The sequence below is a fragment of the Bubalus kerabau genome, chromosome 19 (assembly GCF_029407905.1).
Source record: "Bubalus kerabau isolate K-KA32 ecotype Philippines breed swamp buffalo chromosome 19, PCC_UOA_SB_1v2, whole genome shotgun sequence".
NCBI lineage: Eukaryota > Metazoa > Chordata > Mammalia > Artiodactyla > Bovidae > Bubalus > Bubalus kerabau.
In genome coordinates, this window is record NC_073642.1 from 21,062,477 (window position 1) to 21,123,424 (window position 60,948).

A 60,948-nucleotide genomic window follows, 5' to 3' on the forward strand; every position below is an offset into this window, starting at 1 on the left:
AATTCCATGGACTGTATAGTCCATGGGGTCACTAAGAGTCAGACACAACTGAGCAACTTTCACATATCCTCTCTCCTACCTGAGACAGGGACCATTCTTTCATCATACAGTTGTCCTTGACCCGGGATTAAAGGACATTTAATGTTCTTGAATGTAAAAGTACATTCTGCTCTAGAGGCAGAAGAAGCTAGCCCAGGGTTCGCCAAAGTGGAACATTCCTTCCCGAGATGTCAACAGGCATTGCATGTAAAAAAAAAAAAAAGCTCATCCCCAAGGGTTAAACAGAATAAAAAGTACCCCTTTCTTGTAGGACTTCTCAACATGCTAATGAGCATTGGAAATCACCATCAAGTTCCTCACATTGAATGTGACCAGAGCACTCTTCTTCCCTAGAGCAGAGTGAGGTTCTCGGTCTGGAGATTCTGATCTAGGCAGTCAGCCAGATCTGATGCTGCGGCAGGAATGAAGCTGCAGGACCAGGGCCCCGGGGGCCAACGCAGGACAAGAGGGACCCCACCAAGGAGAGCTTAAAGCCCTAAACCTCAAACACAGTCACTGCTGTGTTTAATCAGTCAGTCATGTCCAACTATTTGCGACCCCGTGGACTGTAGCCCGCCAGTCTCCTCTGTCCATGGGAATTCTCCAGGCAAGGAACACTGGAGAGGGTTGCCATGCCCTCCTCCAGGGGATCTTCCCGACCCAGGGATCGAACCCAGGTCTCCCGCATGGCAGGAGGATTCTTTACCGTCTGAGCAAAGCTGGACCCAACCTCTCCTTTTCCACCTCCTACCTGCCACCTTCTGTTTAAACACTGGTCTTGCTGGGAGTTTGTTTTAGTTCTTTTTTTCCCTGGATTAAAAAAAAAAAGGAGAGAGAGAGGTAGAGTATTCAGTGTGGTTTACTGGAGGGTGGAGCCCTGGCTCCTCCTCTGGCTTGTGCCTCTGAACAGGGTTCTGTCTCCAGACCAGGCTGGTCTCCCTCCAGCACACACACCCACACCCTATCTCCTCCCCTTGGGCTGGAGGCCTGACCCAGTGTGCTCTACCTGCCGTCTGACTCCAGGGGGCGCCAGTCTCCCGGAAGTCTCTGTGAATAGCACATCCCCGCCTGCCGGGGGGTAATGGCAGCCCCAGAGCTCTCTGCTCTCCCTGCCTGTCTCTGTCCCCCTTCCTCACCACTCCATCTGTGGATGTCACCCGACCCCGCAGGCCCACACAGGGGGCTTCTTCACTCCTTTACCTCAGCCTTTAATTCCCCTGGCGCAGCCTCGTTCTGGATTTCAGTTGCTGCCTGAGCCTCACCTGCCATGGCTTCTGCTATAGCTTGTTGACATTTTGAGAGAAGGTCCCCGTGGTGTGAGAGAACCTGAGTCCTTCCTGCCCGTTCCACAGGGAGAGGGCTGCTGTGTCACCCCGTCGGGGGACTGGGGTGACTTTGTTGGTCAAGGAGGCTCCTCACCCTCCATTGCTCTCAGGAGCTCCCTCTGCTCTCTCAGTGCCTCAGGGGTCCCCACCCCGGGCTTCACCCACAGGGGCCAGCAAGACTCTGATAAACACCAGGTAGGGCTCAGGCAACCGCAGTGGCTGGCCACTGGCCACTAGTCTGGACTACTCCTTAGTCACAGTAAGAAGCCTGTGTCAGTGGAGGAACCTACGCTTAGATTCAGGCGCCAGGCAGTCAGGCCCTCCTCTGCCCTCTGGGGATTGCCGAGGCTCTTAGAAGACCTTAGCGGTGTGGTCCTTTCACACTTAGAATAAAGCCCAAGGCCCTCAGGAGCTGGTCTCCGTGATACACTCTCCCCTCACCCACCACTGGCCTCCCGCTGGCCTCTTCAGCCACTGGCCTCCCACTTCATTCCCACCTCAGGGCCTTTGCCCTCCTGGGCTCCTCTGCCTGGATGTCCTTCCCACAGGGCTCTGTGTGGCTGGCTCTTTCTGGTCATTCGGGTCCAAATGTCCCCTCCTCCATGAAGCCTTCTTGGCCACCCGGTATACAGAACGTGACACCCTCTACCCCACGCTCCAGCAGCCCTTTGTCATATTTTCCTTGCAGCTTATCACTGTCTGAAAGTTTCTGCTTGGCTGTTTTCCTCGCTGCTTGTCTGCCCCCTTCCCAGCCCCTCCAAGACCAAAAGCCCTGTCTATCTTGATTGTCTTGTATCTCCAACACATGGAAAACACTTGCCACACAGTAGGTGCTCAGTAAAAGTCTGCTGAGTGGGACCTCCCTGGTGGTCCAGTGGTTAGGACTCTGCACTTTTACCGCCATGTGCCCAGGTTCCATCCGTGGTCGGGGAACTAAGATTCCGCGTGCCACATGGCATGGCCAAAAAAAAGTAATTAAAAGTCTGCCAAGTGACTTCTATCCAGTGCCTTTCAAACTATCCTCCAGGGGGTCGGCATAGGAGTTGTGTGTCTCTGACACCCCACGGAGGCCACAGAAGTGAATTGAGAGGGGCAATGATTGTGGGAGTCGGCATCAGATTCCATGAGAACAACTCTGATCTTATGTCTTCTGAAAGCCATTGTATGCTGCGTCTTTCTCTTGTCATAGATGTGAAAGCCGGAACCTAGAAAAATATATGTCCTGCCTGGAGGTGTGATTGTCAGTGCTGGAACGAGGGCCCAATTTCCTTGCTCCCAGCACTCTGTCTGCTGAACATGGCAGCTGCCTAAGGGCAGTTCCCACCGGCCCCGTCCACTTCAGCAGCCCCACCCGCCCCAGCCTGGACCCAGGGACTCTGTGTAGTCACCCCGGCGAGCTGATGTTCTGCCATCAGAGGGGCCCAGCTGAGGAGATGAATGGCTGCTCTCTTTCCAAGCTTTCCTTAATGATTCATGCTGACTCAAACATCGTGAAGAGCAGCTACTTTTAGAAATAAACATTCAGTTTTAGGTCCTGCCACCTTTGGAGCCTCAGGTTCTATCACTGGCCACCCATCATGGGTCATGGGCTCTTTTATTGCATTTCCGGTACCTCTTTCAAGCTGCAGGGTCCCAGCACTCCCCATGACATTTTAGACGGCCAGCCAGGCACCAGGGGAGAGGATGGAGAACAAGACAAGTTTTCCCCTGGCATTGCAGCTCAGCATCTTCATGATTCTGAAGACCTCAGTGGGCAGCGCTTCTCAGCCTTCACCATCCACACTTAAGAGTATTCCCCTCCAGCTCTGTGCTCTCAGGCCTCACCCACTGTGGGCCTTCCTTGAACTCCAAGTCCATCTTTTCTCTCTTTTGTGATGGAGGGTCCAGTGCATTGTCACTTACATTTTATTTTCAGCGTCCTTCCTAATGACATCTAACACCTGGACTCACCAAGGAATCCCTCAGGCCACTGTTTTCCAGGGGTGGAGTCAGGTTGAAGGGCTCTGGGCCCAGTTTGGTCTGTTCAACCAGAGGTGTGACTTCACCAGGGTTGACTAGTCTTGTGTGCATCAGTTTCCTTATCTGTAAATTGGGTACATTGACTCTCCCTTCATAAGGTTGCTGGAAGGATAAAGCAAGATAACATAGCTAAACCAAGGTGTGTGGCACAGAGCAAGTGCACTCAAGCAGTAATTGCTGTTCATTGTGAATGTTCCCCGGGCCCATTCCTGGTGTTTCAGAACCTGAATTTTGAGTCAGTGGGTTGGATGATCGTGAGACTGCCTCTTCTTGCCCAAGATGAAGTTGATCAGCTGCTTTCCTGCCCACTTATGCTCTTAAGTAGTCATACAAGCTCAGAGCAGGAAAGGACCAGAGAGATGCAGCAAGTACCTTATATTTCCAGCCACCCTGAAGCTAGCACAGGCCTCCTGACATACCTGGAAACTGCAGCAAGCCCTATTGAACCATTGTAATGACCTTATCTTAACTAAATTATATCTGCAAAGCTTCTATTTCCAGATAAGCTCATATTCACAGGTACTGGGGGTTAGAGCTTCAACATACCTTTTGGGGCAAGGGGAGAGACAGAATTCAGCCCATAGCATTCTTTATTGACTCTTGTTATATTTTAGATCTATGCTTCATTTGTAGGTCTTTCCTGGTGGCTCAGACAGCAAACAATACACCAATGCAGGAGACCTGGGTCAATCCCTGGCTCTGGACAATTCCCTGGAGAAGGGAACGGTTACCCACTCCAATACCTACTCCAATATTCTTGCCTGGAGAATTCCATGGACAGAGGAGCCTAGCAGGCTACTGTCCATGGGGTTGCAAAGAGTCAGACATGACTGAGCGACTAACACTTTCACTTTTTGCATTTGTAAGATGTAAAGGAAGTTCTATCAGGAAACTGCTGCTGCTAAGTCACTTCAGTCGTGTCCGATTCTGTGCGACCCCATAGACAGCAGCCCACCAGGCTCTCCCATCTCTGGGATTCTCCAGGCAAGAACACTGGAGTGGGTGCCATTTCCTTCTCCAATGCATGAAAGTGAAAAGTGAAAGTGAAGTCACTCAGTCGTGTCCGACTGTTAGCAACCCCATGGTCTGCAGCCCACCAGACTCCTCCATCCATGAGGTTTTCCAGGCAAGAGTACTGGAGTGGGGTGCCATTGCCTTCTCCGCTATCAGGAAAGGCAGATTAAATAAGTGATCCAATAGGTCAGTGCTTGTATGCTAACCAGAGGCTGGACAAGTGGAATCCATAGGGTATGAATGCCCTCTCATTACCCGAATCGAGCTATACACACACACACACACACACACACACACACACACACACACACACACGTAGGTTTAATTATCTCTGTTATAGAGGGGCTTCCCAGGTGGCGCTAGTGGTAAAGAATCTGCCCACTAATGCAGGAGATGTAAGAGATGCTGGTTCAATCCCTGGGTAGGGAAGATCCCTGGAAGAGGTCATGGCAACCCACTCCAGTATTCTTGCCTGGAGAATCCCATGGATAGCAGATAGTGAAACTAAGGCACAGTGTTAAGTGGTAGGGCCAGAACTTGAACTCCAGAACTTGAACTCATGACTATCTGATTGTAAAGTTCATGGTTTCCTGCATTCTGCCTAGAGAGAAGATGAATTTCTCAGACCAGGCCCTGACATCTAGCTTAAGAAAGAGAAGCCGCAGAGCTTGTCCCTCAGTCGGGGGCTCGTCCTTCAGGGTGTATGTGTAAAGCCCTGTTTATCCTGCACATCATGCCCTTGATTCATGGGGATTACTTGGCAGATTCAGGGCCACCTCCAGGAGAGGGAGCCATGAGCTAGAAAGACCGTGGGTCCAGAGTCTATTGAACACTGGGACAGAAGAATATTCTGTTTCCCAGCAGATTTCCAAGACTTCTAACATGGAGAGAACTTTCTTCCTCCGCCTTTCTCCACTGAGACACTCCTCTCCACCCGCCCCAACCCCAGTCGGCTGTCACGTTGGTCACTGGGGAGTCTGTTGGCTTTGACCCACAAATTCCAGTTTTCCTAATGGCCTCCAGGACTGGAGCTTATTCACTTCTGTGATTGTCTTCAATGAAGTTTTTTTTAAAGACATAAAATTTCATTTTCTTTTTAGAAACATTTTTCCTTAAAAAAAAAATAGTGAACAGCCTAAAAAGTTTAGGAAATAAAAACTTTTGAAATGAAAAAAGTTAAAATTGACTGCAAATTCTCCACCAGAAGATAACCAGAGTTACATTTCTGTATATCTTTGTGGTCTTTTTTCCATGAATAGATTTACATAAAAATGAAATGGAGTCTCATTCTACATATTATTTTGCAAGTTGTTTTTTTCTTTGTGCTCCGTCATATAAGGTGAATGTGTTTCTAAGTCAGTAAACAGTTTTTCCATAATTGGAATCTTCTACATGCCAGGCTCTCTATTGGACACGGTAGGGAATACAAAAGGAGAAATGAAAAGTTTCCCTTGACCTTCAGGAGAGCCCACAGCTTAGATGGGAGAGAGTGCTGTCTGCTCGTCACATGATGCAGAGAGCCCTGGTCCTTGTCCTCATACATCTACTGGTGCAGCTGCGGGTGAATTTTTCCATCAAGGGAAATTGGCATCAAGCTCTCCCGAGTTTGAAGCAGCTACAGTGCAGAGACAGTCACTGGGAGAGAGCATGCTTTAGTGAGAAACTCTGCAGCCAGTCCACTAATGGCTCTGGGTCCCCAGTGAGGCAGAGACAAGGGGCTCGAATTTGCTGTCCCCAGGGTTGACTCTGTCCCCTCGTTCCTCTCAGAGCATGAGGATCTTGAGGTATCACACGTGCATCTAGTGTTCAATATGTATTTCTCATACATCCTGGCCCTCCTAACAAGTCAACAAATTTATCTTCTTCTCAGATAAAGAAACAACAGTCCCACGCAGTAGTGGAAGAAAGATGATTGCATTCAACTCATTGGGAGAGAATGATAGTGGGAGGACTCCACCAGGACACCTTTCTTAAGAGATTTTCAAGGGGAGTTTTGATCCTACTTGGGTTCCAGCTTGTGTGCAGCCTTAGAGCCCAACCCCCTGAAGATGCAGATCATTGCTGGGGTATGTGAAAGCATCCCAGGATGCTGGAGGCAGTGTGGTACCCCCAGAGAGTCCTGAGTACATGAAGGCCTCCCTGGATATACAAAATATTCCAGAAAAAAACTGGATGCGAAAAATTCCAATTGGAATAGCGCACAAAGATCTCTAAAGATTGTGCCAGACAGCACTATAGATTTGCCTCCTCAGAAGGAGAGATAGTAGTCCAAGTCCAGTTCATAGAAACAAAATAGCCTGGTGGTTTCTAGGGGCTGGGGGAAGCAGAAATGGGAGTTCTTGTTTAATGGGTACAGCGTTTCATTTTGCAAGATGAATTCTGAAGATGGATGGTGGAACAATGTGAATGGATGGTTGTGGAACAATGTGAATGCACTTGATGCCACTGAATGATAAAATATCTGAACTTGAAAATAGTTAAGATGGTAAATTTTATGTTATTTGTATTTTGCATGCGTGCTAAGTCACTTTAGTCATGTCTGACTCTTCGCGACCCTATGGACTGTGGCCTGCCGGGCTCCTCTGTCCAAGGGATTCTCCAGGCAAGAATACTGAAGTGGGTTGCTATGTGGAGTGGGTTGCCATGCCTTCCTCCACGGGCTCTTCCTGACCCAGGAATCGAACTTGTGTCTCTTCGGTCTCTTGCACTGGCAGGTGGGTTCTTTACCACTAGCGCCACCTAGGAAGCCCTATTTGTATTTTACCACAGCTTAAAAAAAAAAAAAAAAAAAGAATCAATTTTTTGAAAAAGGAAAGTTGGCTTCCTCATGAGGAAGAAACCTTGACTAGGAGGAGCTGGGAGGCAGCAGACAGCATGAACCCCTAGAAGGCATTTTCATGAAGGTCGCTGCTCTGGCATCCCGTCAGGAGGCTAATAGGCACCATAGTCCTGACAGTCTTGCAGGGCATAGTCATACCACCAGGAGCAGCTGGCAGCGAACTGGGGACACGTGGGAGACAGCTGGAAAAGGAGGAAGCGGGAAAGGGGTACAACATCTTATCATGTCAATGTTTGAAGCTCTTCTCCAATTGTTCTGAAACAAATCAAGAGTCAGAAAGGTCTGTGAGGAGTTCAGAGAGCAAGTTCTCTGCCTATCTCTGGGTTTTGAGCTCATTCTACCGCCCCAAGGTGCCTTGGTGCTTTGAGTCAAAATGTGAAGTCTCCCCATGTAGGAGGCACACCACAAATGTCCCTTCATCGCACAGATTATCAAAGTTCTTTGGGTGACAAGAACAAACCCATGACAGGTTCCATTCTCAGCACCTGCCCCCATCCCTAGCATGGACATGGGAAGTAGGGATCTAGTTAGGAGCACTGGTTTTGGAGTCAGACCGATCTAGGTTTGAATTCTGGGTCTGCCGTTCCCTGGCTACAGGATTTACGGTAAGTCATTTACCTGCTCTGAGCCTCTGTATCCTCCATTCTAAAAACAGGACCAGTAACGGAGCCCCTCCCAGGACGATTGTGAGCCTTGAATGAGATGATTTGTTTGTTCACACTGCTGCTGGGCACCATGCCCAGCTTGGGCTCAACCTTCAATTTATAGCCATTTTTAGAGGAAGGGTAGGTGCTCATGGGCAAGGGAGACCCACGGATGGACAAGCACAGTGCATACCCCAGTGGGTGCAGTCTCCCTGCAGAAACAGACAAATGCTATAGGCCGCATGCACTCCTGCTGTGAGGGAAGAGGGTGCACTTGATGGCAATGGGAACTTCACAGAGCAAGCAGAGATACTGGGGGCCATGGTTTCCTCCTGATACACACCTGAGATCAGGGCATTCCCCAAAACCCTGAGACAGCCCCCCACTATCACCTACAAAACAAAGCCAGACTCATTAGCCCAATCATGGAGGCTCTTCAGAATCTGGCCCAGCTTTGTTTCTAACTTTATGTGATCCTACACAAGTTGATCTACTCCTTTCACCATACCTTTATTCATGTGACCCTCCTAGAATGCCCTTCCCCTACCTCCACAGGCCCATTGTCGTCATTCAGTCGCTCAGTCATGTCCGACTCTTTTCGACCCCATGGACTGCAGCAGGCCAGCCTTCCCTGTCCTTCACCATCTTCCGGAGTTTACTCAAACTCATATCCATTGAGTCGGTGATGCTATCCTGCCATCTCTTCTTCTGTCGTCCCCTTCGTCACATCTTTCAAGGCTCAGTTCAAAAGCCATCTCTTCTTCACAGTTCTCCCAGGTCCTCCCAAAACAGGAGTGATTTCTGTGTCTTAGCTTGTGGAGCGGTCTCATTGAGAGAGGCTCCCCTCTGGTGCTGTAGGATTTATTCACACATCTCACCTCCTGCCTCACACAGTAAGCCCCAGCGGCAGATCCACTCTGATCCTTCCTCAACACCCGCTGCAGAGTTTTCCACATGATGGGTGTTTGACAGAGGAAAAGAGGGAGGGAGGAGAGCCAGGAAATCCTTGGAACTTTTCCAGATGAAAGGCAATGATTCCGTCCACATGAGGGCCAAAAAAAGAGTGCTCAGCTCTTCAGAGCATATGCGCCAAGAAGAGAAAGCAGTGTCACTGAGGGACGGCCATGGGGAGAAGCGGGCTTGTCTGCTGTCTACCCGGACCACGCTAAACCCCCCTGGGCAGGGTAAACTAACCTGGTGGAGCAGAAAGTTTCAGGAGGTCTCCAAGACCTCCTTGTGGTCCAGTCGATTACTAGAAGGAGCTCAGCAAAGCTGTTACACTCACAGTTACTGTTTATCACAGCAGATGGATACAGATCAAAACCAGCATAGGGAAGAGCCACACAGGACAGGGTCCCAGAGAGACCAGGCATGAGCGTCCAGTTGCGCTGTCCCAGGGAGTTGTGTGGACAACCTTTACTTCCCCAGCAACAATGGGTTGCAATGTGTACAGAGTGTTGCCAACCCAGGAAGCTCACCTGAGTCCAGGATTTTCACTGTGGGTTGGTCATGTAGACATGGCTGACCACCCACACGCTGACCTTAGTTTCCAGTCCTTCCAGAGGTCAAGTTGATATCACATGACCCAAGACCCCCACCATAAATCACACTGTAGTACAGACAATCCAGCGTGGCCCAAGGCCCCCAGGTAAATAAAGACTTAGAGACTACCTTCTGGGAGCCAGGTCCACAACACCCAGTGGCTCTCAAAGAGAAGCCTGACCCAAAAGGAACTAAGTGAATGTTCTCTATGACGTCTTCCCAGTCCTAGAATTAGGGCATGCAAACTACAGTCAAGAGAATGAGGCTTGATTCCAGTGGCCCATCCTCTTTCTTACTCTTGACTAGACCCCAAGTCTAGACTAAACTCCAAGAACCTGGGCATCTGCCCCCGGAGTTTAAGGGGTTGGGCTAGCTGCCCCTTCTTTCCCTTCAGCTGCATCCTAGGCACTTGGCCCTCTGCTTTGCTCAGGAATTCATCTGTAACCCCAAACGCCTGTGTCGTTGCTGGCCAGGACCTTCAGCTGTCAGAAAGCTTTACCAAAGATCATTTTGGAAACCTGGGCTCAGTTCCCACCAAGGGTGGCCCCTGAGGAGTCCTGCTGGGTCCCCTAGCCCCTTCCCAAACTCCTACAGGAAGGAGCACTCTGTCCTGCCAGGTTGGTGGTCAGCGCCAACTGGAGGGAACTCAGTTCTTGGCCCCAGATTCCTGCCCCAGGAAAGGTTCTTGTGCCTGATGGAAAGTTTGGGCTGAAGGATACTTACTCTTTTCCAAACTCTCAGGTCTGATATTTACACAACGTCTGAAATTAATGCAGAGAAAACCTCCAAGAGCCCGGGTTGGAATGGAAGGCTAAGAACAGGAAGGGGCAGGTCCCAAGTACCAGTTTTTTTCCACACAGAGAACAGGGCAAAGCTCAGTGTCCCTGGGCGAGTGAATCAGGAGCCATTAATGTACCACTCTCCATTTTAAGCTGGTTTTACTGGGAATTTGCAGTCGAGGGTAAGGAGAGGTGGGAGTGATGGGGAAAGGCTGGTGATGCTGAGCTGAATTCTTCCCTCTGGTGCCCATCCTGGTCTGGTCTTATGGTTTGGGGCCAGGTTTGGGTGCAATCTCCCATCCTAAGAAGCACCATCATGGCTGGCCTTCCTTCCCAGCTCTGGACCTGGCTCACTCCCAGCTCCTTAAATACACAGCCTTCATCAGGCTGCTAGATGACTCTGAGTTCTGTTCTGTCCCAGGGTGCTATCTCCTGGGTCACCCACCACTCCCTGCTTAGTGGTCCCCAGATCCATGCTGACCAGTCTTGGTCCTCTCCTAGCAGGAGAGGAGGGTAAATGGATGTTTCCAGGGGCCATGGTATGCTCTGGGCTACCCGTGACCCGCATTCAGAGTTAACACTCCTCCTAGGCCTTCTAATGTGTTTCAGGGTTGAGGAGGCAAGAATGCTTTGAAATCGGTTGACTTGCAACAGTTATTATCAGTCTTAAGCTTAGTGCTCCTTCCGTTCCCAAACAATCCAGAAGGGACATTGCCCATTCATGAAGCACCATTCATTCATTCATTCAACAAATATGTGTTGAACACCTTCTACGTGCCAAGCACTGTTGCAGACACCTGAAGTATGTATGTGTGTGTGGGTGCTCAGTTGTGTCTGACTTTTTGTGACCCCATGGACTGTGGCCTGCCAGGCTCCTCTATTCATGGAATATTCCAAGTAAGAATACTGAAGTGGGTTACCATTTCCTTCTCCAGGGGATCTTCCTGACCCAGAGATAGAACCCACATCTCCTCTGTCTCCTTTATTGGCAGGTGAATTCTTTACCACTGCACCACCTAGGAAGCCTAAGTAGGTATAGTGTTAGTCACTCAGTTGTGTTCAGTTCTTTGCAAACTTGTGTACAGTATGTAGCCTGCCAGGCTCCTCTGTCCATGGAATCCTCCAGGCCAGAATATTGGAGTGGGTAGCCAGTCCCTTCTCCAGGGAGTCTTCCCAACCCAGGGATCAAACCTGGGTCTCCCCCATTGCAGGCAGATTCTTTACCATCTGAGCCCCCAGGGGTGCTGCTGCTGCTGTCGCTTCGGTCCTGTCCGACTCTGTGCGACCCCAGAGACGGCAGCCCACCAGGCTCCCCCGTCCCTGGGATTCTCCAGGCAAGAACACTGGAGTGGGTTGCCATTTCCTTCTCCAATGCAGGAAAGTGAAAAGTGAAAGTCAAGTCACTCAGTTGTGTCCGACCCTCAGTGACTCCGTGGACTGCAGCCCACCAGGCTCCTCCATCCATGGGGTTTTCCAGGCAAGAGTACTGGAGTGGGGTGCCATTGCCTTCTCCAGAGCCCCCAGGGATAGTAGTGAGCAAAACAGACAAAAGTTCCTGCCCTCATGAAATGTATATTCTAGTAGAGGAAACAAATAATAAACAAGCAAATGGAAAAGTGCAGGAAGTTCTAGTAATGATAATGCTATAAATAAACAATAATAGGGTGACGTGATAGGGAGGTACTGGGTAGGGGTCAGGAAAGGGTGGTCAGGGAAGGGACGTTTGAACTGAGGCTAGAATGATGAAAGTGGCCAATGAGGGAAAGATCCAGAAATGTGTACCAGGAAGAAGGAAGAGAAGGAACTAAAGCCATTAAGAGGAAACACATTTTTATGTTCAAGAAATAGCTAGAATGTGGCTGGGAATAGAGGTATGATGTGGTGTGAGCAGGAGTGAGGGCATAGAATGTAGGGACTTAATAGAACATGAGAAGGGGCTGGACTTTACTCCAAGAGCGTTCGTCCTGTTCTGCCATGAAATATAGATTCATTTTGTTTTAACGGTCCTTTCTGATCTGAGCTCTACGTCCCTGGCTCACTCAAGATTCCAATGTGATATAAGCTTCCTTCCTCCCAACGCCTTTTACCACCCCACCCAACAGATCAGACTGCTCAGGGAACAAAAGGACTTCTGTTTGATGATTTAGAGGAAATAAGACATTTAGAGCAATTTGTCGTGGGAGTCATCACTCCCTGTTCTCCTCCTAACTGGAAATTAGCAATTTCCAGAGCCATCATTCATGGATATTCTGGCCAGAGTTGTCAAGAAACTTTCTCAAGCTCATCTAAAATATAGCAAGTGATGAGTCAAAGGTATGAATTCGGGTTGTAGTTTTAACGTACCCACCTTCTCCCAGACCATATGGTCTCCTAGGAAACTGAGACTAGACTATTTCAGGAAATTGCATGGTTCCTGGGTTCAAAGTGGACCCCAGAGAGAAGAATAGCATATCTCTCATCACAGTAGATCCAGGTCAAGCAGTTGTTACTAGCAAGGACCTTCTTCAGTGAGTGAAGGAAATCAAGACAGAAAGGCCAGAGAGAGTAGAAATTGATGTTTTTTAAAAACAACTGTCAGCTTCCCTGGTGGCTCAAACAGTAAAGAACCTGCTTGCAATGCAGGCGACGGGGTTCAATCCCTGAGTCCCCTGAGAAGGAAATGGCAACCCACTCCAGTATTCTTACCTAGAAAATCCCATGGACAGATGAGCCTGGCCGGCTACAGTCCATAGAGTCACAAAAACTTGGGCACCACTGAGCAACTAACACTTTCACTGTGCCCTGAACCAGAACTACTCCTTTCAGGTTCCCACTGTGCCTGTCACCCACCTCCACAGGGAGGGCCTTTACCTGCAAACCCACTCACACCTTCAGCCAACCAAAGTCAGTGCTCTTATTTATTGATTTATTTTGGCTGTGCTGGCAGCAAGTGAAAGCTACTCTTTGTTGCAGGCTCCTCATTGCGCTAACTTCTCTCGTTGTGGAGCACGGGCTCTACAGCACATGGGCTTCAGAAGTTGCCGCTCCCGGGCTCTAGAGCACAGGCTCAGTAGTTGTGGTGCACAGGCTTAGTTGCGCCTCAGCACGTGGGATCTTCCCTGACCAGGGATGGGACCCATGTCCCCTGCCTTGGCAGAAGGATTCCCATCCACTGTGCCACCAAGGAAGTCCAATAAAGGCAGTCTTTAGATTGTCCGTGAAACCACTGTATAAGCTGATTTTGGCTGTAAGGTGCTCACTGTTGCCTAAGGGTGGAACGGGGATGGCTGGCCTCATTCAGTGAACATGGGGCAGCTCTGAGAGTGACAAGGCTTGGGTCACTGGAGAGGACACCAGCAGCATCAGCATCTCACTTAAACAATCCAGACTTTTATTTGAACTCTCATCCTATACCCAGGCTTGGGGTGAATATAGTCATGATCCCTAAGTTAACCAAGTTGTGGAGGAGCCCACTATTTGCTGTCATTGCAAATCAAATGACCATCCACACATGGGACATCATCTCAATTAGATCTAGGCATGAACTCTATTGGGTATAACTTCTACCAAGTCAGTTCATGTTGGTTGAGGGACTACGATGTGCAGAGCCCAGTGCTTGGTGCCCACACTAGGTGCTCAGCACACCCACAATGGATTGAAGACCATGATGTGTGTACACAATGCAGCTGTTCTCCCACCTCAGCCAGGGAGGATCCGGTCCGATAAGATTTAGGAAAGGAGACAGAATTTACTGAAAGCCACACAGAGCATGCATGCTAAGTTGCTTCAGTCATGTCCAACTCTTTTGAGACCCCATGGACTGTAGCCCACCAGGCTCCTCTGTCCAGGCAAGAATATTGGAGTGGGTTACCATGCCCTTCTCCGGGGAATTACAGAAATCCTATATGATAGCTCCTATTTGATCAGCACTTTAGAAGTAAGGAAATTGATCCTTCAAGAGGTTAAATAATTGGGCCAAGGTTTTATGTTCACCTGTAAGTATCACAGTTGCAATTCAACAGAATCTATGTGACTCCAAGGGCTTCCCAGGTGGCTCAGTGGTAAAAGAATCCACCTGCCAATGCAGGAGACACAGAAGACATGAGTTCAATCCCTAGGTCGGGAAGATCCCCTGGAGGAGGAAATGGCAATCCACTCCAATATTTCTTACCTGAAGAATCCCATGGGCAGAGGAGCCTGGCGGACTACAGTCCATGGGGTCACAAAGAGTCGGACATGACTCAGCACACACGAGCACATGCATGTGACTGCAAAGCCATCTTCTTCTCACTACACAGCCTCACTCCCCACCCATATACCCCCCATAAGTGCTTAGCCTGGTAGTTTAAAACAACGATGGGAAAGAAATCACAAGCTGGTTAATTAGTTGGAGGTAACCACAAGGAATGACAAAGAACGTGGACAGAAAGGAGATGGTTTCAGGCCAAGGTATCTGGAAGTTCCCAGGAGGTAGTATTTACCCTGGATTCAGAAAAGGCTATGATTAGGTCAGATGTAGAGCTGTTCTACAGATATAAAGTCTTCTGGAAGGAACAAACTGTGTGAGCAAAAGGAAGGAAGAGAAAGAGGAGGGCCAGACCCAAGCCACGGGTACCACTCGAAGGCGAGCCCACATTAGTAGAGTGCCTGGTGGGCTACACCCCGTGGGGTCACAGGGAGTTGAACACAACTGGGAACACACACACACAGGCACCAGATGTGACACCTTCTGGACACATGTCTTTCTTTTTTATTTTTTACTAACTAATTTATTGTTTTATTTATTTATTTGGCTGCTCTGGCTCTTAGTTGCAGCACACGGGATCTTTAATCTTCATTGCAGCCTGTGGGATCTAGATCCCTGACCAGGGATCAAAGCCGGGTCCCCTGTTTTGGAAATGTGGAGTCTTAGCCCCTGGACCACCAGGGAAGTCCCTGGACCTGTGTCATTTCTTGATTTCTTTTCTTGATCATTTCTTGATTTCTCCTAATTCCTCCACTTGAACCTTGCTCCTCCCTTGAGAGCCTGAGGCTCCCCTGAAAGCCTAATTCCTCTGAATTTAGGCATGATACTCATAACCTCACAGCTCCCCTCTTTGCATCCCTCTGCTGCCCCCTACATCTTCCCCAGCATGTGGAGGGCACAGGGGGGCATCTTTCCCAGTGGTTTCGAACCTTCCCAGGGAATGCTGATCTGGGTGCAGGATCAGAACAAGAGATGAGCTCATTTCTAACCCGGGGGGAGGCTGTGACAGGTGAGATGTGACCGACTCTGACTCTGTATCAAATGTCTCTTTTCTGCACTGTGTGGAGCTGGCACTTAGGGTCTCAGAGAACTTCAGGGCCAATTCTCCCATGCTACGCTGTGTCAAAGATGCAAAAACTATGCTTGGGGTCACATTCTAGACAGCATCAAGGACCTGGCACCCACTCACACACCTGCTATTTTCTAGGTACAGATATGTCTCCATCTACAAGAATATAAGCAACTCAGAGGAAAACCCTCCCTCCCCACCTCACTGTGCCCTCTGCCTTAGCACAGGGCTACTTGAGGCCAATCCTAGACAAAACTATGGGTTTGAAAAGTGGCTCTGCAGCACCCCCAACCTGCTGCCACAGCTTTTTCCAATGGACCCACTTAATTGCCCAGAAAGCAGAAAAACATTTGCAGGATTTAATTTGCAGTGATAACCAAGCAAGTAATACAATGCACTGTGCTTAGTCACTCAGTTGTGTCCAACTCTTTGTGACCCCATGGACTTACCCACCAGGCTTCTCTGTCCATGGGGATTTTCCAGGCAAGAATATTGAAGTGGGTTGCCATGCCCTCCTCCAGGGGATCTTCCCAACCCATGGATCAAACCCAGGTCTCCTGCATTGCAGGCAGAATCTTTACCATCTGAGCCATGAAGGAAGCCCAAGTAATACAATAGGAATAAGGAAATCAACTCTATTTTTTAGAAAAAGATACAGATGGAGAGAGAATAAGCAAAAGAGAGAGAAGAGAAAGAGGAGAAAATATAAAATGAGCATTAGCATCCATGAAAATTATCTTCACCATGTCCCATTCTGATTCCAGCATGCAGATGAGAAAACTGAGGGCTTGTGTGAGTTCACCTGGAGTCAGTTTCCTGACTCCCCTTTTCCACGCCTTCCCACCATGTCTATTTAGAATATGTGGGAAATTAGCAGCTGCAGTTGGAGTCAGTCTGGCCAGATGTGTCCTTGATGTGGGATCCCTGCCACTTTCCCTATTCTGGGTTTAAAATCTCTCTTTCCAGTATTCTTGCCTGGAGAATTCCATGGACAGAGGAGCCTGGGAGGCTACAGTCCATGGGGTTGCAAAGAGTCAGAAACAACTGTGTGACTAACACACTAACCATGGCGGGGGTCACCCCGTGAAGAATGAATGAGCACTTCCTGTTCAATTAGAGACTGAAGACCACCTGCCTCAGCCATGTAGACAGGATTCCCAGCAGCAAGGTCGTGATTGTACAGCCCCAAAGCCATCCATCAGTTCTGAAGGAACCAAAAACAAGTCATTTGATCCACCATGCTGTGTGGAAAAAGCAAACAGGATGCAAAAAGATTACAACTCCACGAAACGCAAGTGGATGCCTAAAGAAAAAAACCAGAAGGAAAACTATCAAAACACGAACAATGGTTGGATTAGGATGGAGGATGATGGTGATTTATTTTCTCTAGTTCCTTATTTTCCAAATGTGTGGTAGGGTGGTGATGTTGGCAAAGGCAGTTTTATCCTTTATGGAAAGTCATCTCATCCAACCCTCATCCCAGGGCAAGAAGCCTCCCTGTAACCACTAGACGCTCTTCTAGTCCCCACATTCTGAGAGGCTCACCCAGGCCTGACTCTAGGGAGGAGGGAAGAGAGTGGTGCTGACGGATGCCTGCTGAGTGCCAGACCCTGGGCTTGCCACCGAGCCAGAGACACAGCCCCCGCCCTCAGAAGCAGAGTCTGCCTGGCACTTTCTCTCGCTCAGTCTCTGAAATAGCCATGGAGATGGATCTTGGGTTATTAAAGCAGGAGGTGCCAAGCAGGACTGGGATCCAGGTCTAGGGGTCTCCACGGCATGTTGCTGGAATAAGAATTCAGGGCAGGCAGGTGAGCCCCTCCCATTCAGCCCCATAATCTGATGGAATAAAGGTCAAAGCCCTGACTGGGTTGGTAACCATCTGATAGGGTCTAGCTGATGAGGAGGTGGAGGGTTTCCATACATTCAACTATGGGTCTGTGTGTGTGTGTGTCTGTCTCTCTCTCACACATACACACACATGGCCTGAGCTCAGGTTCAAAGCACTAACATGCTTTCTTTCCCCATCAAACTTCCTAATAATTCTGTCCTGAAAAAGCCAGTTCCGTGGTAATGAGCCCAACCTCACACACATGGAGCCCACAGAAGCTCTGCACAGACCCTCCAACTTTCACCTGCTCCTCAAGCCCCTCTTTCCCTCCATTTTAGACAGCCCCTTCCCCTGTCCTCAGCCCCAGCCTCCCAATCCCATCGCCACCATCCAGCTCCGCTTCCCCTGCAGAAAGGCTGCCCTGTTGTGGGGACTGGCAGAGTCCATCTCCTCACATAAAGGCTCAGTGAGGCCCGGACACACTGGAATCCAGACAGAATGGAATTTCTCCCTATTTTCTTTACAGCTGAGAAAACACACACAAACACAAGAGCATATTTATTACGATATTTCTATCCCAAAGTTTGTCTTGAAAAAAAAAGAAGAAATAAAATTAATTTCTCTGCCCACAACCCGTCCCCACCCCGCCCACCACCAGCACCACCAATGCCCACCCCCTGCCCTTTTCATTCCTGGCCGAAGCCAGGGAGAGAAACAGAGCAAACCCAAGCCCCACAGAGAACTACTGCTTCCCGGACAATGTCAGGCTTGTTCAGAGAGCGAGGGAAGAAACACAACTCTGAAAACATACAGAGAACTTCCCAGTGAAGGGTGTTCTGAGGGAAGAAGAACAGGAGGCCTTCTGTCTGGACACGCTTTCCCTGAGGCTCTAGGAAGAGAGGGCCCTGCAAGTCTAGCCCCCTCCTCACAGAGGAGGAGACACCTGACCCTTTTAGCCTCCGGAGAAATAGTTCTTGGCTGTCTCGGATCACACTGGGCCTGAGGAAAAGGCCCCTCATGAGCCAGAACCTGGAGTCCCAGAGATTTTTTTTTTTTTAAAGGCAGCTTCTAAGGAGAAAAATCCCTCAGAAGCGAGGGGCTGCTTCTTAAGCCTTTGGAATTTTCCAGACTTTCTACTCATCCTACGCCTCACACTTTCATCTCTGAGCCCCCAGAAGCACCCACACAGACAACCTTTTCATCCCTCAGGTGCCCACTGTACGTGGAATGAATGAAGGATAGCTGTGGAAAGATCACTCAAATGACAAGCTAAGGGACTTCCCTGGTGGTCCATTGGCTAAGACTCCACACTCCCAGTGCAGGGGGCCTGGGTTCAATCCCTGGTCAGGGAACTAGATTGCACATGCCACAAATAAAGATCCTGTATGCTGCAACTGAGACCCAGCACAGCCAAATTAAAAATATATCAGTTCAGTTCAGTTCAATCACTCAGTCATGTCTGACTCTTTGTGACCCCATGAACTTCAGCACGCCAGGCCTCCCTGTCCATCACCAACTCCCGGAGTTTACCCAAACTCATGTCCACTACATATATATATATATATATATATATATATATATATATATATATATATATACACACACACACACATCTAAAAAGAAAAAAAAAAACTTTTTTAAAAGAATGACAGACTAGGGTCACTCATGAGGGTCCCCAGAGTCCTGGCCCTACTCACTCCCTTCCCCACATTCTAGGGGTGGGAACCTCAGAGCCTCTCATCCTCAAATCCATCCAGCCACAGCTGATGGTGACTGAGCCAACAGAGATTCCTACTGGGTCATCAGACGCTGACAGAGTCCAGGTCAGGGACGCTGGCTGCAGCCTCAGTTGGGCATTGCACTCAGCCTGTGAAAGCTCCCTTCCTGTCTTTAGGGCACGTGTCATGGGGTGCAAGTCACAAGTGTCCGCAGTGTGACTGCATACTCTCTAGCCAGCAGTGCCCTGGCCACATTTTAGAACATTCTAGGGAGCTTTTAAAATGTCTGAGGACCAGGCTGAAGCCCAGGTGATGTCAGTGTGTAGCCCAATTTGAGAACCATCCCTCTGGTTGATCTCTTGTAAATTCAGATGGGTCTTCTTGAGGTCTGAGTACTCTGGCCCGCTCAGAGTCAGGGTTCCAGTTACGCAGGGGGTTCCCTTTACGTTTTGTCATCGCAGATAAGTATACTTTCTGGGACGGTTTTCCAACAGATGACAGTAAGGAAAGTTTGTTTCTCTAATTCATATGAAGTCATTGTTTGGGCCAACAGGGGTTGCTTCAAGGGTCCTGGGCTGTCATTTCTCTCATGGTGCTAGTGATAAAGAACTCGCCTGCTAATGCAGGAGATGTAAGAGAGGCAGGTTCAAGCCCTTGGTTAAGAAGATCCCTGGGGGAGAGAATGGCAACACACAGTATTCTTGCCTGGAGAACCCCATGGACAGAGGAGCCTGGCAGGCTACAATCCATAGGGTCACAGGGTCAGACATGACGGAATCGACTTAGCACATATCCCACAGAGCAATCTGGGTGAGCATCCTTCCCCTGACTTGAATGAGACCCCTGAATTGTGCCCCAAATCCTGGTACATTCTCTGTCCAAAAACACACAAGTTCCTGAATTTGGAGTTGATGGCAGGTTCAGATTTTATCAAGGAGATAGGGTAACTCGCGTCACTTTTCTGGGCCTGGGGAACTGTGTTAGGCAGGGTTAGGGTTAGGGTTAGGGTTAGGGTTGGGTTTCTCTGTTTCCAGAGAAACAGAACTATTTGGTTGTGCATATACATATAGAAAGAGATTTATTCTAAGGAATTGGCTCACATGATTGTGAAGGATTTTGGCAAGCTAACAAATTGGCTCAGATGGTAAAGAATCTGCCTGCAATGTAGGAAACCCAGGTTCAGTCCCTGGGTCGGGAAGATCCCCTGCAGGAAGAAATGGCAACCCATTCCAGTATCCTCACCTGGAGAATTCCATGGACAGAGGAGCCTGGTGGACTACAGAGCATAAGGTTGCAAAGAGTTGGACACAACTCAGTGACTAACACTTTCACTTGGCAAGCTAGAGAGCCAGGAGAGCCAGGGTGTGAAGCCTTGAAACCAAGAAGAAGCAATGTTTCTGTTTAAGTCTGAAGGCAGTTTGGTGAGCATCAGGCAAGAGACATTATCTCTTTTTAGGGAAGGTTCAGCCATTTGGGGCAAAATGTGGGCCTTCAACTGATTAGGTGAGGCCCACCCCCATTGGCAGGGCAATCTGCTCCACTCAGTCTGCCAATTTAAATGTTCATCTCTTCCCAAGACACCCTCACAGACACACCCAGAATAATAGTTGACCAAATATTTGAGCACCTCATGGACCAGTCAAATTGACACATAAAATCAACCATCACAGGGATCCTTTAGGATGAGACTTGACTGGTTAGAAGATGAGAGGTTCCCTAGAAAACGCAGGAGGAGACAAATTTAATTACAGCCTCACACTGGTAATTAAACTGAGGAATCCATGAAGGTTTTGTGAGGACAGGATTCTTGGAGAAGATATCACCCAGATCACAATGCAGCCTCCTTATAGGTTTTTGTTTTTTTTTTTCCAATAAAACCTCATTTTTCTTTGCACATAGGTGAGATAAACAGTAGATCAGCTGAGGATATTTTATAATCCTTAATGTGTGTGTGTGTGTTTATACACTAAGTCGCTCACTCGTGTCCAACTCTTTATAGCCTTTTAGATAAATATCTGTTGTTTTATTTAATCACAAAAGCTATACATGCTTATTATAGACACTTCATAAAACATGAAAAAAAAATCCAAAGTGCAAAATAAACTTATCCATAAAGCCATTGTTCAAGTATAATCATTATCACTTTTTTTAAATTAGCCTCCTTCTCTTGATGTGATTTCAGATCCATGGATGAGGAGTTTATCACACTTGTCATGTGACACGTGACCCTCAACCTCACTGTGTCTGAACCTCTGAATGACATCTCTGTTCCCCTCTCTTCCAGGTGAACTATGACCACTTTACTCTTGGTGTTTGTGACTCTGAGGGTCATCACAGCAGCCATCTCAGTAGAAGTTTCAGGTGAGGACATCCCCACGTGTGTCTCATTTACCCGACAGGCGCTGAGGACTGGACTCGGGGGTTGAAGACCAAGCCTGGCACTGATAGTCCTGGTGCTTGATCTGGGCCATCACTTTAGAGGCCCCCGTCTCTGACTCTCCCACAGTCCCAACATTCCCTAAAAGTGAGGAATTGTAGGGCCAGTGATATGTGTCCACCCTGCTCTAGTCTCCCTCTGGGTACCCAGGACGTCCAGAATTCCCTGTCCAGCTGGACCCAAGTCATTTCCAGGGCTGCATGGTTTGCTCCTCTAGGTCCATCCTTCCATGAAACGACCACCCACCATTGCCAGTCTGAGCCACCAGAAGGCCAGCGGGAGAGGTGAAGGGGTGGCTGTTCGGGTGTGGACAGAGCTGGGTTGTGAGGGCCTGGATAAATACAGACCCTTCACAGTGCAGAGCTGTGAGGGAAGAAAAGGGGTCCTGATTCCCTCTCCTCCAGTGTGGCCACCACATCCCAGTGCAAAATTCTAAGGGATCCAAGAATTCTAAATTTGAATCTGGTTTTTCATTTTGAAAGGTATCATTGTCAAATAAGAAGATAGAACAATTTTAAAAATAATTTATTGGTCTGTTGGCTTGATTTATAGCTTTTAAATATTTAGACATATGATCCATGAGTCTCCACTTGTACTCTTTCCCTGAGACCCTTGAATACCCAGCTGGCTATACCCTGGGGTGATTTGCCCACACAGGCCAACCATTCCATGAGGGTTGGCTGGGAGCTTCAAAACTGCAGACCTGCTGCTGCTGTCACTTCCAGTTGTCCCTGGAGAACCGTGTGTGCGTGATCAGTCAGTGCAGTATTGTCTGACTCTTTGTGACCCCATGGACTGTGGCCCACCAGGTTCCTCTGTCCATAGGATTCTCCAGGCAAGGATACCAGAGTGGATTGCCACACACGCCTTCAGAGGATCTTCCTGACCCAGGGATTGAACCTGAGTCTCTTATGTCTCCTGCATCAGCAGGTGGGTTCTTTACCACTAGTGCCACCTGGGAAGAACCTGCCCTGGGGAGCTACCAACACTAAAACCATGCTGTGTCCTGTGCTAGGGCGGAGCCTCAGAGGGATATTTCTGTGAAGGGCCTGCTAGTGACCCCCCAGGATATCAAAAGGTTAGGGCTGGACCCCAAACATTCCGGGCTCCCTCTTTCTTGCCTTGCTATGTATCTGCCACTCACAAATATCTGAAACATTTTTATGGTCAACCTGCAGGCTCTCCTGGAAAAAAAAGTTCAATAAGTATATGACTGTTCAATAAGTATATGTGCTGTTTTTTTCAAAGGCTCTTTCTTTCCAATACCAGGAAGATTTTTGACTTCTAACAGAATTTGCAAACTCTCTGCATCTTCCCTATCAATACCATCTAGGTTTGTTGTTGTTTTTTTAATGGAGTCTCATCATATCCCAACCCACCCCAGGCTGACTCTTTGCAGACTTAAACGTCTGATCTTCTCTGATGCCTCTCCAACTAGGCCCCTGAGCCCCCAACAACAGAACAGAATGACTAGTCCTTCTGCAAGGTCAGGATGGAGCCCAAAGCAGACCTCCTTAAATGTTTGATATTTTTATATCTTAGCTTTACAAGTTGTATAAATTTTTTCTTCCCCATAGTAATTTTTTCTTGATGTTGTTCAGTCACTAAGTCATGTCCGACTCTTTGCTACCCCATGGACTGCAGCATGCCAGGCTTCTCTGTTCTTCACTATCTACCGGAGTTTGCTCAGACTCATGTCCATTGAGTTGGTGATGCCATCCAACCATCTCAACCTCTGTCATCCCCTTCTCCTCCTGCTTTCAGTCTTTCCCAGCATCAGGGTCTTTTCCAATGAGTCAGCTCTTCACATCAGGTGGCCAAAGTATTGGAGTTTCTCCCCCAAAGTAACTTTTTACCAATTTTTGAGTCAAGCTGTCACTCCAGAAAGATGGGTTCTGTTTATCCCATGGCTTGTGACTCCAGAAAGATGGATTCTGTTTATCCCATGGCTTGGCATCACCTAGGGTACCCCAGTTTGAGAAACAAAGAGGTACACCTGTGAATTTCCCACTGGCCTCCTCTGCAATCCTTTCTGGCTCCATAGTTCCCATCTTGAGGCACAGAGACCAGGGGGTCTTGAGGAAGCTGCTCTGGAAAGGGAATTCCATATGACACAGGAGCCTTCCCCAGCACCAGCACAGACATTGTCATTTCCAGAAGGACTGACAGAGAGGCTGGGTGGTCCTCTCTGGGCACTAACGGCTCTGTCTCCCGCCCCATGTCTCCCTGCACAGAACCTGACAACTCATTGAGTGTCAGCATCCCTGAACCGTCCCCACTGCGGGTCCTCCTGGGGAGCTCCCTCACCATCCCCTGCTACTTCATCGACCCCATGCACCCCGTGACCACCGCCCCCTCCACCGCCCCCCTCGCCCCAAGAATCAAGTGGAGCCGCATTTCCAAGGAGAAGGAGGTGGTGCTGCTGGTGGCCACTGAAGGGCGGGTGCGGGTCAACAGCGCCTACCAAGACAAGGTCACGCTGCCCAACTACCCCGCCATCCCCAGCGACGCCACCCTGGAAATCCAGAACATGCGCTCCAATGACTCCGGGATCTATCGCTGTGAGGTGATGCACGGCATCGAGGACAGCCAGGCCACCCTAGAGGTCGTGGTAAAAGGTGAGAGCCTGACCGGGGGGACCCTGCTTCACCTACAGAAAGAACCAGAATGCCATCCTCACTGGTGGGCACCCAGGCTGGCTGGCTTGCAAACCCCAGCTCCTCCTCCTGCCAGTTTGCACCTCGGTTGAGTTACTTAACTTCAGTTGCTTCCTCTGTAACACGAAGCTAGTAACATCACTCTCACTGGACTCTGAGTGAATTAAATACTCCGTGGCCACAGTCACATGTAATGAATGACAATCTGTGCTTCCCAACAATCCTGTGATTCGATTGCTTTGTGATCATCCCCATTTTACAGACAAGCAAACTGAGGTTAAGTGACTTGCCTGAAGTTTCCCAGGAAGGGAGCCAGAGCATCTCCTGACTCTCCACCCAGATGTCTTTTCCTTCCTCCACCTCCAGTTCCAGAAGCCAAAGAAAGGGATGAGGACTTTCTGGTCCCCTGCCCTCAATGGACTAAGGAATATGCTTGTGTTCTTGGTAGGCTTCAGGACTTCAGTCAGCACCAAGTTTTTCCTGTTGGGTTGTTGTTGTTCATTTGCTCAGTTCTGTCCAACTCTTCCCAACCCCATGGACTGCAGCATGCCAGGCTTAGGGAAGCCTTCACTATCTCCTGGAGTTTGCTCAAACTCATGTCCATTGAGTTGATGATGCCATCCAGCCATCTCATCCTCTGTTTCCCCCTTCTCCTCCTGTCTTCAATCTTTCCCAGCATCAGTGTCGTTTCCAGTGAGTTGACTTTTCACATCAGGTGGCCAGAGTATTGAAGCTTCAGCTCCAGAATCAGTCCTTCCAATGAATATTCAGGGTTGATTTCCTTTAGGATTGACTGGTTTAATCTCCTTTCTGTCCAAGGGATTCTCAAGAGTTTTCTCCACCCCTACAATTCGAAAGCATTGATTCTTTGGCGCTCAGCACTCTCTGAAAGGCAGTCTGCTCCTACCTGTGCCTTAAACAAGACTCTCACTGGGATGGCCCTGGGCTGAGGGGGCATCTTTGTGCAAAGCAAATATGGGGTCCTGGAATGACATGAAAAATTATGAGGAAGGCAGATTTTGATCCAAGTCAAATAACCTGATTATCAGAATTATCACAGGTTTCCAAAAAGATGCCTTGTAAGGTAATGAGCTCCCTGTTAATAGAAATGTTCTAGCAAAGGCAGAAGCACCCCATGCAGATATGGAGCTGGGATTCACCCATCAGCTGGAGGCCCAGCCCAGATGTCTCTATGCTCCCTTGACTCTCCCTGATTCTATGAGGGCCTGGATGAGGGGAGGCTGCACTGACCTGCCCTCTCGCTCTCCTGTGTCTTGCAGGCATCGTGTTCCATTACAGAGCCATCTCCACGCGCTACACCCTGGACTTTGACAGGGCGCAGCGGGCCTGCCTGCAGAACAGCGCCATCATCGCCACGCCCGAGCAGCTGCAGGCCGCCTATGAGGATGGCTTCCACCAGTGCGACGCCGGCTGGCTGGCCGATCAGACTGTGAGGTAAGCCCCGGGGCCACCATCGGAGTGGAGTGGGAGACAGACTGGAACGCTGACCAGCACTGAGCTGGTGCCAGCCTGACACCAAGGCCAGCCTGGGCTGGGGCTAGACAGATGCCTTGGCCAGTTCGAGGTCAGGTCCCAAATCCTTGGTCCTCTGTCCTGTGGTGGATGAGTGATCACTAGCAGCATAGCTCTACGTGAGCATTTTCTCCATGCAAATTATACATCATTATTCTTCCTACTCATTTTTCCCTTTACATCTTTTTTAAATTTTGGTGTTTACATATTTTTGTGAACCACTTTCTATTCTGTTTTTAATAGGGCAAGACACATGTAAATTAAGCTTTTGGGTTCATTTTCCCCTGAGCTCAGCTGCTAAGGAATGGGTGGGTTGCCCAGCAAGACAGACAGAGCCTTAGAGGGCAATCATGTAAGCAAGCCTAAAAGCAAGATGAGACAATTCATTCGAGGTGGATCAAAGCTCCAAATGCAAAAGCCAGAACCACAAAGCCACAAGAAGAAAACAAAGGGAAATAGCTCTGTAATCTTGGGATAGGCAAAAGATCTCAGGATAAAAAAAAGCCATTAACCATTAAAAAAAAAAAAAAAAGGCAAGGTGATTCAACAGCCTAGCATAGTGCAAGAGACCACACCTCAGATACAAGAAGTACTTATATACCTCAAACCCCAGTTTTGATACTTAGAGGCTGTGTGACCTTGAACAAGTTGCTTAACATCTCTAGGCCCCACTTTCTTATAGTTTAGAGTGGTTATAGCACCTTCCTTCTTAGGTTGATGTGAGACTCCAATGATACAGAGCAGAGTTCAGCAAACTATGGCTCATGGGTCAAGTCCAACCCACTCCTTGATTCTGTAAACAAAGTTTTATGGGAACACAGCCCCGCTTGTTATTTTGTCTGTGGTTGCTTCGTTTGCACTAGGATGGCAAGGTTGAGTGATTGGTCACAGTGGAGACCCTCTGGCCTGCAAGACCTTAAATATTTACTATCCATCCTTTTACAGAAAAGGTTTGCAAGCCCCTGATAGAACATGTTTGGTACCAATAAATATTTAGTAAAAGGCGCCACTTTCTGTCACCAATAGTAATGAAAACCTCCATCTCAATAAAGCTGGGAAAAATCTGTAGAAACAAGTAGCCCACAGATCTCAGCAGATCCCGGCAAACACATCAGTAAGTCACCGCTTCCTCCCACAAGGGAGGAAAGTACAAGGACACAGGTCACCGGGCCCCTCCGTCCCCCGAGTGTCACATCCCTGCTTTGGGTTCCGGGCAGGTACCCCATCCACACGCCGAGGGAAGGTTGCTATGGAGACAAGGATGAGTTTCCGGGCGTGAGAACCTACGGCATCCGGGACACCAACGAAACCTATGACGTGTACTGCTTCGCAGAGGAGATGGAGGGTGAGGCCGCCCCGCCCTCCCACGAGCCCCCACCCAGCCCCTTCTTCCTGCCGACTCTCAGGGTCACGGGGGCCTCCTCCTGGGCAGGGCGCTAATCCAGGATACCATACCCTACCTCGATATCCCTCCCAACCCCCCATCCTACCCCTGAAATACAGATACGTGGGACCAGGGCTTTCCCCAGTTAAAGACCAAACTCAGAGGAACCTGGGGATCTCCCTGGGGACTCAGGGCAGACGTGGGAAGGAGCTCCTTACCCTCCCGGCTGTGTCTTCTGCAGGCGAGGTCTTCTATGCAACATCCCCGGAGAAGTTCACCTTCCAAGAGGCAGCCAACGAGTGCCGGCGGCTGGGCGCCCGGCTGGCCACTACGGGCCAACTCTACCTGGCCTGGCAGGGTGGCATGGACATGTGCAGCGCCGGCTGGCTGGCTGACCGCAGCGTGCGATACCCCATCTCCAAGGCCCGGCCTAACTGCGGGGGCAACCTCCTGGGAGTGAGGACCGTCTACCTGCATGCCAACCAGACAGGCTACCCTGACCCTTCATCCCGCTATGACGCCATCTGCTACACAGGTGCGTTTGGGCTGGAGGCATTTCGGTGGGGAGCATGCCACCGAAATGGGGACCCAGAGGATGAAATCTTAGAATGGGGAGTTGGGTTTCACCTCCTTCAAGGGTCCACTGGGTACCTGAACCCCATGTCTTAGCACCCCCTATTTTCATGGATTCCTAGGGAAGCTAGAATCACTGCAGCCTGCAGTGTACCCAGTCCTATCTCATCAGCCCAGAACTGGGGGAAAACATGAGATTCAGAGACTGTTGTTCTCAAGTTTGAATTACGTCTCTGCCAGTCACTCCTGGGCAGCTGTGACAAAGTCAAGGCCCTGAGCCTCACTTTCCTTATCTGTCTAATGGGAAGATGTGGGGGCCTGACTTGAGACCTTGCGCCACAGGAGGGCGCTGTGATCCGTCCTTTTTTAAATTTTAAAAGTATTTTTTAATTGAAGGATAATTGCTCTACAGAATTGAGTTGCTTTCTGTCAATCAGCCATAAGTATACATATGTCCCCTCCCTCTTGAGCCTCCCTCCCACCTTCCTCTCTGCAGTTACCCTTTTTAATTGAATTCACTTCAAAACGAGGGCCATAGTGTTACTTAAGAGTGGGAAAAAGGTTTTGACAAGGACTTTATTGTGAACATTTAGACTAAAACTTTTAAAAATGTTTTTATCCTGTATTTTACACTGTCTAGGGTTATTTGTGCAAAAAATAATTAGAATTACCCCCAAAAGCTTCCCTTCACTTTTCAATATTCCCACCACCCTGTTTGCAGTTGTAGCATCCTCCTGAATGCTCTCTTTATTCATTACTAAGTGGCTCATTTGTTCATGACTGAGGCAGACAGTTCTCTCATGGCACTTTGATGAATTTCATGAGCTCCTGCATCTTTGGGAAGATTTTTTCATCTCTCTTTCTAATTGATTTGCATTGTCCCATTGGCTAGTTCTAACATCAGAGGCTCAGCAGGTGCTCACAAGATAGGTAAGGAAGCAACTGGCTGGCATTACTCAGGAAGGGATGTTGGAACAAGATGGTTTTAATAAACAGTGAGCTGATTGGTCAGGGTTTTGTGCTATGGTGACTGCATATTCTTGCAATCTAGGGCACCCCTATAATAAATACTGAAGCCATTGAGGTCTCCAGCAATGGGCCCGGCCAGGTGCCTGGCACACAGTAGGTGTTTTCTTTTCTTAGCAGAGGAGGGGAGCATCTGATATTCATCTCCATCAAGCCAGCCCCAGGCCAAGCACTAATGCCTGTCTCTGCCCCCTGCCCCAGGTGAAGATTTTGTGGACATCCCAGAAAACTTTTTCGGGGTGGGCGGCGAGGAGGCCATCACCATCCAGACGGTGACCTGGCCTGACATGGAGCTGCCCCTGCCCCGAAATATCACCGAGGGTGAAGCCCGAGGCAGCGTGATCCTCACGGCAAAGCCCGACTTTGAAGTCTCCCCCACCGCCCCGGAAACCGAGGAGCCTTTCACGTTTGTCCCCGAAGTAAGGGCCACTGCATTCCCTGAAGTAGAGAACAGGACTGGAGAGGCCACCCGGCCCTGGGCCTTTCCCAGCGAGTCCACGCCCGGCCTGGGAGCCCCCACGGCCTTCACCAGCGAGGACCTCGTCGTTCAGGTGACCTTAGCCCCAGGTGTAGCCGAGGTCCCTGGGCAGCCACGACTGCCAGGGGGTAAGTGTCCACCGCTCAAGGGGCTGCATCCAGGGCTGGGGAAAGGGCTTGGTCTGGGGTCTTCTGAGTGCGGTGCAGGAAGTGCTCAGTCACTCAGTCATGTCCGACTCCTTGCGACCCCACAGACTGTGCCTGCCAGGCTCCTCTGTCCGTGGAATTCTCCAGGCAAGGATCCTGGGGTGGGTTGCCATTTCCGTTCTCCGGGGGATCTTCCCAACCCAGGGAATCGAACCTGCGTCTCCTGCGCTGGCAGGCAGATTCTTTACCACTGAGCCACCTGGGTGGAGGTTCTTCTGTACTTTCAACTTCACCTGGGATGTGAGACAAGCGTCGCTCCCCTCAGACTCAGCTCTCCTCACTTGTGAAACAAGAAACAAAGGGGATGGGCCACACCACTGGTGCTCACGCTCTTTTATGGGTGAGCGGCTCTTTGTCACAAAGCATTTCCTTCAAATGGAGTCAGAGGTAAAAACCAGAGAATGTATCAACAGGCAGAGGTGAAGGGCAAAGGAATACCGGGGCTCTTCTGCCCATGGGCCCTCCTTGCCCCAACAGGCACTTCTGCAGAATAGAGCCGCTGAACTCGGCTGCAATGGGTACCCTCAGGGCTTCTCACAACACTGGCCCTCCAGAACAGAGGTCTGCAGACTGTGGTCCATGGACCAAATCTAGCTGTAGCCCATGTTCAGTTCTTCTGTGGCCCATGAACTGAGAATTAAGAAGCTTTTTAAGTAGTTGAGGGGAAGAGTCCAAAGAAAATAACATTTTGTGACGTATTGTGAAAATTATATAAAATTCAAATTTTAATGTCCACAAATAAAGTTTGACTGGAACAAAGTCACACCCATTTGGTAACATGTTGTCTGTGGCCATTTAGGGCTATCAGGGTAGGATCAAGTAGATGTACAAAACCCATTTAGCCCACAAAGTCTGAAATGTGTGCTATCAGGCTTTTTTCAGTAAACGTTTGCCACCTCGGTTCTGGGATGGTGGTGTTTCAGGTGCTCAATAAATGTCTGGATGGGGACTTCCCTGGCAGTCCAATGGTTAAGACTCCACACTTCCAATGCATGAAGCGTGGCTTCAATCCCTGGTCAGGGAACTAAGATCCCACGTGCCAGGCGACCAAAAAATAAATAAATATTTGAATAATTGGGATGTCACATCACATGGAACTTGGCTGTTCCAAAACTCGAGTCCATGAATAGGAAAGACTTACTGGGGTGGCCTCCATCAGGACCTTGGTAGTGTCTCCACCTGGGGGTGGGGCAGATGGCCACCGCCATCCACCTTCACTCCCATGATGCCACCAAGTGAGATGACAGCCTGAATCACGCAGATAAATACAGTATGTTGAGAAGGAAGAATTGCTTAGAGGCCAACAATAACTGTGTCCCGGGTTGGCTCAGGGCTGGAGAGACCCTCACTCCCTCCACGTGGCCACCACCCATAAAGGTGCCAATGGATAGGTGAGCATCTAACACAGGACAGGATAAGAACGTGGGGGAGACTCAGATTAGGAATCCATCCACAGCTGGATGTAAACTGACCAGTCACCCAGGGAAGTGTCAAAAACCAATGTGTGTCCAGTTAAATGCAACGGGGGAGGCAGAGTGAGTGGGGGTTCATACACAGGCTGTGCCCTGTGCTCATGCCCCGACGTATACCCAGTACACCCGCACAAACTCTTGCAGCTATTTGCAGGAGGACCACCTACCCCCTGAACCCAGGACTTTGGGCCAAGTGGAAGAAAGGCAGTGGTTTGATAGATTTGTTTGATTTTTTTATTTGTCCTTCTCTGTGTTTTCCAAATGCTCTGCAGTGATCACTTATTCTTTTTATACTAAGAGCAAGTGCCTTTGTTTTCAAGAGTCTGGGGACAAATGAGCAGCCTTGGAGTGAGGAAGCCAGAATGAAGGGTTGGGGACACCCATGGCAGAAGGTTCCTAGAAGGCTTTCTCGGGAAGGTGAATTTCAGGAGCAGTTTGAACGAGCAGAGATTACCAACTTGACAAGGAATCAGATGGGGAGTAGGAAAGGAAGGAGGGGATGAAAAGAGGTCATTCCTTAAGGAGCCAGGGCTCCTTCCACACCTGCAAAGCCTTGAGAACCAGGTTCCACGGACGTTGGCATTGTGGCCCTTGGTCCATGCCCTGATCCTGACCTGTCTCACCTCTCCCTCTCCTCCCCACCCAGGAGTCGTGTTCCACTACCGCCCCGGCTCCTCCCGCTACTCGCTGACCTTTGAGGAGGCCAAGCAGGCCTGCCTGCGCACCGGGGCCATCATCGCCTCGCCCGAGCAGCTCCAGGCCGCCTACGAAGCAGGCTACGAGCAGTGTGACGCCGGCTGGCTGCAGGACCAGACAGTCAGGTGACAGACGAGCTGGGCTCTCCTGCCAGTCCAGACCCAACCGTGCGAGGTCAGGCTTGGCGAGCCTGAGCCTGCGGCACCCACCACACTACGTGCTCCGTTAATTAGTGGCTCCTGGCTGACCCCTTAATTTCTCCCCCAGAACCAAAACGTATTCCGAGAGGGTGGGAATGGGTCCCAGGAGACATTAACTCCTTGGTCATTTCTCCTCAAAAAACATATTGAGAGCTCCTTGTCAAGCCCCCCAGTCCTCACCAGCCTGACCCTTCCATGTCATGGGCTTTCTTCTGAAGCCAGGAATCCCTCTATGGCCCCCAGGCGGCCCCATCCCCAGCTGCACAGGGAACATGCTGCATGAGAGATTCCTTCCTGTTTTTTTTTTTTTTTTTTTTGGCTGCACAGGGTCTTCACTGCTGCTTGTGGACCTCCTCTAGTTGTGGCAAGTGGGGGCTACTCTCTAGTTACTGTGGCAGTCTTCTCACTGTGGTGGCTTCTCTCATTGCGTAGCATGGGCTTCAGGGTGTGCGGCTTCAGTGGTTGCAGTGCATGGGCTCAGTAGTTGTGCCTCATGGGCTTAGTTGCCCCACAGCATGTGGGATCTTCCCAGACCAGGGGTTGAACCCGTGTCCCCTGCACTGGCAGGCAGATTCTTAACCACTGGCGCACCAGGGAAGTCCTCCTTCCTGGTTTGAATCCTTCAGGAGACCTGCCGGCCTCACCCTGGGGCCCCGCATCCCCAGTTTTCCAGAACAAGCTCTCATCCGCCGCTCCCACCCTCCCCTGCAGATACCCCATTGTGAGCCCGCGGACCCCCTGTGTGGGGGACAAGGACAGCAGCCCGGGGGTCCGGACCTACGGTGTGCGGCCACCATCAGAAACCTACGATGTATACTGCTACGTGGACAGACTCGAGGGTACAGGCCCTGTTCTCACATTTCGGGCTGAGGAAGGGTGAGGGGACTGATGCGGAGATGCAGAAGAGGGGGAATCACCATCTACCTAGTCCCGTTCTCACCTGAGCAGTCAGCCAGGAAAGGGTTCTATTTAAGAAAGAAGGCCTTCCCAGTCCCTCTCCCAGGCCAGGCCCCTTGTCTGCCTCCCAGATGGTTCATGTGGATTCCCCAGCATTGCAGGGAAGCGCTGGTTTCTTGAAAAAGCAGTAAGTTCTATGGATAAATGAATTAATTTACTTGTACCAGAAAATGTTATATGCACCTTCTGCCTCATTGAGAGTCTCAGTGCCCATGAACAAATCAAAGACTCTGAGAAGTCCTGCATTAAAAAAAAAAAATCTCTTCAACTCTGCTTAACCAAGCATCACCCAAGCTTAATGAAACACAGACCCTTTCTTTGGTCTTATTTCTTATCATTTCAATTTAAATCACCAAATTACTGTCCCACTGAATGCAATCTTGGAAATGCTGACATTCTGGAGAGGTTTCAACACTGCCACTCACTTGTTTGGGGACCTGGGCAAGTTACTTAACTGCTCTATGTCTCAGTTTCCTCATTTATAAAATGGAGCTGATTTATGCTTATATCAGAGACTTCACTGAATATTAAATGAGATGTGCATAAAAAGTGCCTGGTGTAAGCAGGTATTCAATAAATGTGAAATTCCTCCCCCCAGATCAGATACAGACCCCAGTATTGTTCTGGGTGTTGGGACTCCAACCCCTAAGAGTGGCCACAGGCCCCGCTCCCTGAGTTCACAGGATGTGGATGGGGCCACAGGTCCGTAGCATTCAGTGCTCCATGATTAAGTGCTGAGATTTAGGGGAGCACGGGGTGCCCAGGAGTGCCTTTCTTAGACAGAAGAGGGGGTGCCTACATGTGACTGGAGAATCCACAGAGAAGGAGGGGAGGTTGTTCGCATGGAGAGTGACTAACTTGTCTTAGTGCGGCTGCCCTGCCCCTGGGTGAGCAGCGGCTGCTCTGGCCGTGGGCACGGAGGCTCACACCTGACACCTGCCTCTACCCCCAGGGGAGGTGTTCTTTGCCACACGCCTGGAGCAGTTCACCTTCTGGGAAGCCCAGGAGTTCTGTGAATCCCAGAACGCCACGCTGGCCACCACGGGCCAGCTCTACGCTGCCTGGAGCCGTGGTCTGGACAAGTGCTACGCCGGCTGGCTGGCTGACGGCAGCCTCCGCTACCCCATCGTCACCCCAAGGCCCGCCTGTGGCGGGGACAAACCGGGCGTGAGAACCGTCTACCTCTACCCCAACCAGACGGGCCTCCTGGATCCGCTGTCCCGGCACCACGCCTTCTGCTTCCGAGGTTTGTGTCCTCAACTCCCCTTCAGCCCCGCTCTGTCTTGGGGGTGACCCCCCCAGGCTCGTCCCTCCTGATCTCTGCCCATCCATCACAGCAAAGAGGAAAAAGTCAGTCCCTCTGCACAGGATGACCTTAGGCTTTGACTCTGTGGCAAGTACATCCTTCTAATGTGCCCCCAGAGACACATAAAGAGAAACAAGTAAGAACTTAGGTTCTAAAATCAGGCAGATCTGAATTTTAATTATGACTCTGCTGCTTCATAGCTGTGTGACCTTGGGCAAGTCACTTAGTCTCTCTGTTTCTCTGCTTTCTCTATAAAATAATGATATAATATTTCCTATCTCGAATTGTTGCTGGAAGGATTAACTGGGGTAGTACATACAGAACACTTAGCATAGTACCTGGGAAATAGTAAATGCTCAATAAATGTTAGCTTTGCAAATAAATCACACACATATATGTTGTGTGTATGTGTGTATATAAGTATATATACAGTTTTGACTAGTACAGCCTGGTCAAACTTTCATCTGCTTCTAAATATTTCTGTGATGAGTTTAGTCAAATTATTATTCACTGAGCACCAAAAATTCACATTTCTAACTGACCCATGCGGAGGACTGTATGCCATGTTATTGGAGTTCTGAGAGGGATGTCATCGACTCAGAGGGCATGGCCAAGGACTGGCTGGGCTCTAATTAGATGAGTTCTTACAGGGCCCATGGGTCCAGATACACTGCCCAGAATGTAGACTGTAGTACTGGCTTGTGCCGTATTTTACATACCATACATCAAAACTCAGTATATTTATAATTTCCTGTGAATATGTAATTATTTCAAAATAAAGTTAATTTTTTTAGAAAAACCCCCAAGGGACTTCCCTGGCAGTCCAGTAGATAAGACTTAGCCTTCCAATGCAGGGAGCATGGGTTCAATCCCTGGTCAGGGAGCTAGGATCCCACATTCCTTGTGGCCAAAAAAAACAAAACATAGAACAGAAACAATATTGTAATAAATTCAATAGAGACTTTAAAAATGGTCTAAATCTAAAAAAGGGGGGGATCTCTAAACAAACAAACAAACATTGAACGTCCCAAAGTTTCCAAGACTTTCAGTCCTAAGTCACTTCAGTCGTGTCCGACTCTTTGCGACCCTAGGGACCATAGCCCACCAAGATCCTGTCTATGGGATTCTCCAGGCAAGAATACTGGAGTGGGTTGCCATGCCCTCCTCCAGAGGATCTTCCTGACCCAAGAATCAAACCCATATCTCTTATGTCTCCTGCATCAGCAGACTGGGTTCTTTACCATTAGCCCCACCTGGGAAGCCCCAGGGTCAACTTTTAAAACCTAATTCGAAGAAAGTTCAGTCTCACTCTGTCAGTCAAGAAAACCAATCCCTTCCCAGAGGATTTGGTGAGGCCCTTGCCCCAGCACCCCTCTCCTTGCTCTGGACATCAGAAGCCAAGCCAATTAGCCCCCCAGTAAATTCTCAGCCAAGCATCTCTACCATCCATCCCCGACCCTCTGTAGACTCAGCCTTTTATAGATCTGCTGAGAAACCTGGCTTCCTTCCCAATCAAGCGCACAAAACCAGAACAGTTACTCCCAGTCAATGAATCCTGTCTTCACCATCCAGTGCCAGGATGGCTTCATGCATGTTAAATAGCACTCTCCTGATTTTGATCCAGGAACAACATCATTTGGAACATCATTTCTGTCCCCAAGAAAGGCGGCATCATTGCAGTACTTAAGAGCGGAGAGTCTGACATCAGATCGTGCTGTGTGCTCAGTCATTCAGTCATGTCCGACTCTTTCGCGACCCCATGGACTGTAGCCTGTCAGGCTCCTCTGTCTGTGGAATTCTGCAGGCAAGAATACTGGAGCAGGTTACCATTTCCTCCTTCAGGGGATCTCCCTGACCCAGGGATCAAGCCCACATCTCTTGCATCTCCTGCATTCGCAGGTGGATTCTTTACCACTACAACCACCTGGGAAGCCCCTGGCACCAGATACTTGGGCCCATGGACTAGATCTGTCACTTAGAAGCCACTGACACTGGAAAAGTCACTTAACCTTAGTTTCCCTGTCTGTAAGTGAGATAATGTATCTCTCTCACATGGCTGTTGTGGGATAAAATGATTTTATCTTATTTTAAAAAATTTGTTTATTTATTTGGCTGTGCTGGGTCTTAGTTACGGCACGCAAGATCTTTAGTTGTGACAGGAGGGATCTTTAGTTGCTCCACACAAACTCTTAGTTGCAGTGTATGGGACCTGGTTTCCTGACCTGGAATTGAACCCAGGCTCCTGCATTGGAAGCACTGAGTCTCAGCCACTGGATCACCAGGGAAGTGCCCTAAGATGATTTTATGCATTGATGCATCACACCTTTAAACAATGCCTGGCATGTATAATAGATTCTGCAAAAGAGGTGCCCCAGACCACCCTGAAATAAAGTGCTGATGGTATGTGCATATTGATATAGTTGAAGCAAACACCTCTTATTAATTACGGACAAACGTCATCTCACTGGACTGGGTGGGGGTTGGAAGTCCAAGGACTAGCAAGATTTGTGCACAAGCCTGGCCCACCTCATGGGCCCCTGGGTCCCCTGAAGAAGGGCCAGCCTGGGGTGGGTCACTGGTAAGAAGGAGCCCCCAGCCCTCACCACACATATCCCCTCTAGGTGTTTCAGCGGCGCCCTCTCCAGAAGAAGAGGAGGGTAGTGCACCCACAGCAGGCCCTGACGTGGAGGACTGGATCGTGACCCAAGTGGGGCCTGGCGTGGCTGCTGTCCCCGTCGGGGAGGAGACGACTGCAATCCCAGGCTTCACCGTTGAGCCAGAAAACAAGACGGAATGGGAACTTGCCTACACCCCAGCGGGCACGTTGCCACTACCAGGTCCGTCTGGGCTCTCCTGCATGTCCTGCTGCTTCCCAGGGCCAGGGTGTGGCCTGGATGGGGGGAGGAGGGGGTGTTCTCTCCCTGGAACCCGTGATCTGTTTCCCCAGCCCTGACCCCCAGCCCTGATGTTATCTAAGTGTGCTGCCATGGGCAACTTCAGCCACCTCAGCAGGCATCTAGGACCAATCCTAAGGGAGAAAAAGGGCAGCTTTGTTCATAAAACACACCTCTTCTCTCTCTTTCACTCTCTCTACACTCACTTATCTTCCAGCTAAACGCCCCAAATGCCCAGCACTGTATCAGCTGGAGGACTCTCACTTACTCTGTGCTCCTGCATTCACACCTCTACTCCCTAACCTCTTAAAACTCTTGTGGGAGGGACTGCAACAGAGGGAAAAGGACCTGGGAGGGGGTGGCTGTTGGCAGTCCCACTGTGACCTGTCTTCTCTTGCTTTTTATTTTTTTTAATTTTATTTTATTTTTTAACTTTACAATATTGTATTGGTTTTGCCATATATCAACATGAATCCACCACAGGTATACACGTGTACCCCATCCTGAACCCTCCTCCTTCCTCCCTCCCCATACCATCCCTCTGGGTCATCCCAGTACACCAGCCCCAAGCATCCGGTATCGTCCATCGAACCTGGACTGGCGAGTCATTTCATATATGATATTATACATGTTTCAATGCCATTCTCCCAAATCATCCCACCCTTTCCCTCTCCCACAGAGTCCAAAAGACTGTTCCATAAGAAAAACACCATTACAGTATACTAACGCATATATATGGAATTTAGAAAGATGGTAACAATAACCCTGTATATGAGACAGCAAAAGAGACACTGATGTATAGACCTGTCTTCTCTTGTTTCTCCATCTGAGTCCTTTTTTTTGGGCCAGGTGTCCCCAGTCAGAACTTCCTGAGCAACAGCTGTCATGATTAAATCACATGGGACTTGCTGGGGTGAAATCCACAGACTCCAAACTCTATTGGAAAAAGCATTTAGTAGGCATCAGGTTTAGGAAATCCTGACTTACAGAAACATTAATAGCACCCAACCACAACCCCCATCATTGCAGACCTTCTCAGAGCCTTGGATGTGCTAATACGCTCTGTAAAGCAGAGAGGGCAGTGTATTCGATGGGTCCCAAATGAATGTGACCACAGGGTGTTTTTTTTTTCATGGAACGTTTTTAACATAGCCCACTTTGGGTAAGGCTGATTTATAGTGATGCACAGTAACCTGTGTATACCTGGCAGAGTCAGTTTGCCCAGGGTCACGTGCATTTGAAGACAGGAATATATCAAAGCTTCCCACTAATACATCCAGTCACTCAGTCAGTGCACAGTCCCCAAGCAATCCGGCCACACCAAGTGCTCCTCTGGGTGCTGGAAATGCAAACCCAGAAGGTAAAGTCGCATCAGTGGGGTAAGTAGTATTTTCACTCAGAGACCTCCCCCAGCAGTCACACCTGCTTCAGGCCCATTCCTCGCCCTTCACCAGGACAGGAAGAACTGAGTCCTTTTGGGCATGAGTGCGTGGCTTGGCACAGGACTCGGGCAGCCAGTAACAGAAGTTATTCATGGGAGGGGACTCCAGTGGCCCCACAGAAATATTTCCCAATATTTCGTCAGTTCCCTTCCACCTCACTGATTTGAGCCATATGGGGAACAATCTCTACTGCTGTTAACTCTGGACCTTTTTCTTTAAATTGACTTGCTTTTGACAAGAAACCAAAAATGTAATGTCTGTAAGTGGCTATTTTCTGATTTGTGGTATGTGTACATATTTATGTGTATGTGTATGCGTGTGGGGAAATTCCCCGGTGGCTCAGTGGTAAAGAAACTGCCTACAGTGCAGGAGACCTGAGTCCTGGGTTGGGAAGATCCCCTGGAGGAGGGCATGGCAACCCACTCAAGTATCCATGCCTGGAGAATCCCATGGACAGGGGAGTCTGGCGGGCTACAGTCTATGAGGTCACAAAGAGTCAGAAACGACTGAAGTGACAGCATGCAAGCTCGCATGTGTATGTGTGTTTAAATAGATGGATAAATATCCACCTAAAATCCTCTTGCATGCATGCCACCACAGTTCCTGAGCTCCCGACCCTTATCCAGGATTCTCCTTTAAGTGAGAGTAGGCTGTGAGCCTGACCACTGGGACCCAGCACCCTCTGTGCTCAGGTTCTCTGTCTGGGAAATTAGCCCAAAAATACATGCAAGGTACAATCCCAGCTAGTTATTTTTCAATGCCAAAGGAAACAGGACAGAAAGGAAATAATATAACCATAATTATTTAGAGTTATGGGGTTTCTTTCTTTTCTCTCTCTCTTTTCCAAATCCTCTCTATTAGCCCTATTAGGGCTCTCAGAATGGAAAAAGTTGATGTATTTTTGCAAACATCCCTCTTAGCCTCAGAGGGATGAGTTCTGATGCACAATTCTCACTTACAGAGATTATCAGCATGGTCAGAATATTAAAATCATTATGCCATGTCCTGCCCCAAACATAGGGGCATAAATGTTAAAATACATTGTGCCATGTCCTGCCCCAGAATTCCTAATCAGTGGAGCTGGGGAGGGACCTGAGAATCTGCTTTTCTGTCCATCTCCCAGCTGATGCAGTGCTGATGGTCCAAACACCACACTTTAAAAATCATAGTTCTAGATAAATGAGGTGATAATGTAGAAGCACTTGAAAGAAGGTGACCTTGATTGCCTTCAGCAGCAGCCAGGCTGTCACATACTGTGACTTATGTGGGTGGTGCCCCCTAGAGTCTCACAAAGCAGAGCCTGAGGGTGGTGGAGAGTTTCCTGGTCCCCATTCTCCCAAGTGTCTGTGCGAGGGTCCATTACAAAATGTCTAGAGAGATCTCTGAGCTCTTGAGGAAAAAGTCTTACTGTGGAAGGGATGGAGTTCAGCTTCTCTGCATGAGCTTAAAATGGGGCAGAGTTACTAAATTCACACCTCGCCTTTCCTCTTCCTTTCCTCCAGGGATCCCTCCTACATGGCCTCCCACTGGAGAAGCAACAGAGGAGTACACAGAAGGCCCTTCTGGAACGGAAGTGCCCTCAGCCTCAGAGAAGCCGTTCCCTTCAGAGGAACCATTCCTCCCAGAGAAACCATTCCCCTCAGAGAAACCATTCCTCCCAGAGGAACTGTTCCCCTCAGAGAAGCCATTCCCCTCAGAGAAGCCATTCCCCTCAGAGAAGCCGTTCCCCTCAGAAAAGCCGTTCCCCTCAGAGGAACCGTTCCCCTCAGAAAAACCATTCCCCCCAGAGGAACTGTTCCCCTCAGAGAAGCCAATCCCCTCAGAGGAGCCATTCCCCTCAGAGGAGCCATTCCCCTCAGAGAAGCCATTCCCCCCAGAGGAACCATTCCCCTCAGAGAAACCAATCCCCTCAGAGGAGCCTTTCCCCTCAGAGAAGCCATTCCCTTCAGAGGAGCCATTCCCCTCAGAAGAGCCATCCACACTTTCAGCCCCAGTGCCCAGCAGGACTGAGCTGCCAAGCTCTGGGGAGGTGTCTGGGGTGCCCGAAGTCAGTGGTGACTTCACAGGCAGTGGAGAAATTTCAGGACACCTAGACTTCAGTGGGCAGCCCTCAGGGGAAAGTGCAAGTGGACTGCCCTCTGAAGACCTTGACTCCAGTGGGCTCACCTCTGCAGTGGGCTCAGGCCTGCCTGTGGAAAGTGGACTGCCTTCAGGGGAAGAAGAGAGAATTACATGGACCAGTGCTCCTAAAGTTGACAGGTTGCCCTCTGGGGGTGAGGGCCCAGAAGTTTCTGGAGTAGAGGACATCAGTGGACTTCCTTCTGGAGGAGAGGTTCATCTAGAGATCTCTGCCTCTGGAGTAGAGGACCTCAGTGGACTTCCTTCTGGAGAAGAAGGTCATCTAGAGATCTCTGCCTCTGGAGTAGAAGACCTCAGTGGAATTCCTTCTGGAGAAGGTCCAGAAGTCTCTGTTTCTGGAGTAGAGGACCTTAGTGGACTTCCTTCTGGAGAAGGTCCAGAAGTCTCTGCTTCTGGAGTAGAGGACCTCAGTAGACTTCCTTCTGGAGAAGGTCCAGAAGTCTCTGCTTCTGGGGTAGAGGACCTTAGTGGACTTCCTTCTGGAGAAGGTCCAGAAGTCTCTGTTTCTGGAGTAGAGGATCTCAGCAGACTTCCTTCTGGAGAAGGTCCAGAAGTCTCTGCTTCTGGAGTAGAGGACCTCAGTAGACTTCCTTCTGGAGAAGGTCCAGAAATCTCTGCCTCTGGAGTAGAGGACATCAGTAGACTTCCTTCTGGAGAAGGTCCAGAAGTCTCTGCTTCTGGAGTAGAGGACATCAGTAGATTTCCTTCTGGAGAAGGTCATCTAGAGATCTCTGCCTCTGGAGTAGAGGACCTCAGTAGACTTCCTTCTGGAGAAGGTCCAGAAGTCTATGTTTCTGGAGTAGAGGATCTCAGCAGACTTCCTTCTGGAGAAGGTCCAGAAGTCTCTGCCTCTGGAGTAGAGGACCTCAGTGTTCTTCCTTCTGGAGAAGGTCATCTAGAGATCTCTACCTCTGGAGTAGAGGACCTCAGTGTTCTTCCTTCTGGTGAAGGTCATCTAGAGATCTCTGCCTCTGGAGTAGAGGACATCAGTAGACTTCCTTCTGGAGAAGGTCCAGAAGTCTCTGCCTCTGGAGTAGAGGACCTCAGTGTTCTTCCTTCTGGAGAAGATCATCTAGAGATCTCTGCCTCTGGAGTAGAGGACATCAGTAGACTTCCTTCTGGAGAAGGTCCAGAAGTCTCTGCCTCTGGAGTAGAGGACCTCGGTGTTCTTCCTTCTGGAGAAGGTCATCTAGAGATCTCTGCCTCTGGAGTAGAGGACCTCAGTAGACTTCCTTCTGGAGGAGAGGATCATCTAGAGACTTCTGCTTCTGGAGTAGGGGACCTTAGTGGACTTCCTTCTGGAAGGGAAGGTCTGGAGATCTCTGCTTCTGGAGCTGGGGATCTTAGTGGGTTGACTTCTGGAAAAGAAGACTTGACTGGGTCAGCTTCTGGAGCCTTGGACCTTGGCAGAATACCTTCTGTAACTCTAGGAAGTGGGCAAGCTCCAGAAGCAAGTGGTCTTCCTTCTGGATTTAGTGGTGAGTATTCTGGGGTGGACCTTGAAAGTGGCCCATCCTCTGGCCTTCCTGATTTCAGTGGACTTCCATCTGGGTTCCCAACTGTCTCCCTAGTGGATACTACATTGGTGGAAGTCGTCACAGCCACCACAGCAGGTGAACTAGAAGGAAGGGGAACCATTGACATCAGCGGTGCTGGAGAAACATCTGGGCTGCCCTTCGGTGAGTTGGACATTAGTGGAGGAGCAAGCGGACTCTCTTCAGGAGCTGAACTCAGTGGCCAAGCATCTGGGTCTCCTGACATCAGTGGGGAAACCTCTGGACTCTTCGGTGTCAGTGGACAGCCCTCAGGGTTTCCTGACATTAGTGGGGAAACTTCCGGGCTTCTTGAGGTCAGTGGGCAGCCATCAGGGTTTTCTGGAGAAATATCTGGCGTGACTGAGCTTAGCGGACTGGCCTCTGGACAACCAGAAATCAGTGGAGAAGCTTCTGGAATTCTTTCTGGCCTTGGTCCACCATTCGGCATAACCGACCTGAGTGGAGAAGCACCCGGGATCCCTGATCTCAGTGGGCAACCATCGGGTTTGCCAGAGTTCAGTGGGACAACATCCGGGATCCCTGACCTGGTTTCCAGTGCTGTGAGTGGCAGTGGTGAATCTTCTGGCATTACGTTCGTGGACACCAGTTTGGTTGAAGTGACCCCAACGACATTTAAAGAAGAAGAAGGCTTAGGATCTGTGGAACTCAGTGGCCTCCCTTCAGGAGAGGCGGGTCTCTCAGGCACATCTGGGCTAGTGGATGTCAGTGGACTGTCTTCTGGAGAAATTGACTCCAGTGGGTTTACGTCCCAGCCTCCAGAACTCAGTGGCCTGCCAAGCGGAGTAACTGAGGTCAGTGGAGAAGCCTCCGGAGCTGAGAGTGGGAGCAGCCTGCCCTCCGGAGCATATGACAGCAGTGGACTTCCGTCTGGTTTCCCCACTGTCTCTTTTGTAGACAGGACTTTGGTGGAATCTGTAACCCAGGCTCCAACTGCCCAAGAAGCAGGAGAAGGGCCTTCAGGCATTCTGGAACTTAGCGGTGCCCCTTCTGGAGCACCAGACATGTCTGGAGACCATTTGGGATCTTTGGACCAAAGTGGGCTTCAGTCTGGACTAGTGGAGCCCAGTGGGGAGCCCGCAAGTACTCCATATTTTAGTGGGGACTTTTCTGGCACCACTGATGTAAGTGGGGAATCCTCTGTAGCCATGAGCACCAGTGGGGAGGCCTCCGGACTTCCAGAAGTTACGTTAATCACGTCTGAGTTGGTGGAGGGTGTTACTGAACCAACTGTTTCCCAGGAACTGGGCCAGAGACCCCCCGTAGCATACACCCCCCAGCTTTTTGAATCCAGTGGTGAAGCCTCTGCGTCTGGGGATGTGCCAAGGTTCCCTGGATCTGGGGTAGAAGCGTCATCAGTCCCAGAATCCAGCGGTGAGACGTCAGCCTATCCCGAGGCTGAGGTGGGAGTGTCTGCTGCCCCCGAGGCAAGTGGAGGAGCTTCCGGGTCCCCTAACCTGAGTGAAACCACCTCCACCTTCCATGAAGCTGATCTGGAGGGAACCTCAGGCCCGGGAGCGAGTGGCAGCCCCTCAGCCTTTCCAGAAGGCCCCACGGAGGGCTTGGCCACCCCGGAAGTGAGTGGAGAGTCAACCCCTGCCTTTGACGTGAGCATAGAGGCATCAGGCTCACCTTCCGCCACTCCCCTGGCTTCTGGAGACAGGACTGGCACCAGCGGAGACCTGTCTGGCCACACCTCGGGGCTGGATATTGTCATCAGCACCACCATCCCAGAATCCGAGTGGACTCAGCAGACCCAGCGCCCTGCAGAGGCACGTCTAGAAATCGAATCCTCAAGCCCTGTGCACTCAGGAGAAGAGAGCCAAACAGCCGACACAGCCACCTCCCCGACTGATGCTTCTATCCCAGCCTCCGCAGGAGGGACAGATGATTCAGAGGCAACCACAACAGGTACAGCTGGGATTATTTTCCTTTAAGTGGGTCGGAGTGATTCGGACTGTAGCATGGTAGGAAGCAGTGTAGACTCAAGGTTCTGAGCTGTGCAGGCTTAGGCAAGTTTCTTAACCTCTCTGAGCCTCATCTGTAAAACCGCAATAGTACCAGGGAGAGTAAATGAGATATAAATATGTCGAGAACAAGGCGATGTCTTTTGCACACAGTGCACACTTGTAGGTTCACAATTGTTACAGTCACAGTAGAGTTACATCACACAAACATTTATATGTGAACTCAACTATCTTACTCGGCATGAGAAGTACTGTTTAGATAGTGCTGGAAATTCTTCTCCTGCCCCTGGCCCATGGAATGAGCGTGAGAAGAGAGAATGAATCTGCTGATGACATTTATGTGCCAATATTTACTTTGTGCAGGGTTAAAACCTGCACAGTTCAAGTTAATATGAAGCATCACGTCAGCTGTGTCCTGCCTTTGGACCCTGGGTCCTCACCCCGACCCTGTGCAAGTAAACCCTCCTCTGTACTGTAGTGATGGTCTTGCCTTGACACAAACCCAGAAGCTTCTGGTTTTCCTTTATTTTCTGGGGCCCCTTGCATCCCCCTGTGTACTGAGAGTCCAATCAGAGAATTCAGCCCTGCCAGAAGCAGGGGCTCAGGAGGGAGAGAGTCCCCAGAAATCATGTTGACCCAAAACCAGCCTTGTGGGTTTCTGTGGCTTGGGGCCCCACCCTGGAGGTCTTGGAGGCTGCACTGTACCCCAGGCAGCTACATTCTTGATGCCCAGCCTCTCCCTGGGGGTTGCAGCCTCTACCAGTTCCTGTGCCGAAAAGCCCTGTAGCACTGGGACCTGCCAGGAGACGGAGGGACACGTCATATGCTTGTGCCCCCCGGCCACACTGGCAAGCACTGCGACGTAGGTAAGACCCTCAGCGGCCATGGGGGTGCAGACAGAAGGGTCGGGAGGAGGCGTCTGAGGTCACCTGAGGTGCAGGCTTCTTGTCACACTGGCGTAGAAGAGTACATAGTGATGTGTTGGGGTAGCAGCCACAGGATAAACATGGCATGTCTTTCTAGAGGGTCTGTTCTGCATGATGGTTTAGGAGAAAAAAGTCATTAAATTGAGAAGTAGTTCTTTTTTTTTTGTCAAGCCAATGACTGTTTTATGAGCAAAATCCAAAAGGTGCTTGAATTTTGAAGATCAAGCTGGAGACTTCAAAAAAATGTTGAGCTAGGGAGTGTATTGAAGAGAGCCAGTCATGCCTGGAAGTCCCTGGGAGGGAAAGTCTGAGGGTAGGCTGTCTTGCATCATCCAGAGTGGACCCCTTTGGGAAAGCCCCTAGAGTCCCCTCGATGCTTAGGCCTGGGTAGGGTTTGAGTACCTTTCTTGCCTTAAATGAGATAACACAGATAGAACTCATCACTCCCAGCTCCAGGATTCATGGCTGCAGGTCAGCTATGACCCAGCAGAGCCCCACCCTTGAGCACCCATCATGCTGGGGCCTCTGTTTGTCCAAGGAGCTTGTGAGATAAGTGAGGAGCCTGGGGTATCCTCTGACTGGAGGTGGCTCCCAAAATGAGATGGTAGAATCTTTGTGTCACTCCCGGAGCATCTGGAGGCCTGTGGCTGTGAAGACATTTCAGCTCATCAACATCACCACCCTTGAGGGAAGAAATGCCTGGTTCCCTCCAAGCTCAGATTCTTGGGTTAGCTCTCTGCACTGCCTCCACGTCCTTACCCCAACTTGTGTCTGGAGTCAGAACTCCGAGACCCAAGGCCTTCCATTAAAGGGCTTCATTCCTAAGACACATGCAAAATGCCTTTACATCCTACACAAAGGTACATTAATATAGATACCAATATGTATGCAAAATAATACAGCAAGTCCCCTCCATATAAATGAGTTCTGTACAAAGACCACATTCATAAGTCCAGTTTGTTCTAAGTCCAACAAAATTAGCCTAGGTACCCAACTAATACAATTGGCTATAGAGTGCTGTACTGTAATAGGTTTATAATACTTTTCACACAAATAATACATACAAAACAAACACAAAAACAAAGAAAACATTTTTAATCATACAGGACAGTGCCTTGAGAAGTACCTTGAGAAGTATAACACTGGCATACAGGCGCTGGCATGGAATGAACAGGCAAGAAGAGTTACTGACTGGAGGAGGGAGAGGAGGTGGGAGATGGTAGAGATGAAGGGTCGTCAGCAACAGGAGATGGAGGGCAAGCTGCCATGTCACTCATGCCTGATGCTGACGGCATGGGTTCCGGTTCCTTGCTGGAACCACATGCACATTTGCATCTTTGAAAGTTTGCAACTTGAAGGCTCACATGTAGGGAAATTACTGTGAATGAGTTATATGCTTTTAATATATATGCACTCTTAATATAAACCTGCTGTATACTTGGCACTTACACAGGAAATGTGTGTGTATATATATATATATATATATATATATATATATATATATATCAGATCAGTCGCTCAGTCGTGTCCAACTCTTTGCAACCCCATGAATCGCAGCACACCAGGCCTCCCTGTCCATCACCAACTCCCAGAGTTCACCCAGACTCAAGTCCATCGAGTCAGTGATGCCATCCAGCCATCTCATCCCCTGTCGTCCCCTTCTCCTCCTGCCCCCAATCCCTCCCAGCATCAGAGTCTTTTCCAATGAGTCAACTCTTCGCATGAGGTGGCCAAAGTACTGGAGTTTCAGCTTTAGCATCATTCCTTCCAAAGAAATCCCGGGGCTGATCTCCTTCAGAATGGACTGGTTGGATCTCCTTGCAGTCCAAGGGACTCTCAAGAGTCTTCTCCAACACCACAGTTCAAAAGCATCAATTCTTCGGTGCTCAGCCTTCTTCACAGTCCAACTCTCAGATCCATACATGACCACAAACAGGCTCTAGGGTGTATACTATTCACTCTCTTCCCCTTTGGGATCAGCCTCTGCCCACATGTGCGGGCCATGACTGAGAACACTATAGGCCTCTGTGGCCAGAGAAGGTTGATTCTCCTAGGAAGGTCCTGGCCTTTCTACCAAGGGGACAGTGCTTCCACTGAGCCATAGTGACCCCAGAGCTGTAGACACACCCCTCTGTCTCCCACCCCCACAGGGAAAGCAGAGCACTACCTCTGTCCTGGGAGAGACCACCGCTGATGAAAACGTGGAAAGACCTGGTGTGCTTTGCAGCACACAGATTCCTCAGTCGGCAGTAGAAGTGACTCTGTCTGTCTGGTAGACATCTTGCCAGGTGTGCAGACACGTCCCCCCTCCCGGGTCTGGGTGTGCAGGTAGAGAGCAGCAGGGCGCCCGTCTTGGGTGAAGTGCCATGGAGCTCAGCTCTATCAGCCAGCCCAGCCTGGGTCAGCGAGGAACAGACTCAGGGCCCAGTAGGGCTTCTGGGATGGGGGCCGCCACCAGGATCAGAGCCCCCTTGCTCTCTTTTAGTATCTTCTGACACCTCTCTCCATTCTTAGCAACTCCTTTTCCAACCTGATACTTGAAACAAAAATGGAACACTGGTATCAGAAGTCACACAGCAAGGCTCGCGTCCTGGCACCTCTGAAATTAGAAGTAGGTGACAATGGACCTTAGCTAATCTGCTTTAAAGACACCTTTTCTTTAATCGTGTATATTTCCAATGGGCGTTCCTTCCTGCAGTTTCTTCCCAGGCAGCTCTGAGCCTGGTAATCATGTCCATTTGAAAGTAGACTGGGACGACCCAGAGGGATGGAATGGGGAGGGAGGAGGGAGGAGGGTTCAGGATGGGGAACACATGTATACCTGTGGTGGATTCATTTTGATATTTGGCAAAACCAATACAATTATGTAAAGTTTAAAAATAAAATAAAATTTAATTTTCCTCAGAAAAAAAAAAAAAAAGAAAGAAAGTGCAGCCCCTAGAGGTTAAGCAGTTTGCCTAACTCCGCTGAGTGAGTCCAATCAAGAACTGGGGTCTTCAAAACTCTTCTGTTATGTGCATGTGGTGAGGGCGGCGGATAAGAGTGCAAAACACTCAGTAATTAATGCATATCCCAACCAATTGGCTCAGACAGTAAAGAATCTGCCTGCAGTACGGGAGACCTGGATTCGATCCCTGGGTCAGGAAGATCCCCTGGAGAAGGAAATGGCAACCCACTCCAGTATCCTTGCCTGGGAAGTTCCATGGACTGAGAAGCCTGGCAGGCTACATACAGTCCATGGGGTCTCAAAGAGTCAGACACACTGAGTGACTTAACTAACCAACTGGGTTAAAAGATGATTACAATGACCAGTTGAGGAAACACTTTTATTATTTCAATTAACAATTGAATTAGATCTATTCAGTAATTACGTAATCAATTGGCCTTTTAGTTTGAGTTATATTGATAGGCATTATTTTAATAGCATATTAGTAGTTCTTTTTCCGGGATATAATTTCCTGGTGGTAAAAATGGTACAGAATATGCCTGCAATGCAGGAGACCCAGGTTCATCCCCTGGGTCAAGAAAATCCCCTAGAGAAGAAAATGACTACCTACTCCAGTATTCTTGCTTGGAGAATTTTTTGGACAGAGGAGCCTGGTGGCCCAGAGTCCATAGGGTCACAAAGAGTTGGACACGACTGAGCAACTAACAATTTCTAACACTTTTTGTATCAAAAACATTTGTGTGCTAATATCCAAGAAATGAATTTGTGATTTAAAAAAAAAAGAATTGAGGTCTTCACTGCTTAACACATCCAGATGAATAAGAAACCTTCTCTTGAACATAACCAGTTGTTGGTCTTAAAAAGCTAGAAGCTAAATTTCAGGGGAACCAGAATGAAGAGTGGCTGTAGTATCGCATTGGTTCACCTAGACACAAACAAGCCCTCGCTACCTCATTTGTAAACAGTGTCAAAGCAGCTGAGCACTACTGCTACTAAAGGTTCTTTGGCAGTTAAGCACTGAACTGGAGAGTTCATCTTTGACACTGGAGAGTTCCCTGGCAGTCCAGTGGATAAGACTCTTCGCTTCCAGTGCAGGAGGTACAGGTTTGATACTTGGTGGGGGAACTAAGGTCCCACAGGCCGTGAGATGTGGCCAAAAAAAAAAAGCAAGACTGTCCTATTCCTATCGACTTAAAAAGCAGAAGCACTCTCCTCACTTCCATTGTTAACACAGTATTTCTTGTAGGAATTAGATTTCTGATCCTGAGGTTTCAATCCTGGCAGCTCCTTAGAATCACCTGGGATACTTTATTATTTTTATTTATTTATTTATTTTTGGCTACCCTGGGTCTTTGTTGCTGTGCATGGACTTTCTCAAGTTGTGGTAAGTGGGGGCTACTCTGGAATACTTGGGCTTCTCATTGCAGTGGCTTCTCTTGTTGTAGAGCATGGGCTTGTGGCACACAGGCCTCAGTAGTCATGGGTTTAGTAGCTGTGGCACACCAGCTTAGTTGCCCTGCGGCATGTGGAATCTTCCCAGACCAGGGATCGAACCCGCATCCCCTGCACTGGCAGCTGGATTCTTATCTATTGTACCACCAGGGAAATGCTGGACTGCTTTTAAAAAGTGCCATACCTGGGCCCCACCCTGAGCCATTCTGATTCACTTGGTCTGGAGAGGGACTCTGGTGGTGTTGGTAATTTTTTTTTAATCTAAAAATTCACTATCACGATGATTCTAATGGGCAGCTAAGTTTAAGAAATCAGATCTCACATTCAATTTCCCAGCAATCACTGGCATTGCCTGGATTTCTCTAAACTCCATGGTTAGAAGGGCATGAACTTAAAGTTTAATCAGACTCTTTTCTGTTTTATTGACATTTTTCACTTTGTGGATTTGAGATTCTGATCTATGATCTGACACTGTCTCTTCCCCCAGTGGGGTGATGTTTGAATTCCAGTGAAACCTTATCCCTGGGGATTGGGGGAAATGCTTTCAAAGCAAGTAAAAAATACAAATACAAGTCAAGATACAAATTACATCTCGACTTGACATAACCAAGAAGTCCACAGGCAGATTTTAACAGGCAACTAATTGAATTTAAGAAGTAGGATATTAAAGTTGCATCCAAGATCAACCTTTAAAATATAAAAGACTTGACAGTATAAATAACTATAACTTTAATCATGTTTGTTTTTAAAGCTAATTGGAACTGATAAATATGCTGTTATAGTCCTTCTCCTGGAGTGGGAAACGGCAACCTGCTCCAGTGTTCTTTCCTGGAGCATTCCCTGGACAGGAGAGCCTAGCAGACTACAATCCATGGGATGGCAAAGAGTCAGACACAACTGAGCACATACACATAGTCCTACTATCAGTTGTGATATACCAGAAAGCAAGTATATATGTTCAATTCTGTTCATCCTGATTGATCCTAGGTCTTTGCAGGGTGTGGAGCATCTGTTGAGCTAAGAAATTGCCTCTGTGCTTCTTGAGGGGATTTCTGCCCCCCAATCCTTGTTCAGTAGTCATGTCCCGGGTCATCACATATAGTCGCACAGGTTGACACTGAACAACTTGAGGGGTAGCACTCATACCATGGTATTTATGAGTGGCAGCCCCTTTGGTTGGATATCACTTGAGTAAAAGCACCTGCTGTCACTTCACTCCACTTTTTCTGTAAAAAAAATAAACTCTAAGTTGGATGTCTTGAGTTCTGACCCAGGCAACAGTTGGAAAAGATCTATTCAGGGTAGAGGCCTGAGTTCTCCAATTCAGAGGCCAAGGTGATTATTTGCAAGTATCTTTATTCCCATCACCTTTACCAGGGGTTCTTAGCTAGCGACATCACTAGAAAGCCTTGTTCAGGAACAAAAAAATCTCTTTTGGTTAGAGTAGTGGAAAGCGGACTCAGAGACCCTACTCAGTGATGACCTGTGAGCCTTTGGCTGGGGAGGCACAAATGGTAATGAGATGCTGAGATCCAGGACTCCAGTCTCTCTCTCCACATATAACAGAGGCCTGACTTTCATCCTCATGGTCTAATCTCCTCCAATCTGTCTCCCCTTCTTACCAGCATGGGCAGGTCACTTCATTTGTTTTCTTATCTATAATATGACACAATGACATCCATGCTATAGGGACACTTGGAGGATAAGTGGTTGTGAGATATGGTGTCTGGCTCAGAGAAGATTCTTGGGAGATAATGGCTCCCTCTCTTTCCTCTCTTCCTTCACACAGTCTGCCCAAAGCCCTTCCCGTTCTCCATTTGCTGTCACCTTGTCTGGGGTCCCCAAAGTACAGCAGGGCCCAGCCCAGCTATTCTCATGGTTCCAGAAGATAAGCAATGTTCTAACTGCTTTCACTGAAAGAGGTGGGGCAAATCAGGGCCAGAATGGCTCTTCTAATCAGAGGAAGAGAAGAGGCACCACAGGCCTGAGTGACCAAAGAGAAGGCCCCACCCAGGATGTCCCACCCTCTCCGTACTGCTGACGGCCTAAGTTGCCCCAGTGCTGCTCACAGGCTCTCAGGTCTTCAGGATTATGGCCCTTCCTTCCCTCCTCATCTGTGAATCTTGGGCGCTGTATGAAACAGCTTCTGAGCCCAGGAAACTAGTTCCTTGAGTTTCATTCCCTGCAGCCTTCTCAGATTCTGTGCCCTGGCCAAACACAACAAAGGAAAATGCACTGTCCCGGGGCACAGGCCACTTGGGGAGGGCAAGTGATGTAAAATAAGCCTCTGGGACCACTGGAGGCCACTGGGCCTGACCTCCCTTGGGCCTCTGCCCTCCCACTCTCTCCCCCATGGGTTGGCCATAGGCCCCAGGGTTGATGTCTAGCTCTTCTTCCCAAGGGCCACTCCCGTCCCTGCTCTGTACAACTGCTTTAGCGCCTACATTTGCTTAATACCCCCTTGCCCAGTGCTTCCCGTCTCCCATAATGACGCTAATGGACCAAAAGACAACAGTAGAAGCAAAAGAGCCTCCCCCAGCTTCTGCCCAGCCCACCGGCCTGACCTATTGCTGCTACTGCTGCTGCTGAGAATCCTGGTGCATGCTGGGAATCCAAGTGCATGCTGGGATTTCAGCCCATTCCTCCATGCATTTTGGTTTTGCTTGGAACAGTTTCAAACTTGGAACTGTTGGTTTCTAGCCCATGGTGTACAACTCCCTGAAATGAAGTCAAGAACTTTGTGGGAAGAGAGACCTCCCTGAGGACTTGAGATTCTCAGGGCCTCTCATGGCACAAACCCAACTCGGGTCTAGATGACATCAGTGACGCACTAGTGAAAAGGATCCAGAAGAAAGTGCTTTTATCTTCTTCTCAGAGGATTGACTTTAACGGTCTAGTCTGTCCTTAAGAAGTAAGAACTAAGTCCTGGAACGTATTTAGGAAGGTGCCTACGTGGAGACCGCCCATCAACACATCAGGTCCTGAAGTTTGTATGAACATAGCTTTACATATCATGCTGACTTATAAGACAGTGGAATCTATTCATTCCAGAATTGTATGAATGCCCTGGGAAGAGGAGCTTCCAATACCTTTTGTCATGTTCTCAGAGGAAGGAACCCAGCAGGTGCCTTTGAAGAACAAATACAAAAAGCGTAGAAGGATCTTCTAGGTCTCTGGCTTCTCTGAAAGATACAGAAAGACTAGATAAGGAGTTCCAGTTCTCATCTTGGCTAATGGATGAAAATTTGAGGCAAAGGCCAATGACTTACCAGTATAAGTCCCACAAAGATGGACATCTTGGACCAGAAGAACAGAAGGAGAGAAGAGTCTTCTGGGGAACGAGGCTGATGGAGACCTGCCAGCATCCCAGGCTGGTGCTGGTGGCTTACTAAGTGCCTCGCCAACTTCCAACACTGGGTCTCCCACTGGCCAGGATACAGCCCTTCTAGAAATCATGATTCACTGGAGATGTCCCTGTTTTGAGGCCTTTGGCTGGAAGAGAAGATTACATGGGGAGATATTAGACTGGGTTTCTGTTCCTTCCCCCCAAGATAACAAAGTTGGCTTCATCTTTATAAGATACTCTAGACTTTCATTTACTGAAGACAAAGGTTCTGCATCCAAAAAAAAAAAAAATCTATTGTGAATATTCCACGCTGCCATTTTCTCATGAACCTGTACTCTGCAGACCACTTCTAGCTTGTCTGTTCTAGTACTGCGTGGCCTTGTCCTCTTTCCTTGGTTCAAACTGACAGAAGAAGTTAGGAAAAGAAAGAGCTCTAACTAAGCTTCCAGTATTTGAAGTCCAGCGTCCTTGCTCACTGCCATGTTGAGAGCCAATTCAGACCCCAAGGCCGCTTGAAATATTCACAAGAGAAGACACCTGGAGGAACTCCAAGCTCACTCTCACAATAGGCCTTTGCCTTCAGAAGCCCCAGATCGCTTCACCCGCTGGGAAACCTGGCTCCAATGCCCCAAGTTTGCCAATCAAGAATCACACACATGAAAGAAAACCCTTGTTGGATCTTTGGCTCAGTGCTCCAAGATGGTGGCAGCAGCAGCAGCAGCAACAGTTCTTAGGAAATCCAGGGCTGTGGAGAACCGCAGGGCTGGCCACCCATAAAGAAGCTGCAATGCAATTGAGAAGCTGGAGTTGCCGGCAGGAGTCCTAATGGTGGCCCTTGGTTTCTTGCAGACATTGACGAGTGCCTCTCAAGCCCTTGTCTGAATGGAGCCACCTGCGTGGATGCCATCGACTCTTTCACATGCTTATGCCTTCCCAGCTACCAAGGGGACGTGTGTGAGATTGGTACGGCCGTCTCGGCTTCAGCTAATGTTACTAACTGCTGCACCCAGTCTTCCTCCCTCACCCTTCCCTGCTAACCACAGGTTCTAGGCCCTGGCTGGGCACCCCCACCCAAGATCCATCCAGGCAGCCACTTCCGGGGCCACAACTGAGAAGTCAGCCTCCCTCACTCTCACTCCTTCTCTTGCTGTTCCCCGTGGAAACCCTCCTCTGGTGCACTGGCTGACCTGACCGCATAAGGGCCAGGCAGGCCAGGCCAGTTTGTGTTTTGGAAGGTGGGGCTCTAGAGGAAACTTTCAAATACTAACCTTCTCCAGGGCTGCCAGATGCCACCAGCAAAGTTGGTGCCTGCATAAGACTAAGAAGACAGAGCCGATTCCATGCATTTGTCTTGAAGGAAGCTATGGGTGGGAGTCATTGGTCCTTGCTCTGGATGATGGCCATGGATTCTCCCAGCATGCCCATGGGCTTGTGTCTGCCTGCCGTCTTGCCCATGGGACCTTAGTGGCCCCTCCATGGCCCAGGGAGCCACTGCACCACACTGGCCAAGCTGACTTCTTCTTCTCTGGCAAGAGCTATGGTCAATCTGTCTGAGAGCTCCCATGTCACCAGCATGCTCAGGTCACACATGCACAGGGACTGTTCCGTGTCACCTTGTCATCATTGCCACCATGACAGCTGCCATGTCAACACCACTCCAGTCTGCACTTCCTTTCTCGCTTCCTTGTGCAAGGCAAAAGGCTGGCCAGAGAGAACAGAACCTCGTTGCATGGGACAGGAGCTGAGTGTCCTGTTCCTTCTTAAACAATTTTTTTTTTTTTTAGCCACACCACGCAGCATGTGGAATCTTAGTTCCTGACCAGGGATCAAACCCATGCCCCCTACACTGGATGAGCTTCCTCTTGTCAACCCCTCTGCTTCTACATCTGGGCCAGGACCTGCCAAGGGGAGCTGTGGGCCAGGAGCTTCCTGAGGCCAGACTGTGCCTGAAGCTCTCTCACCTTTGGTGTTTCCTAGTCTCCCCATCCTCCTGGGTCTCAGGGCCACCCCAACTCAGAAAGGCTTGCTGTTGCTAGTAGCAATGATCCATGCAGAACTGGTAGTGTTTAGGGGTTCAAAGCCATTTACAATGAAACCTCAAGTTGGTCATCCCAGAAGCTTCCAAACAGCAGCTGAAACTCCTAATCAGCATAGGAAGATAGTTTTGGAAGGTTTCAGGCTGGTGGAGGAAATTCTGAATGAAAAGGCTTGGCCTGGACCCTCCTTCTCTGCAGCTTCCCATCCTCCACCTTCACCCCAAGGCTCCAAAAAATTGGTGCAACGGGTCTTTTCTGGGGTGCGAGTGGAGAGTTACAAGGATTTTCTCCCCGGGGTGCCAGAATATTTGCCACTGGGAGAAGAGTCTGGAATGTACATGCAGACCACAGCTCTTGGGTGCCAGGCTGGGTGAGGAGGTGCCTGCACAGGGCTCTGCCTTCTGATGCAGAAAAGAGAGGGTACTGCTGGAGCCCCGGAACTGGGCCCTGGGCCTGGACACCCAGCTGAGCAGGGCTGCCTCTCTTCTCCCATCCAGTCCTGAGCACTCACCACCCCCAGCGGGTGCTTCCAACCTTGGCTGTAGCCCTGAGCCTTCTTGTAACCTTTCCTGGAGGTCTGTTGCTTATTTCCCGAGAGCCTCCATTTTGCAGGACCCTGGCTCCTCATGGCTCAGGTATTCCCTCCAGCTTTGCCAGCCCAGCTCAGGCCTCAGGCCCCGAGGGGGTCCAAGAATTGACTCCCCAAGTCAGCCCTCGGATGATGTCTGTGGCTTCCTCAGGTGCTCAGTTATCTCTGAAGCCTATCTGCCTTTCTTTCCAAACCCTTTGGAGAAGGTGTTGGCGGCAGGGGGACCAGCAACCTCCTCCTAAGCACTTCCTGCTGCTCTGCCTCCTTCTTCAAAGACTGCCGGCCACGAACTCTTCTCCCTGTGTCTGTCTTCCAACCCTGCCAAGCAATAGTGATCCTTTCTTTCTAGAACTGCCCGACCAGAAGGCTGCCACACAGCCTGAGGGATTCATGGCCCCACACTCAGTTCCAGGGCCCTGGGAACAATCCTTCACCTGTGAGACACCAGGGGAAGAAAGAAGAGAGGATCTTGGAATTCCCTCTGTCCAGTGCTGTGCTGGTAGATGTTTAACAACTGGCTCTCAAAGAGGATGTGTAGCACCTGCCAGTTTCTAAGATTGAACACTCCCACGAGGGCCAGGGAAGCTACCAATGTCATACCACTAAAGGCCGAGTTGGGGGACTTCCATAATGGTCCAGTGGTTAAGAGTCCCTGCTTCTACTGCAGGGGGCATGGGTTCTATCCCTGGTCAAGGAACTAAGATCCCGCATGCCTCATGGAGTGGCAATAAGTAAATAAAAATAAAGGCCAAGTTGGGAAGACACACACCAGCTCTAGCACACCCCTGCCTCTGTCTGTCCCTCTAGACTGTTCCAAGAGCTCCACCTCAGTGCTTTCTCCTGAACTCAGAACCCATTATCAATATAGATTTAGGGGGAGAGAAGTCCCTCTTCTCATCCGCCACCAAGAAATAACACAAAAAATCAGGGTCCTGGGTCATGGACCCCAAGCCAGTATTGTGAGCTCTCCTAGAGCCAACTCTCCTCAAAAGACTTAGAGGTCCGTGTCTTCTTTGGACCAAAGCGGACTTGGTTCTCCTCCTCTGTCCCCGCCCAAGCTTCTATTCCATGTCCCCAGCACTGCCTGCTCCTGCCACCTGCACACACTCCCCTGCTGCCCCCTCTCTCCCTGAAGCCCCTCAGAGTCTCCTTAAGTTGTCCTTAAGCCTCAACACCTCCTACCTTCCCACCTCTTTTTACCTGGCCTGCTGAGCTCTGCCAGTCCTGCCGAGCAGGCATCGACAGGAGAAAAACTTCAGGGGTGGGAGGCGATAAGAGAAAAAGAGAGGGTCCCTGGCATTTCCCAGAGGCCTCTGGGGGATGAGGGGCGGGACCAGGCTTCCTGGCTTCCCACTTGAGGCTCCTTCCAGTGGGGCCTCTCCCTGCTTTTCAGGGTGTGATGCAGAAGGCAGGATGAACACAGGAATCCACCACCCCTAGTTAGCCCCCTGGCCCTCTCCTCAAGCCCCTGCCCTGTATTGCAGACCAGAAGCTGTGCGAGGAGGGCTGGACCAAGTTCCAGGGCCACTGTTACCGCCACTTCCCCGACCGGGCAACCTGGGTGGACGCTGAGAGCCAGTGCCGGAAGCAGCAGTCACACCTGAGCAGCATCGTCACCCCCGAGGAGCAGGAGTTTGTCAACAGTGAGTGCAGTGGGGCCTTAGGGGCCCGAGAGGGGAATGGTCACGCAAGCCAAGGGCCTCCCTGGCCAGCAGCCAGTGGACTTGGGCCCAGTAGGGGCAGAGAGGGAGGGAAAGGGGGCATTTGCACAGGCTGAGGGGCCAGTGGTTCTGACTGTACCCAGGACAGCCCACAGTCTGTCAGAGTCAGCCTCAGACTAACCCTGTCATCAGTCTACGTTAACTCAGGGAGGTGGGCCCAAGTGCACTGCAAACATGCCTGTATGGAGACCCTTGTCAGGACCCCGGAGGCAGGTGGCACGCTCCTAAGCACCCACCCAGCTCCTGCCACCCCTCTGTCCCCTCTGTCTCGATGAAGTCACGTTTCTCCCACATACCGTCAGGTGCCCGATACCCATGCCCTTTCTCTAGACAATGCCCAGGACTACCAGTGGATCGGCCTGAATGACAAGACCATCGAAGGGGACTTCCGCTGGTCAGATGGACACTCCTTGGTGAGTTCTGGGGGCACCCAGGATAGTTGGTGGCCCAGAGGGGATGAAGGAAGACCCCCCGCCCCGAGACAGACACGTTCAAATCATATACAAACGTTCACTGAGCAGGTGCTAGACCAGGAGCCCTGAGGTCAGGATTGTGTCTTGTTCGTCTCACTTTTAGAGACTAGCCCAAGGCTGGACACCTGAATAATAACATGAAGGGAAGGGTGGGGATGAGGAGGGCAATGAATGAATGAGGGCAGATCACCAAGAGGGTATGTATGCATGCATGCATGGTCAGTCGCTTCAATTGTCTTTGACTCCCTGTGGCCCTATGGACTGTAGCCTGCCAGACTCCTCTGTCCATGGGATTCTCTAAGCAAGAATGCTCGAATGGATTGCCATGTCCTCCTCCAGGAGGTCTTCCCTACCCAGGAATCGAACCCATGTCTCCTGCATTGGCAGGCAGATTCTTTACCCACTGAGCCACCTGAGAAGCCCCCAAGAGGAAGGTTTAGAGAGGTTCCTTGCCCACAGAGCACTAGAGTCCACACAAGGAGGTAGACAGACAGAAAGCAACATAGATGCCAGTTGAACAGTGTATGTGGTAAATAATGAAGATCAGCAAAGGACCTCAGGGAAGACTTCCTAGAAGAGGCAAATGTCAACAGCGTCATGGCTCTGTTGTGGTCATGGGGAAGAGGAGCAGCTACATCAGAGGAAAGGGGCCTCGTTTGTCTGCAGTCAGGCTAGAGGGAGAAGCCTGGAAAGGCAGAGTCTGGACATGGGAACAGTAGCTCTACCACCCAGTCCTGTCCAAGCCTGGCAGCCTGGTGACCAGCCCCGCTGGCCCATATGGAAGAGGAGACTGGCATCAGCTGATTAACAGGGACTGTGAACCCGGGGTCTTCTGAGTTCCTGACAATGACTGCAGCCCGGTGGTGTGACCAAGTTCTTTGGAGGGCCCGTGAGTCCCATGGCACCACCAAACTCCCAGCCATCTTTGTGTCATGGCCAGGAAGGGGCTGGACAGGGAGTGAAAGCAGGGGTTAGGCAGGCTGTCCCACTCCTGCCCTCTGCTCACCCCTTCCCCAATCCCACCCACAGCAATTTGAGAACTGGCGCCCCAACCAGCCTGACAACTTCTTTGCCACTGGGGAGGACTGCGTGGTGATGATCTGGCATGAGAAGGGCGAGTGGAACGATGTCCCATGCAATTACCAGCTGCCCTTCACATGTAAAAAGGGCACAGGTAAGTTGCAGCATGGAGTGGGGGGGGTTCCCACAAGGACAGACTCAAGACCCCAGGTTCCTGCTGTGTGACCTGGGCCACGTCACCTGGACTCCTGGCTGCTGGCATCACTCACCTGCCCAACTAGCAGATTGGAGCTGACCTGGGGGGCAGGGGCCTCGCCCCATGCCAGCATCCCAGAGCCAAGGGAAAGGCTCAGCCCACTAGGGACTGGGAGAGGGTGAAGGCTAGAGGACAGAGCCCCCTGCACACACACTGCCCTGGGTATCAGCACAGAAAGTCACCCACAGTTGCACATGAATTGGGAGCCTCCCTCTCTAGGATCCCAAGTCCATCAGTCGCACGAGTTGGAGTTGTCAGGCCTTGATCCTTGCCTTTGAGTCTGCAGACTTGGAGGTGTGGCTGGGACACTCGCCAGTGTTTCTGCTCCTGGCCTCGTGCCCCTCACCCCGCCCCCAGCCTCCTTTGGTTCCTCATTCCTGTTTTCATAGCCGTTATCAAGCGAAGTCACAACCAGTCTGCCTGGCTCTCACCCTCTTTCCCAACTCCTCATCCTTTTATTCCCTTCCTGCTGCTGTAAATCATTGAGGAGCCCAGATGTCAGAACCAGTGGCTTCCAGGTTCTCAGTGCAGAGTGAAAGTGCCCCTTCCCCCGCAGGCAGGGCTCATGGCCGGGTGTCCAGGCTCCCCGCCCCTTCCTTGGACTCTGAGCTGGCTCCCCACAGCCAGGGGGACCACACCGGCTCATCACAGGGCATCAGGGGAGACCCTCCGAGAGCCCTTTCTGAAGGATGTTTGCCCCTTAGTGGCCTGCGGAGAGCCCCCCGTGGTGGAGCATGCCAGAATCTTCGGACAGAAGAAGGACCGATACGAGATCAATGCCCTGGTGCGGTACCAGTGCACCGAGGGCTTCATCCAGCGCCATGTGCCCACCATCCGGTGCCAGCCCAGCGGGCACTGGGAGGAGCCTCGGATCACCTGCACGGACCGTGAGCATCACCCCACACAGCGTTAGATCCGGCCAACACATCCTCCTCCCTATCCCCCACTGCCAACACAATCGAGGGCTCTGTCACAGATGTCCCCTGCACCCCGGGAGGTTCACTTTAACTGAGAGGGGGACGGAGAAGGCTAGTGCCCTATTGTCCTTCTCAACACCTGCCCAAAGCCCCGTTATCAGTCTCTCCGTCGTGTCCGATTCTTTGCGACCCCATGGACTGTAGCCCGCCAGGCTCCTCTGTCCATAGGATTTTTCAGGCAAGAATACTGGAGTGGGTTGCCATTTCCTACTCCAGTATTCTAACCTGAAGCCCCTTAGCCGAAGGTGGTTCCAAGAAAAATCAAAACCAAGAAGCAGGTAAAACCTCAGGCTGCCTTCATGAGCCCATGGTTTCTACAGGGAGGGGATCAGCAGAGAAGGATTGAGGAAGGCTGGGCTGGCCCGCTTTCTTCCCTGAGTTCACCCAGATTTCTCCATTTCCCTTGCACCCCAGCCGCTACCTACAAGCGCAGACTACAGAAGCGGAGCTCACGGCCCCTGAGGAGGAGCCGCCCCAGCACGGCCCACTGAGAGGAGCTTCCCGGACGTGCCCAGGACGCTGAGCCCAGAAGCCTGGCCAGGCTGACACCCCATCCAGATGGTGTCCTCTCCTTGTCGCTTTCTGTCATATAAGGAATTCCATTAAAGAAGGAAAAAAAATAAACCCCACATTGTGTATGCACCCGCCCACCCCCCCAAATCGCCAAATCTGCATCTAATTTTCCCCTCAAACGCCAAAGCAAAGCAAACGTATGGTAACCCATGGACTGGAGTTTAGAGACGTTCCTTCAATCTCCCATCGTGCCTTTCCAGGGACCAGCACAGGGACAGGGGGAGAAGGGAAGGGGTTAAGTTAAATAAAGAAGATTATTTTTTGTTTCCTGACTTTATCCAAGAGCAGTGCAATCGTTGGTTCTTTCACCTCCAGGGAGAGCTAGGGAGGAGGGAGGAGGGGCAGAAAGACCCGAGGGCTGAAGAACTCTGGAACCGCAGCTGAATGTATTGGATAAGATGGAGTTCATCTGTGTCGGGGAGAAGCCCAGGGGAGAGGGGGTGGCTTCCAGCCCACTGAGAGAACAAGCCATCAAGGGATCTTCGAAGTGTGGGGGGTCGGGTTCCCTTCAAGGGTCCCTCCTCCAGAGTCCTCTCACCTGGGTCTGCCACCCGAGCAGGTGTCCGTCTCGGCAGGGCTGGGTCGGGGGGCACTTCCTTCCCTGTGGGAGTGTCGCCCACCCCTCCCCCCACCTTTCCCCACCCCCCGGGACCGTGCAGGCACCAGGGTTC

General features: G+C 50.0%; 1 protein-coding gene across 1 annotated transcript; it reads left to right on the forward strand.

Annotated features, from left to right (window-relative positions):
• Positions 1–21,332: 21,332 nt before the first annotated feature.
• Positions 21,333–60,272, forward strand: ACAN (aggrecan). Its single transcript, XM_055555793.1, has 18 exons — positions 21,333–21,402; positions 23,713–24,096; positions 25,416–25,590; positions 26,886–27,013; positions 27,294–27,587; positions 28,853–29,257; positions 31,454–31,628; positions 32,415–32,542; positions 33,613–33,906; positions 36,588–36,803; positions 39,805–41,108; positions 41,169–43,905; positions 53,482–53,595; positions 56,742–56,900; positions 57,309–57,391; positions 58,481–58,625; positions 59,432–59,614; positions 60,119–60,272. The coding sequence occupies exons 1-18, from the start codon at positions 21,333–21,335 to the stop codon at positions 60,193–60,195; spliced, it is 7,071 nt and encodes a 2,356-aa protein (XP_055411768.1). The 3' UTR covers positions 60,196–60,272.
• Positions 60,273–60,948: the final 676 nt, after the last annotated feature.

Excerpts from the sequence above, each read along its gene's own strand:
- ACAN (XM_055555793.1), top strand. The coding sequence starts at position 21,333 with ATGACCACTTTACTCTTGGTGTTTGTGACTCTGAGGGTCATCACAGCA. Across the intron at positions 33,907-36,587 it reads CCACGCCTTCTGCTTCCGAG|GTGTTTCAGCGGCGCCCTCT; the intron begins GTTTGTGTCCTC and ends TATCCCCTCTAG. Across the intron at positions 41,109-41,168 it reads CTTCTGGAGAAGGTCCAGAA|ATCTCTGCCTCTGGAGTAGA; the intron begins GTCTCTGCTTCT and ends GGTCATCTAGAG.